This window comes from Budorcas taxicolor, chromosome 3, assembly GCF_023091745.1.
Source record: "Budorcas taxicolor isolate Tak-1 chromosome 3, Takin1.1, whole genome shotgun sequence".
In the NCBI taxonomy this organism is placed as follows: Eukaryota; Metazoa; Chordata; class Mammalia; order Artiodactyla; family Bovidae; genus Budorcas; species Budorcas taxicolor.
This window is the reverse complement of record NC_068912.1, coordinates 9,788,243-9,860,331: the sequence shown is the minus strand read 5'-3', so window position 1 is coordinate 9,860,331 and position 72,089 is coordinate 9,788,243. Positions and strand designations below refer to the sequence as shown.

At 40.9% G+C, this 72,089-nt stretch overlaps 1 protein-coding gene across 1 annotated transcript; it reads right to left on the bottom strand.

The window, feature by feature from the left end:
• Positions 1–27,231: 27,231 nt before the first annotated feature.
• CD84 (CD84 molecule) lies at positions 27,232–67,491 on the bottom strand. Its single transcript, XM_052637909.1, has 9 exons — positions 67,410–67,491; positions 50,535–50,876; positions 33,263–33,514; positions 32,732–32,866; positions 32,502–32,624; positions 31,893–31,925; positions 29,923–30,020; positions 28,956–29,018; positions 27,232–27,297 (listed from the first exon to the last, which is right to left on the bottom strand). Exons 1-9 carry the CDS (start codon positions 67,489–67,491, stop codon positions 27,232–27,234), a joined length of 1,194 nt encoding a protein of 397 aa, XP_052493869.1.
• Positions 67,492–72,089: the final 4,598 nt, after the last annotated feature.

The following is a 72,089-nucleotide window of genomic DNA, read 5'->3' as shown; positions in this document are numbered from 1 at the left end:
CAGCTATTTGTAAGGCCTCCCCAGACAGCCATTTTGCTTTTTTGCTTTTCTTTTTCTTGGGGATGGTCTTGATCCCTGTTGCCTGTACAATGTCATGAACCTCTGTCCATAGTGCAAACACTCTATCAGATCTAGTCCCTTAAATCTATTTTTCATTTCCACTGTATAATCATAAGGGATTTGATTTAGGTCATACATGAATGGTCTAGTGGTTTCCCCTACTTTCTTCAATTTAAGTCTGAATTTGGCAATAAGGAATTAATGATCTGAGCCACAGTCAGTCCCGGTCTTGTTTTTGTTGATTATATAGAGTTTATCCATCTTTGGCTGCAAAGAATATAATCAATCTGATTTTGGTGTTGACCATCTGGTGATGTCTATGTGTAGAGTCTTCTCTTGTATTGTTGGAAGAGGCTGTTTGCTATGACCAGTGCGGTCTCCTGGCAAAACCCTATTAGCCTTTGCCCTGCTTCATTCTGTATTCCAAGGCCAAATTTGCCTGTTACTCCAGGTGTTTCTTGCCTTCCTACTTTTGCATTCCAGTCCCGTATAATGAAAAGGACTTCTTTTTTGGGTGTTAGTTCTAAAAGGTCTTGTAGGTCTTCATAGAACTGTTCAACTGGTCTTCAGCTTCTTCAGCATTATTGGTTGTGGCATAGACTTGGATTACTGTGATATTGAATGGTTTGCCTTGGAAATAAACAGAGATCATTCTGCCATTTTTTAGATTGCATCCAAGAACTGCATTTCAGACCCTTTTGTTGACTATGATGGCTACTCCATTTCTTCTAAGGGATTCTTGCCAACAATAGTAGATATAATGGTAATCTGAGTTAAATTCACCCATTCCAGTCCATTTTAGTTCACTGATTCCTAAAATGTCGATTTTTTGCCATCTCCTGTTTGACCACTTCCAATTTGGCTTGATTCATGGACCTAACATTCCAGGTTCCTATGCAATATTGCTCTTTACAGCATTGGACTTTGCTTCCATCACCAGTCACATCCACAACTGGGTATTGTTTTTGCTTTGGCTCTGTCTCTTTATTCTTGCTGGAGTTATTTCTCCACTGATCTCCAGTAACATATTGGGCACTACCGACCTGGAGTGTTCATCTTTCAGTGCCAAATCTTTTTGCCTTTTCGTACTGTTCATGGGGTTCTCAAGGCAAGAATATTGAAGTGGTTTGCCATTCCCTTCTCCAGTGGACCTCATTTCATCAGAACTCTCCACCATGACCTGTTCTTCTTGAGTGCCCTACACGGCATGGCTCATAGTTTCATTGAGTTAGACAAGGCTCTTGTCCATGTGATTAGATTGGTTACTTTTCTGTGACTGTAGTTTCAGTGTGTCTGCCCTCTGATGCCCTCTCCCAGGGCCTACCGTCTTACTGGGGTTTCTCTGACCTTGGACGTGGGGTATCTCTTCATGGCTGCTGCTCCTGACCTTGAACGTGGGGTATCTCCTCTTGGCCACTCGCCACTCACCATTAGTATGGGATAATTCCTTATTGGTGTGAACCCTCCCCCCAACCCCTACCCCATCAACATTGGAACTGGATACAGAACATTTCGGAATCATTAAGCAATGACTTCCTGCTTACCTTGTCCTTAAACCTCTACCGACCTCTAATCTACATTCCATTTCTATGAATTTTCTTTCTCTAGATAGCTCATATAAGAGGAATCATGCAATGCTTACTCTTTTGTGCTTGGCTAGTTTTACACAGCATGTCTTTAAGATTCATCCATGTTGGAGCATGTATCAGAATTTTGTTCTATTTTTTTATGGCTGAATAATATTCCATCATTTGTATATATGACTGAGTCCAAGCTCACTCTACTTGTCAAACAACAGGTCAATTAATCAAGAGACAAGATGTTGAAACAAGGAATACAACTTTATTTGGAAAGCCAGCTGACTGAGAGAGGGGCAGACTAAAGTCTCAAAATAGCCATTTTATCAGAGTCTGGATGCCAGATTTTTTTATAGATCAAAGAGTGGGAGAAGTGAGGAGGTAAAGTTAAAAAGGCCATTAATCTTACAGATATTTCCTGGAATGGCTAGCCTTGGGGAGGAAGTGTGTTAATTTCTTCCTTCCTGTAGCCATCCACAGGTGGACAGGGTCCTGAACAAAGACATTTTGGTTTAACATTCAGGCAGAGGAGCAGGTTTCTCTGAGACAAATCATTCTGTATGGACAGTATCCTTTTAGTGAACAAAAGCAATGGGAAACAAAGCAAAGCAAAGAAAAAAACAAACAGATCCAACATGGAGTCCATTCTCCCCTGTAACATATATACTACATTTTATTCATTTATTCACCTGCTTATGGACATTTTTCATATCCCCTGCTTTTGAAAGATCCACTGTGCTTCTGTGAAAGACCTATATTAGTACCCGTTTTTGCTAACTGAAAGAAATTCAAGGATGATTTTTACATTTGTGAATAAAGGCAAAAAGCAAAAACAGTATTGAACATTTGTTTTGCAAGAACTTTTACAGAGGCAATATACACCCTGAGCATTGAGAGTGACACCACCAAGCTTCTTCCCCTGGAACTACTTGGCATATCAGCATCAAGCTGCTGTAACTTTGAACTGTGTCTGTGAGCTTCTGTGGTTTATCTTGATTTATTTTGTGTATCTGTTAATAGGGTATTTCCTAAAGCAATTGCTTCTTTGCTTTATGGTCTCTCTGCTTACAAAAGGTTCCATAGGGACACTCTAGTTTTGGATAGCAGGGGGAAATCTGTATTGTGAATAATGCTACAGTGAACATTGGAGCATACATATCTGTTTGAGTTTTCCTTTCATACAATAATTCTATGTTTAGCTTTTTTCCTAAACTGTTTTCCATGGTGTTTTCTACACCATTCTACATTCATACCAGCAATATTCAAGAGTTTCAATTTCTCCACATCCTTGTCAAAGTTTGTTCTTTCTTTCTTCTTCTTTTTTTTGATAATAGCTATCCTAATGGATGTTAAGTAGTATCTCATTGTGGTTTTGATTTGCATTTCTTTAATGATTAGTGATGTTGAACATCTTTCCATGCCCTTATTAGCTATTAGTAATTTTTCTTTGGAGAAATGTCTATTCAAGTATTTTGGCTATTCAAGCCTTAAATTTTTTGTTGTTATTGAGTTATAAGAGTACTTTATGTATTTTAGATCTTAATCACTTACCAGATGTATGGTCTGTAAATATTTTCTTCCATTTTGGAGTTGTGTTACTTAATAGTATCTTTTTTTTACTTATTTATTTTTAATTGAAGGAAAATTGCTTCATAATATTATGTTGGCCTCGGCCACACATCAACATGAGTCAGTCATAGGTATACATGTGTCCCCTCTCTCTTTAACTTCCCTCCCACCTTTCACCCCTTCCCCCCCCCCCCCCCCACCCTGGGTTGTTACAGAGCCCTGGTTTTAGTTCCTTGAGTCATATAGCGAATTTCCATTAGTTATATATTTTACAAATGGTGTATATGCTTCCATGCTGTAGTATCATTTGATACGAAAGTTTTTAGTTCAGGTGAAAGTTGATTTACCTTTTTTTTTTTTTTCTTTCTTTTGTTGTCTATGTTTTTGGTGTTGTATTCAAGAAATTGTTGCCAAATCCAACATTATGAAGGTTTTCCCCTCTGTTTTCTTCTAAGTGTTTTATATTTTTAGCTTTGATATTTATCTCTTTGATACATTTGAGTTGACTATTGTATGTTGTTTAAGGCAAGATTCACCTTCATTCTTTTGCATATGGATATCTAGTTTTCCCAGCACCATTTGCTGAAAAGACTGTTCTTCCCCTATTGCATGTTCTTGGTATCCTTGTTAAAAATCATTTATCCATATATTTGAGGGTTTATATCTGGTCTCTCTGTTTTATTCCACAAGTCTCTATGTCTATCTTATGCCCCTGCCACACTATTTTGATTATTGTAGCTTTGTAGTAAGTTTTGAAATCAGAAAGTGTGAGTCCTTCAGCTTTGTTCTTTTTCAAGATTGTTTCGTCATTCAGGATTAAATTTACTAAATCCATTTTTTTGAATCTATCTTTCTCCTCTTTAATATGTATTAACAAAACACTGCAATAAAATATTTCTTTAACAAAATATATTCAAAGTCTTGAAAGAGAGAAATCTGCAACCTAGAATATTCTACTTAATAAGATTATCATTTAAAATAGGAGAAGAAATAAAGAATTTCTAAGACAAACAAAAACTAAAACAACACTTCTAAAAGAAGTTTTGAAAGGTCATCTCTGAATAGAAAAGAATCAAGAAAAACACCAATACAGTGTACTAATGCGTATATATGGAATTTAGAAAGATGATAACGATAACCCTGTATGCGAGAGAGCAAAAGAGACACAGATGTATAGAACAGTCTTTTAGACTCTGTGGGAGAGGGCGAGGGTGGGATGATTTGGGAGAATGGCATTGAAACATGTATAATATCATATGTGAGACGAATCACCAGTCCAGGTTCAATGCATGATGCTTGGGGCAGGTGCACTGGGATGACCCAGAGGGATGGTGTCAGGAGGGAGGTTGGAGGGGGGTTCAGGATGGGGAACACGTGTACACCTGTGATGGATTCATGTTGACGTATGTCAAAACCAATACAATATTTTAAAGTAATTAGCCTTCAATTAAAATAAATAAATTTATACATTTTTTAAAAAGTGGGAAAAAAAAGAAAAAAATCAAGAAGTAGTAAGAAGGAAGAAATTGAAAAGTAAATCACTTAAATTGGCCAGTATACAGATCAAAAAGAGGAAAAACTATTTGTGAAAGCAATGATAAACAAAAGGGATGGCAAAAGAATAAACATGAAGATGTAAAAGAGAACATCAAAATGATAAAACGTGGGGAAGAAGAGTGACAAAATGCATATTCTTTTTCTTTTTTTTAGAATGTGCTTGAGCTTATATGATTATTAGTCTAAAGCAAGCAGATATAGGAAGGGGTTAACATATTTGAGAAACAGGGCAACCACAAATAAAAAATATACAATAAATTCACAAAAAACCTAAATGAAGAGAGCACAAGCATAAAATAAAAGGAAAATTTTCAAGCCACAAAAAGAAAAGCAGAAAAAAAGAACAAAGAACAAAGATGAAGCAAAGAATCAACTGAGAAACAAGGTTTAAAATGACAATAAATATATATGTATCAATGAAAGTGAAAGTGTTAGTCACTTTGTTGTGTCCAACTCTTGTGACACCATATAGTCCACCAGGCTCCTCTGTCCATGGAATTCTCCAGGCAAGAATACTGGATTGGGTTGCTACCTCAAATGTCAATGGACTAAATGCTCCAATCAAAAAGACGTAGAGTGACAGATTGGGTAAAAAATAAGAGCCTGTAAAATCCTGCCTGCAAGAGACCACTTTAGGGCAAAGGACACATATGGATTTCAAGTGAGGAGCTGGAAAAAGATATTTCATGAGAACAGAAATGACAAGAAAGGAAGAATTGCAGTACTAATATTAGACAAAACAAATGTTAAAGAAAAGGCTATGAAGAAAAATAAAGAAGGATACTACATAATTATAAAATGATCTGTACAAAAAAAGATTTTACACTCATCAATATATATGCATCTAATATAGAAGTGGGCTTCCCTAGTGGCTCAGCTGGTAAAGAATCTGTCAGCAATGTGGGAGATGTAGGTTCGATCCCTGGGTCAGGAAGATACCCTGAAGAAGGGAATGGCTACCCACTCCAATATTCTTGCCCAGAGAATCCCATGGACAGAGGAGCCTGGCAAGCTACAGTCCGTAGGGTCACAAAGAGTTGGACATGACTTAGCAACTAAACAAATACGAATGCTAACAGACATAAAGGGAGAAACTGATGGAATACAATAATACTAGTAGACTTTAACACCCACTCACATCAAAAGATAGATCTTTCAGACAAGAATCAATAAGGCAACAGAGGTCCTAAATGATACAATAGAACATTTAGACTTAATTGATATTTTCAGGACACTACATCCAAAAAAAGCCAGAATGTGCATTTTTTCCAAGTTCTCATTAAACATTCTCTAGGACTGCCCTCATCTTAGAGCACAAAACTAACCTCAATCAAATTAAGAGTAGAGAAATTATTTCAAGCATCTCTGACCACAAGGGCATGAAACTAGAAATCAATCATAGGAAAAGAAATGAGAAAAAATGAATATATGAAGACTAAATAATATTTACTAAAAAAAATGGGTTAATGAGGAAATCAAAAAGGTAATTAAAAATACTTTGGGACAAATGACAATGAAAACACAACCTACAAAATTCTATGAGATGCAGCAAAAGCAATTCTTAGAGGGAAGTTCATAGTGATATAGGTCTTCATAAAACAAAAACAAACAAAAAACAAGAAAAATGTCAAGTAAAAAACCTAACCTACTACCAAAAAGAATTGGAAAAAGAAAACAAGCAAAACTTAAACTTAGCAGAAGGAAGGAAATCATAAATATCAGGGGGAAAATAAATACAATAGAGATTTTAAAATGAGAGGGAAAAAAATCAACAAAACCAAGAACTGGTTCTTTGAAAGGGTAAACAAAACTGACAACCCCCTGGCCAGGTTCACCAAGAAGAAAAGAGAAAGAACCCAAATCTGACTGATAACCACAGAAATAAGAGAATACTATAAACAATTATATACAAAAATATTTGACAACCTAGAAGAAATGGACAACTTTCTAGAAACATCAGCTCACTAGAGTCGCTCAGTAGTGTCCCACTCTTTGCGACCCCATGGACTGCAGCACGCCAGGCCTCGCTGTCCATCACCAACTCCCAGAGATTACTCAAATTCATGTCCATTGAGTCGGTGATGCCATCCAGCCATTTCATCCTCTGTCATCCCCTTCTCCTCCCACCTTCAATCTTTCCTAGCATCAGGGTCTTTTCCAGTGAGTCAGCTCTTGGCATTAGGTGGCCAAAGTATTGGAGCTTCAGCTTCAGCATCAGTCCTTCCAATGAATATTCAGGACTGATTTCCTTTAGGATGGACTAGTTGGATCTCCTTTCTGTCCAAGGGACTCTCAAGAGTCTTCTTCAACACCACAGTTCAAAAGCATCAATTCTTCAGTGCTCAGCCTTCTTTATGGTCCAACTCTCACATCCATACATGACTGCTGAAAAAATCATAGCCTTGACTAGATGGAAATTTGTTGGCAAAGTAATGTCTCTGCTTTTTAATATGCTGTCTAGTTTGGTCACAGCTTTTCTTCCAAGAAGCAAGGGTGTTTTAATTTCATGGCTACAGTCATATCTGCAGTGATTTCGGAGCCCAAGGAAACAAAGTCTGTCACTGTTTCCATTGTTTCCCCATCTATTTGCTGTGAAGTGATGGGACCGGATGCCATGTTCTTAGTTCTTTGAATGTTGACTTTTAAGCCAGCTTTTTCACTCTCCTCTTTCACTTTCATCAAGAGGGTTTTTAGTTCTTCTTCATTTTCCGCCATAAAGATGGTGTCATCTGCATATCTGAGGTTATTTATATTTCTCCTGGCAATCTTGATTCAAGCTTGTGCTTCATCCAGCCCAGCATTTCGTGTGGTGTACTCTGCATATGCGTTAAATAAACAGGGTGACAATATATAGCCTGGACCTACTTATTTCCCAATTTAGAACCAGTCTATTGTTCCATGTCCAGTTCTAACTGTTGCTTCCTGACCTGCATGCAGATTTCTCAGGTGGTCAGGTGAGAAGAGATTCTTTCTCTCTTGAAGAATTTTCCAGTTTGTTGTGATCCACACAGTCAATGGCTTTGGCATAGTCAATAAAGCAGAAGTAGATATTTTTCTGGAACTCTCTTGCTTCTCTATGACCCAATGGATGTTGGCAATTTAATCTCTGGTTACTTTGTCTTCTCTAAATCCAGCTAGAACATCTGGAAGTTCTCAGTTCATGTACTGTTGAAGTCTACCTTGGAGAATTTTGAGCATCACTTTGCTAGCATGTGAGATGAGTGCAATTATGCAGTAGTTTGGACATTCTTTGGCATTGCCTTTCTTTGGGATTGGAATGAAAACTGACCTTTTCCAGTCCTGTGGCCACTGCTGAGTTTTCCAAATTTGCTGGCATATTGAGCGCAGCACTTTCACAGCATCATCTTTTAGGATTTGAAATAATTCAGCTGGAATTCCATCACCTCCACTAGCTTTGTTCATAGTGATGGTTGCTAAGGCCCACTTGACTTCGTACTTCAGAATGTCTGTCTCTAGCTGAGTGATCACACTGTCGTAATTATCTGGGTCATTAAGATCTTCTTGTGTGTAGTTCTTCTGTGTAGTCTTAACACCGCTTCTTAATTTCTCCTGCTTCTGTTAGGTCCCTATCATTTCTGTCCTTTATTGTGCCTATCTTTGCATGAAATGTTCCCTTGGTATCTCTAATTTTCTTGAAGAGATCTCTAGTCTTTCCCATTCTAGTGTTTTCCTCTCTTTCTTTGCATTGATCACTTAGGAAGGCTTTCATAATCTCTCCTTGCTATTCTTTGGAAATCTGCATTCAGATGCATATCTTTCCTTTTCTCCTTTGCCTTTAGTTTCTCTTCTTTACTCAGCTATTTGTAAGGCCTCCTCAGCAACCATTTTACCTTTTTGCATTTCTTTGTCCTGGGGATGGTCATGATCACTGCCTCCTGTACCATGTCATGAACCTCTGTCCATAGTTCCTCAGGCACTCTGTCTATCAGATCTAATCCCTTTAATCTATTTGTCACTTCCACTGTATAATCATAAGGGATTTGATTTAGGTCATACCTGAATGGTCTAGTGGTTTTTCCTACTTTCTTCAATTTAAGTCTGAATTTCACAATAAGGAGTTCATGGTTTGAGCCACAGTCAGCTCCAAGTCTAAAAACATACATTTCTTCAAACTTGAATAAAAAATATATAATCTGAGCACACTTATCACTAGATGTGAAGCAGAATCTTTAATTAAAAAAAAACAACAAACCAACTTTCTTCAAACAAAGGTTCAAGACCAGAGGGCCTCAGAGTCAAATTCTATCTAACACACACAGAAGAACTTATATAGATTCTTCTCAATCTCTTCCAAAAAATGAAGAGAAGGGAACAGTTACAAAAACATTCTATGAAGCCACCAGCATCCTGATACCAAAGCCAGACTTAGTATTGAGATTAAGTTAAATAGTCTTCTATAAAAAATGGAAATTGTTTATTTGTGTATAACAAGTGGTTTCTTTTGTTAATGAATTCTTCAAACTTAAAACAGAAGTAAAACTTTTGCAAAATAATGGAACCATTAACAACAACAACAACAACAACAACAACAACTAAGTAGGAGACCTAACTCTCCCAGACTTCAGACAATACTACAAAGCTACCGTAATCAAAGCAGGTGGTATTGGTACAAAAACAGACATACAGATCAATGGATCTGAATCAAAAGCCCAGAAATAAAGCCGCACACTTATGGTCAAGTAATCTTAGACAAAGGAGGCAAGAATATAAAATGGAAAAAGGCAGATTCTTCAGCAAGTGGTGCTGGAAAAGTCGGGGAGCTGCATGTAAGTCAATGAAGTTAGAACACACCCTCACACCATGCACAAAAACAAACTCAAAATGGATTAAAGACTAAAACATAAGACATGACACCATAAAACTCCTAGACAAGAGCACAGAAAAAACATTGTCTGACATGAATCTCACCAGTGTTTTCTTTTGTCCATCAAGGCAATAGAAATAAAAACAAAAATAAACAGGTAGAACCTACTCAAGCTTACAAGGTTTTGCACAGCAAACCATAAAACATCTGAAAAGACAATCTATGGAATGGCAGAGAATATTTGCAAATGATGCCACAGACAAGGGCTTAATCTCTAACATATACAAACAACTCATACAATTCAACAACAAAACCCCAAACAATCCAGTCGGAAAGATGGACAGAAGACTTTAATGGACATTTCTCCAAAGAAGACACACAGATGGCCAATAGGCACATGAATTAACATTAGGCACAATGAATTAACATTATTCATTATTAGCAAAATGCAATCAAAACTACAATAAGCTACCACCTCACGCAAGCAGAATGACTATCATTAAAAGTCTACAAATAGCAAATGCTGAAGAGGGTGTGGAGAAAAGGGAACCCTCCTACACTGTTGATGGGAATGTAAGTTGGTACAGCCACTATGGAAAACAGTATGGAGGTTCCTCAGAAAGGTAAAAAACATAGTTACCATATGATTCAGCAACCCCACTCCTGGAAATATACCAAGACAAAACTATAATTCAAAAAGATATATGTGAATACAAGCACTATTCACAATAGCCAAAATATAGAAATAACCTACATGTCCATTGACAGATGAATGGATAAAGACATGGTACATATATACAATGGAACAGTACTCAGCCATAAAAATAATGAAATAATGCCATTTGCAGCAACATGGATGCAAGTAGAGATTATCATACTAAATAAATCATAAAAAGAAAGATAAAAACCATGTGATATCACTTACACGTGGAATCTAAAATGTAGCACAAATGAACCCATCTGCAAAAACGGAAACAGACTCATAGACATAGAGAACAGACTTGTGGTTGCAAAGGGGAAAGTGGGGAGGGAGACGGATGGACTGGGAGTTTGGGGTTGATAGCTGCAAATTATTACATTTAGAATGGATGAACAACAGGGTCCTAGTGTATAGCACAAGGAACTATAATCACTATCCTGAGATAAACCATGATGAAAAAGAATATAAAAACACAATGTTCATATGTGTATAACTGAATCACTGCTGTACAGCAGAGATTGGCACAACAATGTAAGTCAACAATATTTCAAAAAAGACTTCTTAAAGATAAACCATTTTTGCATTTTGGAGAGAACATCTACTTGATTGTACTTTTTTCCCTTTAATTTCTTGCTTGGTTCAATTTAATAAAATTTGAATTAAGATTTTGAATATTTATATTTGCAAGTAAGACTGGTTTATATAAGGAGTTGACAAATGACAGGTCTTTTTCCTGAAAAGGTCAAGATAGTGAGTATTTTAGACTTGGGTCCATTTGGTCCCTATTGCAACTACTCCACTTTGCTCTTGTAGCATGAAAGCAGTCACAGTCAATACATAAATGAATGAGTATTGGGAGTGTTCTAGTAAAATTTTATTAACACTGAATTTTGAATTTCATGTAATTTTTGTATATTACCAAATCTTGTTCTTCTTTTGAGTTCTTCCAATTTTTAAAAGCTGTAAAAACTATTCTTAACCTATGAGCTATATAAGAATACCTAATGGGCTGGATTTGTCCATAGGACGCAGTTTGCTGATTTCGGCTCCATATTTTTCTTTTCAGGGAATCATCCTTTTGTAGTTTGGAATCAAAGTTATACTAATAGTGCTCAGTGAATTTTGAAGTTTTCCAGTATTTTCTTTGCTTTAAAACAGTTAAAGTTACATAGAAATTATCATCTCATTGATGGCGGTAGAACTAGTTCACAAGGTCTTCTAGGCTCAGTGCCTTTTGGGGTGTTAGATGACAATATCTTTCCATTTTTTTTCTCTGATTAAAAAAGTTCTAGTTATAAACTTTGAGCTTATGAACTCCTGTGGATGGAAAGGTGTATACCAGAACAATTTATTGGTTCTGCCTGCCACCAGATGGCACTGTCACATTTGTGTTTTGGAAAGATCACTCTGGCTATGGTGTAGATCAGTGGTGAGCAGTCCTTTTGACACCCAGGATGGGTTTTGTGGAAGACAGTTTTTCCATAGACTGGTAGGGTTGGTGGAGGGCAGGGTGGGGGTAGGATGGCTTCAGGATAATTCAAGCTCATTACGTTTATTGTGCACTTTGTTTCTATTATTATTACATTATCTGCACCTCAAATCAGCAGGCATTAGATCCTGGAGGTTGGGGACCCCTGGTGTAGAGAATGGGTCGGATCAGGGCAAGTGTGACTATAGGAGGTAAAGTGCTGTTGTCCAGGTAAGAGATGATAGTGGCTTGACTACTGTAGCTATGAGTGGATGAAAGAAGAAAAGTTGGATGGATTATAAAAACATTCAAGGAGGTAAATTAGGGATTTTCATGACCACTTCCATATTCAATGGTTCACTATGAGGATGTGTAGGATTCAGCATATGTTTATACTCATGGCTATGAGTAATTACAGTAAAGAGATACAAAGTAAAATCAGTGGAAGGGAATGGTACATAGAATGATATCCAGGAGAAACCAAAATGCAAGCTTTCAAAAGTCTTCTCCCGGTGGAGTCACATAGGCTGCCCTTAATTCCTCAAGTGACCTGTGACGTCAGCACATGCGTCATCACAATGTTTGCTGCTAGAGAAGTTTGCCTGAGTCCAGGATTCCAGGGGTTTATCAGTAGTCACTGTCTTCCTAGCATGTACAAAATTTCAGAATCCAAAAAGGAAAGCAGGTGTTCAGCACACAGCAAATTGTTTGTATAAATAGTTTAAGTTCAGTGAATTGCTCTTAGGAAATGGTAGAATCTCCCTAAAACCAAGTTCCTAGACACTAGCTAAGAGTCAACCTTGTAAGTACACCTTTCAAAGGATAGTAGCCTTAAGTCTATATTGTTAAGGTTAACTCTTCTCTGTGTTTTCTAATCCTTAACCATGCTTTCTGCAGAGGAAGTAGTCAGTATTTTTCTACTGTGTATCCACCCAAAGGCTGGAAACTTATTAAGGGAATATGATTTAGGAATAAATAGCTTTGTCACTGAGACACGTGCCAAAGGATTGTCACATTCCAGGTAAGGTAAGGCAGTTAAAGGCTGTACAAACTGTTGCATCTTCCCTAATTAATCAAGATATTATACACTGAGGACTTCCTCTTTAACTTGTGCAGGATCAGACATTGTGGATACAAGTGATGAGCAAAATCAGACGTGATCTGCCTCCTGATGGAGCTCATAGACTAGTGGGGAAAGAGAGAAATTAATCAAATAATCACGAGGAGAGATATTTAAAGACAAAATTTAAAAACTGCTGTTGTAGAAAGAGATCTAAAACAATCAGAGTAAAAACAGGCATCAGACATGGTCTGAGGAGTAGGAAGACTTCCCCAAGGAAGGGACATTTGAGCTGAGCCCTGAGGAATGAGTGGGCGTTAACAAAGTGAAGCTGTCTATTAGAGGCAGTGAGGGTAAGGAGTGGGTGATAAAGCATTTCAGACAGAGGGAGAGGATTAAGGCTAATGTTTAGATTAAATTAAATGAAATCTACCAGAACCTCAGAGGGCACTAGAAAAACACCACGAAAAATTTTAAAATCTTCTCAAGATTATCTGTATCTGTTTATAGAGTCCTTCACAAGGGCTCTGAAATTCTTCTGGGTAGTGGTTCAATTTCAGCCCAACAAGAAAAGGATAAAGAGATTTATCTGTGGGAGCCCAAGCATATTTGCAGAGTTGCTCAGAGCAAAGGATGTGAAGCTTCTTTGATAAGTTAGACTAAAGGAAGTGGTTTCATATCTAGAAGCTTCCATTTGCTATTTCACATATCACCTTTTAGCAAGTCACTTAAGTTTTACAAAACATCCTGAGGCCCTTCACCCATAGTTCTGAGGGAACCACACCTAGTCTCCTCATCGAAAAAAGTGGCACTGTGGGTGATCCAGACAATCCTACTGTCCAGTTCCCTAGAAACAGGCTCTGAAAGTGGTTTCCAGGACTTCTTTCCTACTCTTGATATATGGGTCCCAATCTGAACTCAGTTCAACAAATATTTATTAAGCTCTCCTAGGCAATGACCCCACGTCTGAGGTCAGGGGCGGCGGCCAGGAGGAACTTCCCCACACCCGAGGTCAGGGGCAGCGGTGGAGAAGAGTAACCCCACGTCCAAGGAGCGGTGGCTGTGCGGGTGCAGGAGGGCTGAGAGGAGCTACTCCACGTTCAAGGTCAGGAGGGGCAGCGGTGAGGAGATACCCCTCGTTCAAGGTAAGGAGCAGTGGTTGCGCTTTGCTGGAGCAGCTGTGAAGAGATACCCCACGTCCAAGGTAAGAGAAACCCAAGTAAGATGGTAAGTGTTGTGAGAGGGCATCAGAGGGCAGACACACTGAAACCATAGTCACAGAAAACTAGTCAATCTAATCACACGGACCACAGCCTTGTCTAACTCAGTGAAACTAAGCCATGTCCTGTGGGGCTATCCAAGACAGGCGGGTCATGGTGGAGAGGTCTGACAGAATGTGGTCCAATGGAGAAGGGAATGGCAAACCACTTCAGTATTCTTGCCTTGAGAACCCCATGAACAGTATGAAAAGGCAAAAGGATAGGATACTGAAAGAGGAACTCCCCAGGTCAGTAGGTGCCCAATATGCTACTGGAGATCAGTGGAGAAATAACTCAAGAAAGAATGAAGGGATGGAGCCAAAGCAAAAACAACCCAGTTGTGGACGTGACTGGTGATAGAAGCAAGGTCTGATGCTGTAAAGAGCAATATTGCATAGGAACCTGGAATGTTAGGTCCATGAATCAAGGCTAATTGGAAGTGGTCAAACAGGAGATGGCAAGAGTGAACATCAACAATATAGGAATCAGCTAACTAAGATGGACTGGAAAGGGTGAATTTGACTCAGAGGACCATTATACCTAGTACTGTGGGCAGGAATCCCTTAGAAGAAATGGAGTAGCCATCATGGTCAACAAAAGGGTCTGATATGCAGTTCTTAGATGCAATCTAAAAAAATGACAGAATGATCTCTGTTCATTTCCAAGGCAAACCATTCAATATCACAGTAATCCAAGTCTATGCCCCAACCAGTAATGCTGAAGAAGCTGAAGTTGAATGGTTCTATGAAGACCTACAAGACCTTTTAGAACTAATACCCCCCAAAAGATGTCCTTTTCATTACAGGGGACGGGAATGCAAAAGTAGGAAGGCAAGAAACACCTGGAGTAACAGGCAAATTTGGCCTTGGAGTACGGAATGAAGCAGAGCAAAGACTAATAGAGTTTTCCCACGAGAAGGCACTGGTCATAGCAAACACCCTCTTCCAACAACACAAGAGAAGACTCTACACATGGACATCACCAGATGGTCAACACCAAAATCAGATTGATTATATTCTTTGCAGCCATAGATGGAGAGGCTCTATCAGTGAGCAAAAACAAGACCAGGAGCTGACTGTGGCTCAGATCATGAATTCCTTATTGCCAAATTCAGACTTAATTTGAAGAAAGTGGGAAAACCACTAGACCATTCATGTATGACCTAAATCAAATCCCTTATGATTATACAGTGAAAGTGAGAAATAGATTTAAGGGATTAGATCTGATAGATAGAGTGCCTGATGAACTATGGAATGAGGTTTATGACATTGTACAGAAGACAGGGATCAAGACCATCTCCATGGAAAAGAAATGCAAAAAAGCAAAATGGCTGTCTGGGGAGGCCTTACAAATAGCTGTGAAAAGAAGAGAAGCAAAAAGCAAAGGAGAAAAAGAAAGATATAAGCATCTGAATGCAGTTCCAAAGAATAGCAAGGAGAGATGAGAAGGCCTTCCTCAGCAATCAATGCAAAGAAATAGAGGAAAAGAACAGAATGGGAAAGACTAGAGATCTCTTCAAGAAAATTAGAGCTACCAAGGGAATATTTCATGCAAAGATGGGCAAAATAAAGGACAGAAATGGTATGGACCTAACAGAAGCAGAAGATATTAAGAGGTGGCAAGAATACACAAAAGAACAGTACAAAAAAGATCTTCACGACCCAGATAATCATGATGGTGTGATCACTCACCTAGAGCCAGACGTCTTGGAATGTGAAGTCAAGTGGGCCTTAGAAAGCATCACTATGAACAAAGCTAGTGGAGGTGACAGAATTCCAGTTGAGCTATTTCAAATCCTGGAAGATGATGCTGTGAAAGTGCTGCACTCAATATGCCAGAAAATTTGGAAAACTCAGCAGCGGCCACAGGACTGGAAAAGGTCAGTTTTCATTCCAATTTCAAAGAAAGGCAATGCAAAAGAATGCTCAAACTACTGCACAATTGCACTCATCTCACATGCTAGTAAAGTAATGCTCAAAATTCTCCAAGCAAGGCTTCAGCAATACATGAACCGTGAACTTCCAGATGTTCAAGCTGGTTTTAGAAAGGGCAGAGGAACCAGAGATCAAATTGCCAACATCTGCTGAATCATCGAAAAAGCAAGAGAGTTCCAGAAAAACTTCTATTTCTACTTTATTGACTATGCCAAAGCCTTTGACAGTGTGGATCACAATAAACTGTGGAAAATTCTGAAAGAGATGAGAATACCAGACCACCTGACCTGCCTCTTGAGAAACCTATATGCAGGTCAGGAAGCAACAGTTAGAACTGGACATGGAACAACAGACTGGTTCCAAATAGGAAAAGGAGTACGTCAAGGCTGTATGTTGTCACCCTGCTTATTTAACTTATATGCAGAATACATCATGAGAAACGGAGGGCTGGAAGAAGCACAAGCTGTAATCAAGATTGCCAGGAGAAATATCAATAACCTCAGATGTGCAGATGACACCACCCTTATGGCAGAAAGTGAAGAGGAACTCAAGAGCCTCTTGATGAGAGTGAAAGAGGAGAGTCAAAAAGTTGGTTTAAAGCTCAACATTCAGAAAACGAAGATCATGGCATCTGGTCCTATCACTTCATGGCAAATAGATGGATAAACAGTAGAAACAGTGTCAGACTTTATTTTGGGGGGCTCCAAAATCACTGCAGATGGTGATTACAGCCATGAAATTAAAAGACGCTTACTCCTTGGAAGAAAAGTTATGACCAACCTAGATAGCATATTCAAAAGCAGAGTCATTACTTTGCCAACAAAGGTCCATCTAGTCAAGGCTATGGTTTTTCCTGTGGTCATGTATGGATGTGAGAGTTGGACTGTGAAGAAAGCTGAGCGCCAAAGAGTTAATGCTTTTGAACTGTGGTGTTGGAGAAGACTCTTGAGAGTCCCTTGGACTGCAAGGAGATCCAACCAGTTCATCCTAAAGGAGATCAGTCCTGGGATTTCTTTGGAAAGAATGATGCTAAAGCTGAAACTCCAATACTTTGGCCACCTCATGCGAAGAGTTGACTCATTGGCAAAGACTCTGATGCTGGGAGGGATTGGGGGCAGGAGGAGAAGGGGATGACAGAGGATGAGATGGCTGCATGGCATCACCAATTCGATGGTTTGAGTTTGGGTGAACTCTGGGAGATGGTGATGGACAGGGAGGCCTGGCGTGCTGTAGTTCATTGGGTCGCAAATAGTCAGACAAGACTGAGAGACTGAACTGAACTGAGGCAATGGCTTCTGTGATGAGTGCTTTTAGTGGAAAGATGAATAAGACATACTTTTGTCCTAGAGGGAGATGGGCCCCAAACATGTGACTAAGTGCCCAATTTCTCTGTTTCTAGGATGATCAAGGCAGAGCTCCCTGCTCCATCTCTAGCCATATGGCTCTGCTACACTCCGGTTACTTGTTTCTGGTACCCTGTGTCCTGATTTTCCATCCTGTCGCAGGATCTTGGTCATGTCTCTTGCATCCAACTTCATTTTTGCGATTCTCTTTCTGAATTCACCTCAGCCCAAGGTGCCTTTATGTCTCCTCAGGGTCTGAGTTCTCAGCTGTACAGAGACTTTGTCATATTGTTAATAGAACATTTGCTACTTTAGCTACTTACCTTATCTCTTTTCTTGTGAAAAACAAAGATAATAAAAAGAATAAAAGCATCATCACATACTTTTTCTGTTTACTTGTTGAAATGAAGCCTGTGGTCTCATTTCTTAGGCACTTGCAATGTGTAAATAATTTTATTAATGGAAATTTACAAAAGCAAGAAATAAAAGATGACATGGAGAAAAGATAAGATACCCTGTTACAATCATGGCATGTAGCTTCTGAAATAGGCTTAGGTAGCATTTACTGCTAGTGAGCATGTGTACTGTGTTTAGTCACTCAGTCGTGTCTGACTCTTTGTGACCCCATGGACTGTAGCCCACCAGGCTCCTCTCCATGGGGATTCTCCAAGCAAGAATACTGGAGTGGGTTGCCATGCCCTCCTCCAGGGGATCTTCCCAACCCAGGGATTGAACCCAGGTCTCCCTCATTGAAGGTGGATTCTTTACCGTCTGAGCCACCAGGGAAGCCTCAAAGGGTGTGTTGCCTCCCTACTGGGGAATTGAATGCCAGTCTCCTGCATAACAAATGGGGCTACTCACCACTATACTAATGAGGCTGGCACTGGTGAGCATAATCTTCATGTTTGTATTAATCAGTTAACTAATTTAATTCTTTTTTTTTTAAGGATCCAAGGTTAATTAGGTACTGCAGACACAAAGAAGGGAAGAAAGTCTTCTGAGCCAAAACAACTTATTGGCCAGGTGGGGACATAGTTGAGAAAATGCCACTGCTATATAATTATCATAGAATATGATAAATGTTACCTTTATGCACTTATGTACTAAATGTTATAGGAGTGTAAACAGGAAGCTATATATTTAGCTTTGGGTGGGAGGTTTTAGTGGAGAAGGAAATGGAAACCCACTCCAATATTCTTGCCTGGAAAATCCCATGGACAGAGAAGTCTGGCAGGCTACAGCCCATGGGGTTGCAAAGAGTTGCACATGACTGAAGTGACTTAGCATGCATGCATGGGAAGTTTTAGAAGGCTACACAAAGAGAGGATACTTGGTCTGATCCTTGAAATATGAAAGAGCCAGAGATAGAAGGGAGAGAAAGGCATTTCAAGTGGAGGACACAGCATGGGCAAAAGCACAGGAGTGGGAAAGGATTTGATATGTTCATGGATCCATGATATTTCTGTGTGGCTGGAGCTAGAGAAGAGGCAGGAGAGGGGCCTGGAAACTCTCTATGGGTCAGATTGCTAAGAAGTGAGGTCCCACAGGAAAATGAAGTGATAAGTTCCTTGTTTTACAATAGAAAAATTGCTCTTTATGTGATAGCAGCCCAGGTAATCAATGTTAAAGGAATGAACTGAGAGACTGAGATGGAGAGACAGAATGTGTTTGAAGATTAGACACATTGAGGGGACGTGGTTGAGAGAAGCCGTAGAAAGGAGCTGGAACTGACATAACCTAACAGCTGATTAGATATAGCAGGGAAGTTGAGGTGATAAGAGGAAAGAAAGAAGACAAAGATAAAAAAGCTCTCTGCTTTTGGTAGCTGATGATGGGTAGAGCAGCGAAGAACAGCAATTCAGGACACAGCCCTTGGAATTGGAAGGCTAGGAATTGATTTCTAGCTTTTAATATTTGCTTGTCTGAATTACTTAGCCTTTCTGTGACTCAATTTCTTAATTTGCAAAATGGAGGATGGCTGCATTTTCTTTGGGGTAGATAAGTTTTTATATTTCTTATGGGCTTTAAATGAGTGAATATATATAAAACAGCAGGGTGGGAATAGTACATAGTAAGCACTCAATAACTGTCAGCTATTATGATTTTGGTAGGTCATTAACTGGCACAGGGAAAACAGACTGAAAGCAAATTGGGGAGGCTGAGGAAAGATCTGTGAGTTCAATTTGGGGGCACACTGAATTTAAGGTGATTTCTGACATCCTTGCAGGAATGATCCATAAATAGTTGGAAATATATATATTATAAATTAATCATTGTGATTATGTGTATTTGAAAAAATTCCTTGACAGATAATTTATGCAATTATTTGTCTACAATACGATCTCATAAGAAAAATTTCTCAGTTGCAAAGATATGACCACTTTCAGATCCCAGAGTTGATTCATCCAAACCCAGAACCTTGTGCAAAGCTATTCAAAACTGACTGGGCAATCAGCCAGCAAGAGTGATGACAGTAATTATCATTCAAAGAAAGAGTGGTTCTGTTTATACATTCTTCTAAATAAATTTCTCAAAGTCTACAAGTCTCTAGAGAATGTACTAGTCATTACTCTGCTTCCTCAAATCAGAACTTCAAGACTTTTACTAATGGTCTTTGTCAAAATGTATTTACACTTTAATCTGATTTGAACAACCATCAAGGTCTCCTCACACTTGGACTGCAGATCATTAAAATCTCAAGGTGTGTAGCTGTTTCTTAACCATGAAATAGTGTAGCGCAACTCCCTAATTCTGACCTCTTTCGTTTCTGTTTTTCTTGTTGCATAAATAGTGCAAATTTACACTGTATCTCTCTCATTTTGTAACAAATCATCAGAAATGCTTAACACCTGAATTCCTTGTTTTCTAGGAAAGCAGTTCTGCCCACTATGCAGGCATGGTTTTTATCCAAGCTTCTTTAGTGGGTGTTTCCCAAATGAAATTGAGTGGTTATCCAGAGAACAACAGAATTAATATGTGAACACATTTACATGGAGCTGCAGTTTTAGTATCTCTAAAATAGCATTATATGTTATAGAAGATATCATTATATGAATATTACATATTCATTCAACAAATATTTGTGGACCACCTATTATGTGTCAAACAAAGTACCAGGTGTGGCTATACCTGAGGCAAATTGTCAGGTGTTGGGAATCCAGAGCAGGCATCATGGTAGAGTCCAAGTATGGACTCTACTCATTCTCATGGTAGAGTCCAGAATGGCAGTTGGTGACAAGAAGTCCTAAGTTCAAATCCTTGCTAAGATTTTTATTCCCTTAGCTTTAATGTAAACTAGAAGAATTAATTTCTACTTTACAGCATCCAGTGTAGCAGTTGATATACAAAATAAGCTATCAGCTATATATCATAGGCTCCCTGCACTAAGTAGCTCTTTATTTCCTTCACTATTATTCAGACATAGCCCCTGTTCTCTCACTAGTTGAGACAGGTAAGCTATCAGGTAATTAGGATGTGGTGTGGTAAATGAAACAATAGGAGCAGATCTTTATCTAGGAGGATTAAGAGTTAAAAGTTTGATATACAAAGTTAATTTAGCACAATATCAGATATATTTCTGTTGCATGGACCTTTCTAACTTTGGTTTTAGCATCTTGTAATGGTTTCAGGCCTATAAACAGATAATATAATGATCCAGGGCTTTACTGTGTGTGGGCGTGGAATACCTCATTTAATCTTCACATCAATCCTACACGGTAAGAGCCAGTATTATCCCAATTTTACAGATGGGCAAACTGACACACAGAGAGGTTAAAACAAGAAACCAGGATTCAAACCCAGGTACTCTAGCATCAGAGCCCACATTTGTGACCATTCATTGTACCTCTTCCTATTATGTCCTTAAGCTTCATTTTACAGTCAGAAGTTACATGAGAGAAAATGTTTACAAATCAAGAGAAATTCAGGGAAAAGCCTAATAGAAGGAAAGAAATGTATCTTGAAGAAAATATAGTCCAGTCACTTCTATTTTCCAGGAGGAACATGAGAAGTGCTATCTGTTGACGTAGCCTGGACCAGCCAGGCTTCTTCCTATGCCCACTTTCCAGAAGTCGCCCAGTAAAACTCTTCTCTTGTGGGCTGTGCAGTTAATAATGTTCTATAGCTTTAAATTTTTTTTCATTTAAAATCAGCTTCACTCTCTTTTTCTGAGAGGCATGTAGAAAAATCTGCAGCATTTTTCACTTTCTCTCCCTGGTAAAAAGCCCATGGTGACTTGAGAGGAAATGTATTGCCTTACTACTGCTTTCACTAGAGGCCTCTGCCCCTGAGATTTCAATTTCAAAGTACACTAAAAAAAAACAAAAATAAACAAAAAACTGACACATCTTGGTCTGATACAAGTATCTGATACAGATACCTTACATAAACACATATATATGGAATCTAGAAAAGTGGTACTGATGAGAGAACGGACTTGTGGGCATAGTGGGGGAAGGTAAGGGTGGGACAGACTGAGAAAGTGGCACTGACATATATACACTTTCATATGTAAAATAGGTAATTAGTGGGAAGTTGCTGTATAACACAGGGATCCCAGTTGGAGCTCTCTGATGACCTGGAGGAGTGTGATAAGTAAAGGGGAGGGATGCTTAAAAGGGAAAGGATGTATGTAATTACGACTGACTCATGTTGCTGCATGGGAGAAACCAAAACAACACTGTAAAGCAATTTTCTACCAGTTAAAAAGTAAAGATTCTGTTCCACTGAAAGAATACTTTGATTTCATAGACCTGTTGGTCATCATATAGCTTATATGGAAAGATGTGAAGGGGAAAATAAGATCACATTCGTATTACAGAAGGATAATCTGAGAACTGATTGGGAATGGGGTGAGTAGCTTATGCCTTCATAAATCAGGAGATTCATAGGAAAGAATCAAACACGGTGTTCATGAGTCCCAAAAGTCACTTGAATAACTTCTGTGCACTGGCTGCACCCCAGGTTTGTTCTCCTGGAAGACCTAAGTGCCAGGGTCCAGCCCTGGTGGATCCAGGGAATTCGAAGTGGGGACGGTGTCAGCGAAGAGAGATTAATTAGAGATTTAAAGAGAGATTAGAAGAGAATAATGTAGTGAAAAAATAGAGGAGAAAAGAGACTGATATTCCTTGGTTTACACGGAAAGCTAATAAAGTCTCAAGACAAGAAACTTGCACCGTCTACATTAGGCCACAGGCGCCCACTTGAATAGCAGAGGGTGCCCCGCCTTGGGCTCCCTCTCACGTGGGTCTTAGAAGCCTGGGCAAATAAGTAGACATGGAGAGCCTCTGCGTTCCAAGGGATCAGCCTGAAAAAGAAAGGGAGGGAGAGGGAGGAAAGAGAGAGTCGACACGGGGGAGGCCAAGCTTGTGCAAAAACCCCATAACTTTATTTTCAAAAGGTGCTTATATACCCTAAGTTTTACATAATGGAAGATACAGAGTCATGCAGGGGCAGCAGTCCTGACCCTTATCGATACCAGGCTTTCTTTCTGCATATCTTTCCATATACAAAAGGTCTCAGGTGATTTACATTATCTTCTGGCCAAGAGGCCTGTTAACACTTTATGGCTCTCTTCCTTAATGAATGTTAATCTCATTTTCCCTGAAGTGTTTTTCTTTAATCTGCATCACCCTCAAAGCACTAAATAAAGTTACATCCTTGTAGAACAAAGGTGCAGTGGGTTATAACAAAGAAGGTACTTAACTCAAAGATCTACGTTGCTACTTGTTTTTTCTATATACCAACTATATCAACAAATAAAAGATACGGAAACTTGGCAGCAAGTATTGGCTCAACAACGAAGCCCTGAATCAGTCCTATTCTAATGATTTTGACTCCTCAGAAGCCCCTACATTCCTAGGATGTTTTAAGCTTCCTGTGCCTCTCACGGTGGGGAGGCTATGAGCAATCACATGCGCAGTTGTAAAAGGTCCAGCCAGACCTGTCAGGCAAGTTAGAAAGCTACTAGAGGGGTTTGAGCTGAGACACTCCTTTTATATGCAGGAGACTGTTAGCTGGAGCTCTAAGTTAAGTTTTTCCAGAAAAAGGTGGTGGGGGATAGCCTCCTGTTAATGTCAGAAGAGTTGGTGAAAGGCATAATATAGTAAAGCAGATAGATTTTGGTTCTGTGGGTAGATGCTCGAGAAAATCTGGGGTGGGGGGGGCAGCTGAGGCCTGATCCCGCCTTTGTGTTTTGTCAGGCCCCCTTCCTCATGACCTTTGCCATGGGTGGGATTCCTCATGCTGGCTCCCGGCACGTAAGGAACTCTTATTTCTAGTTCTTTCATTTCTTCCTTCCTCCCTTCATCTTTCTTTCTTCCTTTCTTTCCCCTTCGTTCCTTCTTTCCTTTCTCCCCCAACCCCTACTTTCTACTGGGGAATTAGAATACTAAGAACATGGCTGAGTAAGCACACCAGGGAGAGGCAGGGGCAGCAGTTACAGAATGTATATGTTCATGAGTGATCTCTCAACTCACATAAAGAAGTACTTTTATTTTAGGAAAAATATCTTATTCAGTGTGACTTTGGAACTTCTCCATCCTTTAGGACTACGTCTCTAATTTCTTCTTCCATACGCTTCCCTAGGGTGACTGCCTTACACCTGGTTCATTGCTTTACTTGATGTCTTAGAAGATCTGTCTAACTCTGAAAATCTTTTCCCTCCAAATGCCCCTGTACTGGGAATAGCCTCTGATGTTTTCATACTGATATTTAGTGCTTGCTGTAATTTGATTTCACTATGCTTATTGGTTTCTATCCATCAGTACTTCCAATATATACACTTTTTTCAAGCTAGCTGATCACTTTCAATTCTATTCAACAGCATTTATAGCTCATAAAGCAAGGTACAAGGCACCATGTTGGCAGATGATAGATGCAGAGATGAATAAAGCTAATACATCTCATCATGACCTCTTCATAATCATGAAGTCATGGGCCTTGCCTTTAAGTAATGAACAATACATAAAGAAACAAACAATTATCTATACTGTAAGGCAGAATGAAATGAGTTTTAGTGACAGAAAGACCATAAGGGTGGGGAAAGGAGTGCAAAAAGAGCCATAGTTAATTTGGCTAGGGAAAGCTTCATAGATAAGGTGATATTTGAGCTGGGTATTGAAGGATGTACAAATGAACAAGGGATGGGGCCATACATTCCAGCTGAGCACTATGCCACACATAGGCAAGGGACTGTGATCATGCTTGTGTATCTGGGGAGGTACCCAAAATACATGACACAGATCCTGTTGTTTTCTTTCTCTATGCCTTCCTCACTTGGACGCCTTCTGTCTTCTTCATTCTCTGCCAAATCCCATCCACACCTAGAGGTCCAACTTCAGTTTCATTTCCTCTATGAGGTCTCTCCTGACTGTGTTAGGTCATGCCACCCCCTGTAGTGTGTAGTTCAGGATTTAACTGTAGTGTTTCTGCTGTAGTTAGACCAAGTCAGACATCATGTTCATCTTATACTTTGGAGATCTTGAAGCCCCCAACACAGTGATGATGACAGTCAGGGCTAGATGATTCTATGGGCCCATTAATGGGGACTAACACCTTCATTCTGCCTAAAAGCAGTTTATTTCTGCTATTGAGACTGGGATTGTTCATGGTGGTTTAGGATTTAGCTGGTTATTCTTGTTAATACATGAGGGAAACAATTTTTCAAATGCTTACATGAAAGTTCCACTTAGGGGAAAAGGGAGGGTCACTAACCATAGCTTGAACTCCACCACTCTCTGGGCTAAGCCTTAGTAACTGGGGTGGACACAGTTTCATAATGTATATCACCATCTCCCAAGTTCCCTCTGGAGAATGACTGCTTCCTTCAATGTCTTTTGTTTTGATGTCTGGGTTTCCCTAAAATGCCAGAAATATAGCTGAGTAGTTAGAAGAAGAACTAAAGAGCCTCTTGATGAAAGTGAAAGAGGAGAGTGAAAAAGTTGACTTAAAGCTCAACATTCAGAAAACTAAGATCATGGCATATGGTCCCATTGCTGCTGCTGCTGCTGCTAAGTCGCTTCAGTTGTGTCCAACCCTGTGCAACCCCATAGACGCCAGCCCACCAGGCTCCCCCGTCCCTGGGATTCTCCAGGCAAGAATACTGGAGTGGGTTGCCATTTCCTTCTCCAATGCATGAAAGTGAAAATTGAAAGTGAAGTCACTCAGTCATGTCCGACTCTTAGTGACCCCATGGATTGCAACCTACCAGGCTCCTCCATCCATGGGATTTTCCAGGCAAGAGTACCAGAGTGGGGTGCCATTGCCTTCTCCCATTACTTCATGGCAAATAGATGGGGAAACAGTGGAAACAGTGGCTGACAATTTTTCCGGGCTCCAAAATCACTGCAGATGGTGATTGCAGCCATGAAATTAAAAGATACTTACTCCTTGGAAGGAAAGTTATGACTAACCTAGAGAGCATATTAAAAAACAGAGACATTACTTTACCAACAAAGGTCCGTCTAGTCAAGGCTATGGTTTTTTCAGTAGTCACGTATGGATGTGAGAGTTGGACTATACAGAAAGCTGAGCGCTGAAGAATTGATGCTTTTGAACTGTGGTGTTGGAGAAGCCTCTTGAGAGTCCCTTGGACTGCAAGGAGATCCAACCAGCCCATTCTAAAAGAGATCAGCCCTGGGTGTTCTTTGGAAGGAATGATGCTAAAGCTGAAACTCCAGTACTTTGGCCACCTCATGCGAAGAGTTGACTCATTGGCAAAGACTCTGATGCTGGGAGGGATTGGGGGCAGGAGGAGAAGGGGGTGACAGAGGATGAGATAGTTGGATGGCATCACCGACTCAGTGGAGATGAGTCTGAGTAAACTCTGGAAGTTAGTGATGGACAGGAAGGCCTGGTGCATTGTGGTCCATGGGGTCGCGAAGAGTCAGACACGACTGAGAGACTGAACTGAACTGAGTTCCTTTTGGAGAATGGCTTTATTGGAGATGCCTTCTTTTTCATGATGAGGCAGTTTGGAGTGTATCTTAGCTTGGTTTTGTAGAGAAACAGAACTATAGGAAATAGCTATAAAGGAATTGACTCATGTGGTTACAGAGATTGAGAAATTCTAAGATCTGTAAGCAAGCTGAAGAGCTCTGAGTTGAAAGGCCTGAGAACCAGGAAAGCTGATGGTGGAAGTTCCAGTCCAAATGCAAGGCAGAAGTGTTGGTTCCAACGCTCCATTGGAAGAGTGTGTCTGAACAGCTGAGACCCATAGCTCTGACATCTTTCCATGCCACACAGTGATATAGGGTTGGGCTGGTCCAGCCAGGTATACCCTGAACAACCGTTCCCAGGCAAAGGGACAAACAGAGCCTGAAATGGAGTCCACACTCTATATATCAAGTCATGCACTTGAGTGAGAGGCTCATCTGCCCAAGGTGTAGGGGGACTGAGTGAGGCCATGCACCAGGGCTTCTCCCATATATTGAGTGTGAACAGAGGCTCTTAAGTGGTGTGTCATGGCAGGTCACAGGTGTGTAAATATTGATCCTCCACATATGAGGTTGCTGGGAAGAGTCATCCCCTCCAGTCATATACAGCCTCCAGCCATGAGCAATCTTGATTGTTTATTCCATTTTATCTAAAAATTATTTTCTCCATGTGTTGCAGTGTGAAGAAGGATGAGAAGCACTGTGCCAAGGGATCTGCCTTGCTATTTGTTAGGAAGTGAGCCATCTTAGAAAGGGCATGATGCATTTGTCTATTTCAGTACAAGTTATGCCCAGCAACAGAGTGTCTCCTTCTTTGCTTACATGTTGGAATCTGGTGATCTGTAATCTTTGGGTAAGATCTGGGCAGAGCAAGTCTAGGTCTGGATCATCTGCCGGTATGTGTGGTTGCAGCTCAGTTTCTCTGGGGAGAATTCCATCTGGGAGCCTAGATCACAATTTCATAGCATGAAGTCCCAAGTGGTTTGCTGTTCTGAGTGCTGGTTTTCTCCATCTGTACAAAGGGGAAAAGAGGGAAATGCTGACTTAAAGGCACTGCTCAGGGATTCCAGTCCCACAGGGAGCCTTTAGAAAGACATCTTAGATTTCCCTGGTTCTGGGGTACTCTGTGGGTAGCAGGATCTTGCCCTTTGCTGAGTCCCTCACCTCTGTTCCAGTCACTCCATTTGGAAGTGCTCTTAACTCAGAAAAAACAGCAGGTGGGAATGTGGGTATCTCCATTGATTTTGATTATAAGCTTGAAGTGACATTCAGGCTCATGTGACCTGCCTTCCTTGTTCCTAGTTAAGTCTTCATTTCTCCTTTACCCCAATAACTTCACCTTGGCTTATATGTAGTGGTGAGTCACTTTCACTAATTCTAAGTATTTACTTAGAATACTGCAGACAACTTCAACTGGCTCAGGGAGTCCTAGGTTTTAAATTACGTACTAACCAAACTAGTAATTGCCAACCAACTTGGGTAGAGAGTTTACTATGAGATGTCTCAATCCAGGAGTCCCTGATTAATCCCTCAAATCTACTACTTTCCAGTGTATTTTCTTCTGTTTCCTCCTACTCTCCTTCTAATCCTGGTGCAGACATGCTGGCGCCCTGCTTTTCACTTGCTTCTCTTTCCCCTCCCGCCCCCACCCCCCTCTCCCCGCCCTTTCCTCACTCATTTTCTTCCTTTCCTTCTTTCTTCTTCCATCTTTGGTCCTTGAGGAAGTCAAAGTCCTTCTGTCTTATTCTCCAGGGCACTTGGTTTATCTTGACATTCAAACTGACCTGTGCATTGAGTTCCCTTATGACCTTCCGACTTGTCTAGCTTACAGATGACTCATAGAATCAACTTTTAATTCTTATTCATGAATTCATTTGCATTCCATTTTGACATCCCAATATTTCATCCCACTCATCGCTTGTTATCGTTATCATCCCTTTCTCCCCAGGAATCTGGGTTCAAATTTATCTTTCATGGTTAGCTTCCTGCCTATTAGCTCAGCTATTAGACAGAAACAGTTCCAAAATGTTTGATTCACCCAGAGACCCCAAAGCTGTCCTAATTGTGGTGGAAACAAAGACTTTCAGATAATAACAACACTGAAGCAGGTTCCCCAAGCTGAAAGTCCTGTCAAAGGCCAGAACCTGCCTTCCCTCTTTGCATATTTGAGAGAAGGATGCTGGGGCACAGGGAACATGGGTATCACTAGAGCACTACAAATGCTTGCACAGGTGGCACAGTGTGAAGGTCTGCTGAGGGAACCAGTGGGAACTGGGATCCAACCTGTGTTCTACCTGCCTATCTGTGCATCTGGTGTGGCCCTGTGTCTGCCTGGGGCATGGCAGACCTGCCTTCCGATTTATACACTGTGAGCTAGCAATGGCCCTGGATGTTATTAGAGGCTGCAGTTTCCACACTGCAGTTCAGAGACCTAGGTGCTCCTTCATAGAAAAGCTGGGAACAGCAATCAAGGAAGCCAGCTTGTAAATGGCCTTGGACCTGGGAAGCAGAGCTGTGTGCATGTGTGGAAGGAGATCAAGGCTCTCAGCAATTAATCTTGAGAAGCACAGGGTCCCAAGGGAATCAGTTTACTCCTGTTTGGTTAGATAAGATGCCAAAGAAAAGTTGGAACAGACAGGACAACAGTGATAAAAATCAGAAAGACTTTACCTTATCAGAGTACTGCATCATGGAGTAAATTGTGTTCACTGGCTCCTCCTTGGTGGGGAGCACCTGTAAAACACCCATCTTGCCCTCAGTGAGGGAGCCCAGGCAAATCTCTTACTTCTGCCTCTGTCCATCAGCCCTCCCTGCTCTCACTTTCACTCAGTGGTTTCCTCTCCCAGCTTCACCTTTGGTTCCATCCAGGTGGAGAGGATCTGGGTCAAGTTGGGGTGGGTATAGGTAGCAATTGGACAAGAACCTCAGAAGCCAAGAAGAACAGTCTGGTGGTTCAGACTGAGTCTTGCTTAATCAGAATTTTAGCTTTTCATAGGCTCTATGAACCCAGCTGAACTATTGGTCCAAGTACAGGGCTGGATTGACCAGGCAGACCTCAATTTCCCTTTCTCTCCTTAGAGACATCAGAAGAGCAGGCTGGTACAAGCACAGAGGAAGGTGATGCCATGAGGAAGCCTGGTTCTGGGTGGAGGTGAGGGAGGGGCAGGCAGGTAAAAGGAAGGTGGGAGGGCAGGCTGTGGGACAGAGTGAATCAGCCTGTGGAAAATAAGCTGCTGCTGCAGCCAGACCAAGAAGTCAAGTTCAAGTGGACCTGTCTTAGTTTTGTGTCCTTGAAACTCCCTTAGCAACTTGTTTACCGGTCAGTGGCCACATAAAAGCTCTCACCTCATATCAGAGGCTCCCCTGGTATGGGTCCCCTGTGGAATGTGCTTTACTCTTAGTCATGACATCTAACCTGGAACCAGGCCCAATTAGAAGCATGAGGTCTCAAGTCTGGGAGGCTACCAGGGGGTGACACGTGGCCACTTTCTTGTCCTCATAGAGAGACTCAAAGGATCATTTCCCTGACATGGTATTTCTTGGTTGGATCCCGCACCCCCAGCCCCTGGCCTGTGGCTGCTACCCATGACCCCCTTTCTGGGGTGGTGGTGGAGACCAGTGAGTAGCACCACCTTACCTTGGACTGGGGGATCTCATCATAGATCCTGGACTCTGCTGCCTGGGTTTTTCTTGAAACTGTGATGTATGTGTATATTGTTTTCTTTGAGGAAGCATCTGAGTCATAAACAAGCATAGAACCACAGTACATGAAAATGTGGATGAATTTTTAAAGATGATTTACTCTAATGTTCTCTTTTTTTCAAATGAAGAAATGAAACCCCAAGAGGTTAAATGACTCCTGTCCTCTTGAGATGGATGTTTGAATCCTTGTTTGTCTCTTTCTTAGGGATGCCATGTGGTACAGGAGACACCTGGCTCAGGTCTCACCCAGAGCACAGTGGGAATTCTTTTCAGTCCACATTAGGATAAAGAGATTCTCCCCAATCTCTGTGTGGGCACTGAAGGTAGCTTTTCCACTCAGGGTCTTCCTTAGTGTCTCCAGCATTTAGCACTGACTGCCTTATATGGCTAGTCTTTTCATGTGACAGTCTTAGTTTTTCAATTAGATTGATTCTCTCTAGTTACACACTTTGGTTTCTTCTGGTACATATCTTTCTTTTACCACCTCAGTGTTAGACATGTAAGAGGTACCCCACACACATTTGTTACTTGACTGATCGATGCAGAGTCAAACATTTGTTAAACTCTCTACCTGCCAAGCTCTGTGTGAGGAATTTAAGAATTCCTACTTTTAAGAATTCAAGGTTCACCTAGTGACTCAGATGATAAAGAATCTGCCTGCAGTGTGGGAACTGTGCTGGGCTTAGTCATGTCTGACTCTTCGTGACCCCATGAACTGTAGCCTGCCAGGCTCCTGTGTCCTTGGAATTCTCCAGGCAAAAATACTGGAGTGGGTTGCCATGCCCTTGTCCAAAGGATCTTCCAAACCCAGGAATCAAACCCAAGTCTACCACATTGCAAGCAGATTCTTTACCATCTGAGCCACCAGGGAAGCCCAAGAATACTGGAGTGGGTAGCTTATCCCTTCTCCAAGGGATTTTCCCAATCCAGGAATACAACCGGAATCTCCTGCATTTCAGGTGGATTCTTTACCAGCTGAGCTACAAGGGGAGACCAGGGTTCAGTTTCTGGTTTGGGAAGATCCCCTGGAGAAGGGAATGGCTATCCATTCCAGTATTCTAGCCTGAAGAATTCCATGGACAGAAGAATCTGGTGGCTGCAGGCCACAGGATCGAAAAACGTCAGACACAACTGAATGTTTTAAGAATTCATGGACTAATAGATGCATTTCTCCCACTGTACTGCTTTTCTTTGCTCCTAATGGAGAATATTTGAGGGTCAAATTGAAAACAGATAGCCAGAATTCGGGGCCTTCATATTCCAAAGCACCAACGTATCTGCAGACAAGGTCTGGGCTGAGTGCTATTATTACAGGGATCCAGTGTTTCAGAGTTTAGTCCTGTCCCAGTCCCTGCCTCAGACTTGGTGAGTGAACCAGATTCAGTGCTCTCTCTTATTTCATTTGCAGATGAAAACTTAGGCCTTCTTCCCTCCAACAAGGCTGTGAGGGATTGAGGACAAATACCTCTTTGAGGAGCCCTGAAGATCACCTATGGCCTGAGGAGGTGATGTGACTTCTCCCCATCAAGAGACTATTTGAGCTACAGTTCACATTACAGACTCTCTTCCCCCAGGATGCCTCCTTCTGTGCCAAGCCCAGGTATGTCAATTGTAAAGATAGTATCTAACACTAAGTACTCACAATGTACCAGACACTGGGCCAAGTACTTTATATATGAAATTCATTAAATCTGTTTCATAAGAATATGCTGCACATCCTGGTTTTATGTGTATTTTACAATGGAGAAAACCAAGACAGTGATAAAGTAATTGGTAGCAGATAAATGGTCAAGCTGGGACCTTCACCCCAGACTGTCTGCAAAGTACAAGCTTAGGCTTCACCACTCTGCTGTGAACTCATCTCTTCCAATTATCATCCAGGGAAACTAGTGGTTGAGAACTTACCAGGGTTCTTACTGAAGTTGTTCAAGAAGGAACCTGAGGAATCAGACCCAAAAGAGAGTCAGGAACATGGAATCAGAGGTAGAGCCTCTCTACATCCAGGGTTTCTATTATGATGGGTGGGAAAAGAAGATTTTGAGTGGACACAGAGTTAAGAGGAATAGGAGGGTGGACTCCCCTAGGGCCCAAGATCAGGTTTTCTGAGTTTAGAATGGTTACAATTACAGAATGATCCAGAGGGACCCAAAGGGATCTAGTGACAACTAATACTTGTCCCTCAATGACGTTTCAAAGGTCACAGTTTTGGTGGACTTGGAAGTGACCTTGGAGACTTAGTCCAAATCTTATTTCATGTGTGAGAGCACTGAGTCAGAGAGGTAAATACATGTGCCCCATGGAGCACAGTTTGTTAATGGCAGGGCTAAACTTGAACCCAGGGGCTCTCTTTGACTTGAGGTGTCCAATTCTAGTTTCCTCTACAGGAGACCTGGAGAAGGAAATGGCAACTCAATCCGGTATTCTTGCCTGGAGAATTTCATGGACAGAGGAGCCTGGCAGGCTTCATGGGATCTCAAAGAGTCAAACACGACTAAGCAACTAACAGTTACTTACTCACGTAAACTTGGACCCAAGTTCTGGACCCATGGCATCCTGCTGATCCCAGAAACATGTTTGGAAGACCATTCAGAATACAGTAATCGGGGCCGTCTTTCTGGGAGATGGTAAGATGGAGCACTGAGGAGTATAGAAAGACTAATTCCCTGGAACAAAGGACATTTCCACCCCACCTTGGATAACTGACTTCAGTCCCAGGAAAAACGAAGGTACATTTCTACATTTACCTCGTGAGAAAATCCTACCTTCTTTCTTGCACAAAAGGAACAAAACCACTGAAAGTAGAATGATTATAAGCAGAGAAAGCACAGCCAGCCCACTCATCAGTCCAGTGCGGTGAATATGGGGGCTCATTGTGATGTCTGAAAACAGAAGATGCAATGAGACTTGACTCTCAGGAAATGGGCCAGAGAAGTTAGGCAAGCTTGTCCACATTCAAGAGCACTATCCATACTAGGTGCCCTCCAGGGGAGTGCCAAAGCTACAAGGAAAACTGTACTGGCCGCTATTAAAGGTCAAGATCAGAAACTGAATCAGACAGCTGAGTGGGGACTGCCTCAGAATACCCTGAAATGCCTGGCATCTCCCAGAAGGCTTTGGACTCTTTTCTGGGGCTTACTGGGCAGAGAAGGACCTTGGGTCCAGCCATGGCATAAAGAAAGCACCTCCTCTGGAGAACTTGGACCAGATTCAGGCCTTGCAGCAGGTCAGAGTGAATTTTGAGACTTCAGGAGAGATGGACAGAGATGCTTGGTTACCTGTACAGAGCTGCTGGGCAGAGATGGAGTCAGAATTGTTGCTGACAGGATTCCATGCTGTACACGTGTAAGTCTCCTCTTCGTTGTCAGGGATCTGGAAGATTTGAAGGACATTGCCCTCTTCCCCTCGTGGACTCCAACTGTATGTCACATTCTTTTCTTCTTTATCCACAGAGCACATCAGTGTGACATTACAGGTGCTGTTCACAGATGTCACGAAACTCTGAGTAATTTTTGGCTTCCCAAGACGACCTGTGAGGAGAAAACACATGAGCCACTGGTAAGCTGGAGATGACCTATATCAGCCTGAGGGAGTCAACTATTAAATTTTCTGACATTTCCATGAGGGTTGTTAAAAACTTACAGTGAAGTACATTTTATTAATAACAAAGCTAATCAATCCTTAAAACTTATCACTTTCTAATATTTTTGGACAATTTACTTTTTTATTTGTTTTTTTTTTTGGCAGTGCCATGAGGGATCTTAGTGTCCCAGCCAGGGATCAAACCCATGCCCCCTGCGGTAAAAGTGTGGAGTCTTAACTGTTAGACCAATAGGGAAGTCCCAATTTACTCTTATCTATGCTCTAGGAGTTGTTTATACCTATCATATTTATCCCTTGTAATGATGTAAAACGTCTTCCCAACTCTGCATGACTTAAAATCAGCCGTAGATGGAGTATTTACATCAAAGGAACTGGCGAATGCTACAAACTAGGGCTTGATTTATTGCTTTCCTGATTGTCACTCCAGACTTAAGAAAGCAACGGAGGAGAAGGTTCTAAAGCAGATTAAACAAACAAACAAAATTGAAGACTTTACATTGTGAATAGCACAGAAAAAGTCAGAAATATTCTTCCAGAATTTGAGAACCATTATCCAGTTCAGCAAAGAAGTTGCTCACATCATTGATGAACAAATGAAGTTCCAATACATGTGTCTTTGCTGAATCACTTTTTTCTTATTAGTAAGCTTAAATTAAAATATCAACCAATATTTATGTTGATTGTGTTCATCCATTGTCACGTTGGTTCATTCATCAGTTGCAACCACATGTTGGCTAGGGATATAAATGCTCACGCTAAAACCAGTGAAAGCATATTCTGTGAGAACAACTGGCTACATGGAATTTACAATAAAGACTATCGTGTATTATCATTTATACAGTTGTGTGCCACATCTCCCTTATGTCAATACAGTTTATAGTGTGTGTATACAGACACACACATCATTAACAACTAGTTGAAAATTTATCAGCACACTGCTGTATGAAACAATCTTTAAACATTTTTGTTTGGCTCTGTTTTCTGGTGAATGTGTATTTTCTTTTTTTTCATTTATTTGTTTTAAAGTGCTTATGATGAAAAAGTTCAAACCTCTTTAAAAGTTCATTTCAAAAAATGTTTTTACTAAAGCAATCAAAACGTAAATGATAAAAGTTTTAGGTATAAAGGATTATGAAAAAACCAATTATATGTAAGTTGATGCAATAACTAGATCTGGAGCTGGAAGAAGTACAGGAAAGATTCTTTGCCAGGAGATAAGAAAAGGACCATATTCAGAGTTTATAAGTTTAGTTCATTCTTGGCAAATCTGCTGTGATGTGGTTTGCCCCTGCACTATTGCCATGTGAGGGAGGGAATAGAGGAAGGAACTGGCACATAATTTTCTAATTAACGTAGAGTCTGTAAAAGCAATAAATTTGGCAGTGTAAAGACAGAAACCATTTGTTTGTACCTGTGAGGATGTACAAAATGGGAAGTAAGAGCTGTGAAGTCTTTGATTCCAACCTAATCAGAAATTCTGGTTCTAAGAGTCTCTTGTGCATGATTGCACTCTTTGTGACTCTGTGGACTGTAGCCCAGCAGGTTTCTCTGTCCATGGGACTCTCCAGGCAAGAATACTGGAGTACGTTGCCATGCCTTCTTCCAGGAAGAGTCTCTTAGAGGGGAACATTCCAGATCAGAATTAGTGATGAGACAAAAAAGCTTCTAAATAAGTTTGGAGTAAAGACCTTGATTAGCTGTAACAGTGATAGATACAGATATGCATAGAGAAAAAGGAACCAAATTGTGTGTTTCCTTAGAAACTTGATTAACAACAGTGTTTCAAGTCTCTGCTTGTTGTTCACTTGTGTTTAGAAAGACTTTTTTTTTTTTTATTTTTTTAGTGAATGTTAAGGTGGTGGATAGTGGTGAAAATAAGATTCCATCTCATTTTTCTCAGCAGGCAAAGAGATGTTACTGTTAGGTAGTTAGAATAGGAAAAAGAAGTCCAAAATGGTGGTGGCTAAAAGACAAAGAAAGGAAAAAGCCCACAGAAATGGAACAAAAGAAAATCTGAGGACCAGACTGAGAACCTCAGGTGAAACAAACAGCCTTCTGGGCTAGCCCAGTTTTCATACGGCAGGCTCAGGGGGAGGAGACAAAACATATAAAAAGAGGAGCCAAGATTGAGACTCTCTCCTTTTGGGTCAGCCTGCCCTCACGCCTCGAGGGTGTACTATCTTTTGTTTGCCAAATAAAACTGAGCTGTAACCGAGCTATAACACTGGTCCACCATTTCAAATCTTTGCTGCAGTAAGACAGAATCTAGGAAATTACACACTCCCCTGATGACATATCTGGTGCCATAACTCGGATGTAACCTGGCTGAAACAACCTCAGCTCAGCCCCATGAGGCAGAGACCAAGCACAGAAGAAGCCCAACTTGGCAGAAGCTCATGTGGTGGAAGCTGAATGCCAAGGAAACCCAGCCCAGTGGAAGCGACAAGAAGCCTAGCATGCTGAAAACATGGACAACAAAAACAAACTCAGCAGAAAGTTCACCCGACTCAGTCTCAGATTCCAGAAGACCTCCTGTTAAGGTAAGAGGTCCTTGCCCCAGTGGCTGGAAGGACATATGGCTAACAAATCTTAATTCCTTTACAATCTCTAGTTTCTTATTTCCTTGAACACCCTGTGAACAGGTGAGCAGCAGTGGGTGCAGTTGAAGGTCTCTGGCGTGGGCCACTTCCCAGTGTGTCCTGAAGGCTCCACTATCTGCTATGCCTTAGTAGCTGTTGCCCAAGTGGGTAAGGGTTATTCTGTCCTTAATCTTGTTTGTGCCAAGGATCAGGCCAATGAAAACTATGGGTACAGGTCAGGCATTTAGCAGTTTTTCTGACAGGCTATGAAGGCGGTTCCTTGGCATGTGTTTCCCACTGCTTTTTCTCCCATTCTTCAGCTCCTCTCTCCATCTGTGCCACTGTTTACAAAATATTGGGCAGGTCATCATCTTTCCATCTCCAAAAGTTGTGCTTGGAACTGTTTACCTAAGATTGGGACTCAAACCCACATGGCAGGACCTAATGAAGCTCAGGTTCTTGATGTCTCATTGCAAAAAAATTCAGTGAGAGACACAGCAATAGGTAAGAGCTAGATTTGTTTGGATTCAGAGAGAAGCACAGGCCTCAGAATGTGTGCCATCACAGAGGGTAAATGTGTCGGCCATGAACTGTGTGGTTAGTTTTTGTGAGCTGGGTGATGTCATATGCTAATGGGTGGGAGGGTTATTCCAACAATTGGGAAACAGTCCACTCCTTGGTCTTTTGATAGTGTTTTGGAACTGTCATGGAGCCTCACAGTGTGTCATTTAGCTTGCAGATTGAGGATCAAGGTCTAGTTGAATTTGACTTGTCTGCCATCTTGGACCCATTTGATTTTAATCAGTTTATGTTAGGCCTATGCCCTTGGGCTGTGTCATTCTTTCAAAAGTTGTGCCTTGGACCCTTCCCTCCTGTTTCATGCTCTTTTCCTGAGCCCCTTACAGGCCTACAATGTTGCCTCTACAATCTTCTGGAGGGACAACCAGAAAATAGCTGGCCCTTGGGAGGAAGGTCCATATAATATCCAATCCCTCTAGAGATTCAGACCTTCATCTTCCATGTTTCCTACAACATGTGTATCAACAGCACCTCTCAGTGAACCTGCTAGGGCAGGTGACAGGCCCACAGTGCCTGCTAGAGGTCCATCATGTTGGTGGCATCCCTTCAAGAGCAATTGAGCTTCCAGGGACAATGTTTTCCACTTTGGGAGTGAACCCTGCAGCCTATTTGGGCCCATACCTTTACCACCCTTCTCCTAAAGTTACAAACATAACCCTGGATCAAATCTCCACTCCACTTTTATGGAACATCTGGTCTGTTGCCTCTTATCAATTTGTTCTTAAGTCATTTACTAACTCCTGCAACCAGGACCCTGCCCCTTGTAGGCAACATCACTCCACCCAGCTTATTATTAAAATACTCTTAATGCCCCTAACAGGACCAGATAACCCTCTCCTTTGCCATTACTTCTGTTGTTACCTAAAGTGGGCCTATGACAATGAAGTGTTGATCTCCAGGAGACTGTCAAGCCTCAAACTCCCTGGGGATCTGCACCTTGACCCTTGGCTCTCAGGTTGCAACAGTACTGGGTAGGATAATCTTCAGAAAGACTCACCCCTAAGGAAGTCCACCCATAAAAATAGAAGAAGGTCTATTAGTTTTTTCTCCTTTTTTCTTTTCCTCCTTGTCATCACTGTCTTTTAGATGGGAAATAACCAATCAACTTCCTGACAGGTGCCCTTCAGATGCATCCTTGATAACTGAAAGTTGTTTGATCCTCTAAGGAAAAGTTGCTTAAAATTCTTTTGTGCCACTGCGTGGCCACAGTGTCCTCTGGGGGATAAGGAACACTGGCCTGAGGATGGGAGTTTAAATTACAATACCATCCTGCAGTTAGACATATTCTGCAAAAGATAAGGGAAATGGACAGAGATCCCCTATGTCCAAATTTTCTTCCACCTGAGATATGAAGGAGCTCTGTCTTAAATATGGGATTGTCATACGCCCTAAAAGTGAGCCTACTAGGCAAATGGTGTGAGGCACACACAACCAAGAGAAGGAAGCCTCCCATGAAGGCTCACTTCCCATGGCTCCCGAGGTGCCTGGTGCTCTCTCCTTGTATCCAAATGTGCCCCCGGGAGCACCCCATCCACAAAAACCAACTCAAGTATGTCCCTTAGTTGAAACTGGACGAGAATTTGGACCAACCTGGGTCCATAAGTTCTTCTCCCACTTAGAACTAAGACAGATAAAACAAGACCTGAAAAGCTATACAGATGACCCAGGCAAATATATAGATACATTCCAACACACTACCTTGGCCTTTGACTTGACATGGAAGGACATAATGGTCATATTGAGTCAAACTTTATCTGACCTTGAGTATGCTAGGGTCATAAAGGAAGCCTGAGGGTATACTACAGGGCTCAACAAGTCAAGCAATAAATATCCAGTGGGGGAAACTGCAGTCCCCTCCTCAGATCCTAACTGAAATTATAATGACCCTGAGCACATCTGGGAAAGGGATCATTTTCTGATCTGTGTAAAGGTAGGACTAAAAGCAGCCCAGCAAAAAATAATCAACTATGCCTGGGTCTTAGCAATAACTCAGCAGTCCAGCGAGACCCTCATTGCCTTTCTGGAAAGACTAAAAGAGGCCCTCCAAAAGTTTACCAATCTGGATTTAGACTCTTACAAGGAACAGGTGATTTTAAAGGAAAAATTCCTGTCCCAGTGTGCATCAGATATTAGGATAAGGTTACAACAGCTATAGCAGCAGGACCCTTCTGCTTCTTTAGATGGGATGGTCCAGACAGCCACCAGTACCTTTTATAACAGAGAACAGGAGAGGAACACCAAGACCGAGGGAAGGAAAAAAAGGAAAGAGACAAGGCATACCCAGATGCTGGTCGTCCTTCAGGGAATCACTATGGCAAACCCTGAGTCCTTGAAGGATAAGGCACAAGGCAAATGCCTAATCTGTAGACAGGTGGGACATTGGGCCAAAGAGGGTCCAAACCATGACAAGTCTCCTAAATGGCTTGCTACAAATGCCATCTATTGGGACACTGGGTGGCTCTCTGCCCTTGCGACCCAAGAGCCTCAAGGTCAAGTGCCAAGCCTTCCCTCACGATGGTTCAACAGGACTGAAGAGGCCTGCTCCAGCCAGCCTGCCTGTCACAGATAATCATCACATGGCTGGATGTGGCAGACAGATCTGAGAATTTCTTGGTTGACACAGGGGCTAACTACTCTGTCCTGTCCTATTCTGGAGGCTTCTCCTCCCAAACCTGTACTAGAAAGTCCCATGGACAGAGGAGCCTGGTAGGCTACAGTCTGTGGGGTCACAAAGAGTTGGACATGACTGAGAGACTTTCAGCAGTGGCCACAGGACTGGAAAAGGTAAGTTTTCATTCCAATTCCAAAGAAAGGCAATGCAAAAGAATGCTCAAACTACTGCACAATTGCACTCATCTCACATGCTAGTAAAGTAATGCTCAAAATTCTCCAAGCAAGGCTTCAGCAATACGTGAACCGTGAACTCCCTGATGTTCAAGCTGGTTTTAGAAAAGGCAGAGGAACCAGAGATCAAATTGCCAACATCTGCTGGATCATGGAAAAAGCAAGAGAGTTCCAGAAAAACATCTATTTCTGCTTCATTGACTATGCCAAAGCCTTTGACAGTGTGGATGACAATAAACTGTGGAAAATTCTGAAAGAGATGGGAATACCAGACCACCTGACCTGCCTCTTGAGAAATCTGTATGCAGGCCAGAAGCAACAGTTAGAACTGGACATGGAACAACAGACTGGTTCCAAATAGGAAAAGGAGTAAGTCAAGGCTGTATATTGTCACCCTGCTTATTTAACTTCTATGCAGAGTACATCATGAGAAACGCTGGACTGGAAGAAACACAAGCTGGAACCAAGATTGCCGGGAGAAATATCAATAACCTCAGATATGCAGATGACACCACCCTTATGGCAGAAAGTGAAGAGGAACTAAAAAGCCTCTTGATAAAAGTAAAAGAGGAGAGCAAAAAAGTTGGCTTAAAGCTCAACATTCAGAAAACGAAGATCATGGCATCCGGTCCCATCACTTCATGGGAAATAGATGGGGAAACAGTAGAAACCGTGTCAGACTTAATTTTTTTTGGCTCCAAAATCACTGCAGATGGTGACTGCAGCCATGAAATTAAAAGACGGTTACTCCTTGGAAGAAAAGTTGTGACCAACCTAGATAGTATATTCAAAAGCAGAGACATTATTCTGCCGACTAAGGTCTGTCTAGTCAAACCTATGGTTTTTCCTGTGGTCATGTATGGATGTGAGTTGGACTGTGAAGAAGGCTGAGCACCGAAGAATTGATGCTTTTGAACTGTGGTTTTGGAGAAGACTCTTGAGAGTCCCTTGGACTGCAAGGAGATCCAACAAGTCCATTCTGAGGGAGATCAGCCCTGGGATTTCTTTGGAAGGAATGATGCTAATGCGGAAGCTCCAGTACTTTGGCCACCTTATGCGAAGAGTTGACTCATTGGAAAAGATTGTGATGCTGAGAGGGATTGGGGGCAGGAGGAGAAGGGGACGACCCAGGATGAGATGGCTGGATGGCATCACAGACTTGATGGACGTGAGTCTGAGTGAACTCCGGGAGATGGTGATGGACAGGGAGGCCTGGCGTGCTGCGTTTCAAGGGGTCGCAAAGAGTCAGACACGACTGAGTGAATGAACTGAACTAAGAACTGAACTAAGTGACTTTACTTACTTTACTTAAACTCACTAAACTGGGGACCACCCTTGTGATGGGAAGCTTTTCTACAGCTTCTGGTTACTACTGAGGAACCCGGTATACCCTCTCCAATAGGGAGGGACCAAAAAGTATGGGAGGACAAAATTAACCCCTAGGTTTGGGACCAGGGGACTCTTGTACAAGCCCACCAAGTTGAACTGGTTGTCATTGTCCTCTGAGATCCCACTTGGCTTCCAAACTGGAAACAATACCCCCTTAGAAGAGAAGCTTGGGAAGGACTACAGTCTCTAATAAAATTACTTGCCAGTGGGCTATTGGTCCTCACCCATTCACCTTGTAACACCCCAATCCTCCGTGTAAAGAAAAAGGATGGGACCTGGTGAATGGTTCAAGATCTCCGGATCATAAATGAAGCTGTGGTCCCCCTCCATCCCACAGTGCCCAATCCCTATGCAATCTTGGGAGAAATTCCGCCCAGTGCCAGGTGTTTACAGTCCTGGATCTCAAAGATGCATTCTTTTGCATACTACTGGCTAAAGAATCCCAATACCTTTTGCCTTCGAATGGGAGGCTCCAGGAGAAAAACACCAACAGATGACTTCGACAGTATTACCTCAGGGATTCAGAGATAGCCCCCACCTGTTTGAGTAGGCTCTTAGCCGGGATCTCCTAGATCTGATTCTGGGACCTTTGGGAAAATATTACAATATGTAGATGGCCTACTATCTGCTCTCCAGATGAGAAAAATGCCCAACAACATACGATTCAGATTCTTAACTTTTGGTAGAGAGGGGATATAAAGTCTCCTGTGCTAAGGCACAGATAGTCAAGAGAAAGGTCACTACCTGCGAGTTCAGAATACACATGGGTCTAGGAGGCTGTCCTCTGATCAAGTACAAGGAATCCTCCAGTTGCCCTCCCCCACAACTCACAAACAACCGTGAGCTTTCCTGGGGCTAACCGGGTATTGTAGAATCTGGATACCCAATTATGGTCTAATTGCCCAGGCCTTATATGAAAGCTTGAAGGGAGGGGGTGATTTAATCCCATTGATGTGGGGAAGTCCTCAAAAGAAGGCAGAGGATACACTAAAACAAGCCTTAACTCAAGGACAGCCTTGAGATTGCCAGACCCAGAAAAAGCATTCCACCTATACGTGCATGAAAATGAAGGAATAGCCTTGGGAGTGTTAACTCAAAGGTTGGGACCTGAGCTCCAGCCTGTAGCTTACTTATCCAAGAGGCTCAACGCAACTTCCCAAGGCTGGCCTCCCTGCATTCAAAATCTTGCTGCTGTTGCAGTCCTGATAGAAGATTCTTTAAAACTCTCTTTTGGGGGCAAACTACTTTTACCAGCCACCTAGTGAAACAACTCCTGAATGGGAGAGGCCATTTATGGATGTCTGATCAAAGGATCCTCAGATATTAAGTAGTGCTGATGGAAAATCCAGGCCTGACTATATCCCCTTATGAGGTTCTTAATCGAACTACCCTCCTGCCTACCCCCAAGGGCTCTCTCCCCCTTCACTCTTGCCTAGAAACTTAGGATTCCTGGACAAAACCCTGAGAGGGCTTGTCAGACGATCTTCTAACCAATTCTGAGGAAATCTGGTACACTGATGGAAACAGCTTTGTCTTGGATGAAAAAAGAAGAGCTGGATATGCAGTAGTTTCCAATTTTGAGACCATAGAGGCTAAACCTTTTCCAACAGGTACTTCAGCCCAATTGGCTAAGCCTATAGCCCTGACTCGAGCTTTAGAGATTGGAAAAGGAAAAAGAGTAGCCATTTACACTGACTCCAAGTATGCCTTTCTGGTGCTATATGCACATGCTGCTATTTGAAAACAAAGAGGCCATTTGACCACCTGAGGCCATTTGACTTCCAATCAAATATGGTGATCAAATCCTTAGGCTCTTGGAGGCAGTCCATCGGCCAGAGGAGGTTTCAGTCTCCCATTTAAAGGACACCAAAAAGGGAGCACAGAAGTGGCATGAGGGAACCAAGCAGATGATCAGGCAGCTAAGAGAGCAGTATTAAAAAACAGTGACGTAATAGTGGTTGCCACCTTAGTTTCACAGGCTAATTTGCCAGAAATTCCTTCAGATACTGAAGGTGAGACTCTTAAGGCTAAGATTGAGAGCTTTCAGGAAGATCATATGGGTTAGTTCCAAAAGGAGGGACTCCTTTTTCTGCCTGGGAACCTCCAATGGAAGTTGGTTAACTCCGTACACACCACCACTTACTTAGGGGAGAAGGCCCTCCAAAGATTACTAGAAAGGCCCTTCAGAGGAACAGGCCTCCCAACAGCTGTAAGGTGAGTGGCCTCCTCTTGTCCCATTTGCCAATTAAACAATCCCCAAGAAGTTCGAAGACCCCAGCTGGCCCAGCCTGTCCAATGGTGTGGGACCTACCCAGGAAAGGACTAGCAGATGGACTTCACCCAGATGCCAGTTTCTCAAGGGTATAAATATCCTACTAATCATGATAGATAGATTCACAGGATGGATTGAAGGTTTTCCCACCCAGACTGAGAAGGCCACGGAGATGGTAAAAAACTGCTCCATGAAATCGTTCTGAGATTTGGCCTGCCCAGGTCATCACAAAGTAACAATGGGACATCATTTACTTCTAAAGTCACCCAAGGGGTCTCTAAAGTGTTGGGCATTACTTATTATCTCCATTGCGCCTGGAGGCCTCAGTCTTCAGGAAAAGTAGAAAGAGCCAACCAATTCTTAAAATCAGCGATAAAAAATATAACCCAGGAGATCTCCCTGGGATGGAAGGAGGCTTTACCAATAGCTCTCCTCCACATCTCTATTGCCCCTAAGGAACAGGTTGGTTTTAGTCCTTAAGATGCTATATGGGAGACCTTTTGTTTATGTCAATGACCTCTTCCTAGATCCAGAGGCTCAGACCCTCCAGAGTTACACCATGGCCATTGGGCAATTCCAACAGGATATATGCTTGTGGGGTGTCAAACAGGACCCAAAAGATTCTAAAGAGCCACCACTATATGCTTCAGCAACTCAGGTCCTAATTGAAGTCTGGAAAGATGGGTCCCCAAAGGCTCAACTCCAGCCCACATGGAAGGGCCCCTACCCTGTAATACTTTCTACCCCCACAGCAGTCAAGTTTCCAGGACACAACTCCTGGATTCACTTCTCATAAGTCAAGCCATGGAAGAAAACAGAAGAGGACACTCAATACACCTGTAAGCCCCTGGGAGATCTCAGATACCTATCAGGACTACAAATGAGTGTCATTCTAATGAATACGCCCAAAATTAAGTTTCTGGGGATAAGATTTCTCAGGACAGTTCTTAAGAGCCAACACAGCCTGGCAGGGGTTATACTCCAAAATAGACAGGAGACAGCTCTCCTGATCTCTGAACAAGGAGGGACTTGAGCCATCTTGAATGAAATGTGTTGTTTCTGGGTAAATACCTCCAGCCAAGTTAAAGAAAGTCTCACAGTCCTCAAGAAAAACATTCGGATCCTATGGAATTTCAAAGAACGAGCTGGAGAGTTCTCAGGGTGGCTACAATCTCACCTTGGGGAACCTTCTCCTGGCCAGGAGGGATTTGGAGTTGGCCAATATCCCTACTGATCCCTGTTATCGCCATTTGATGCTGCTCATGGTTGCTCCATGTATAATCAATTGTCTAACCCATTTTATCTCTGCCCAGGTTAACAAGCTACAACATGCAGTGCCAGTTCAACAAGGATGTATAAAACTACACCTGACTATGGGAAATATCACTCACCCTTAGATGGACACCACTATAAGGACTCTGAGGATTGTGATAAGCAAGAGGGGGAGGCCCTGTGCCCCTTGCTGTCCCAGCTCAGCAGGAAGTAGCCAGAGAGAACTTGACGCCCTATTTCCAAAGAATTGGGCCTCCCACCTCTTGAGGGTGGAATGTTAGGTAGTTAGAATAGGAAAAAGGAGTCCAAAATGGTGGTGGCTAAAAGACAAAGAAAGGGAAAAGCCCACAGAAATGGAACAAAAGAAAATCTGAGGACTGGAGTAAAAACCTCAGGTGAAACAAACAGCCTTTCTGGCTAGCCCAATTTACACAGAGCAGGCTCAGGGGGAGGAGACAAAACATTTAAAAAGAGGAGCCAAGATTGAGCCCCTCTCCTTTTGGGTCAGCCCACCTTCATACCTTGAGGGTGTACTATCCTTTGACTGAAATAAAACTGAGCTGTAACCGAGCTGTAACATTGGTCTACCATTTCAAATCTTTGCTGCAGTGAGACAGAACTGAGGAAATGACACACTCCCCTGACATATCTTAAACAAATCTGATGAGCAGTGAAGATCAGAGTTGTGGCCGACAGGCCTTCATCTTTCCAAGTCAAAGAATGGGGAGGCCATTGGAGACCAGCTTCAGAATCCAGGCTCCATTGTTCTCTAACTATGAAATTGTGGAGAAGGTATCCAGTGGTACTGAGCTTCAGCTCCCTCAATTATAACGTGGGGAAAACAAATTTCTCTAGCTAGGGTGACTGAAAGGATTAAATGAGTTATTACACAGATAGACCACTCTGCTGCTGCTGCTACTGCTGCTGAGTTGCTTCAGTCGTGTCCGACTCTGCAACCCCATAGATGGCAGCCCACCAGCCTCCCCCGTCCCTGGGATTCTCCAGGCAAGAACCCTGGAGTGGGTTGCCATTTCCTTCTCCAATGCATGAATGAAAAGTGAAAGTGAAGTTGCTCAGTTGTGTCCGACTTTTAGCAACCCCATGGACTGCATGGGATCCTACCAGGCTTCTCTATCCATGGGATTTTCCAGGCAAGAGTACTGGAGTGGGGTGCCATAGCTTCTCCGATAGACCACTCTACTGTCCATCAATTTGTCTATCATCACTCTGTTTATGCTCATATGTACTTTAATTTTCTATTGAAGAGGCAAAATAAACTGATAACTGTGACTGCCACTGAGAAGGGAGAATTGCATTTCACTGTATTATCTTTTGTGCATATGTTGCCTAAATATGTATAATCTTTATGTATTTTTAAAAATTAGTAGAATGTTAGTCAAGTACTGTCCAGTAAATGTCAGTTTTTTTTCTCTTTGTCTTCTCAGCTCACTATTCCAAAAGTGCAGATTTTGTTGTATGGGAATTTTCTAAGATTTTACAGCAGTCTGCCTTAACTACAGATGGTAAAACATCTAAAGACTGAGTGGGTAAAACTAAACATAAAGGGATGAAAACAAATATCATAAAAATTGAATGCCCTCTTTATTTTCACAAGCAAAAGTCTTGAATGAGTCAGATATTTTCTGAAGTGTCCAACTTGTGTACGGTTCTTTCAATTATGCTATATTAATTGAGCACTTACAATCACCAGACATTGTATTAGGACCCAGGACTATTATGCTTAACTCATTCTTTCATTCAACAGATACTTCTGCAGCACCCACTGTATGCCCGGCAAGGTGGGAGCTGGGGATATAGTGATACACATCATATACAAGTTTCTGTCTTTATGCAGCTTGAATTTTAGTGGACTAACTATATACCTTAATTGTATTAGCCACACTTCTGTGTTTTTCTACTGTGGGGCAGATGGAGATGGTAAAATCCTTGAGACATGGTTCAAATATTCTCTATGCTAGAAATTTGTGCTGAAAAAATGTTACTCACTTATGTTGTTTAAGGTTTTCTAATGGTGACAATAAACAGGTGATGTAATAATATGTTTTTTAACTCAATATATCCAACATGGAACCAGTATAAAAATGATTAATGAGATATTTTATGGGTTTTTTTGATGATAAGACTTTGAAATTGAGAGGGTAACAGGCAGGAAGGTTAGTGGTCCCCAAGCAGAGGAAATAGACTTACAAGTGTCAGATGCTTTTTTTTCCACTCTTTTAAGCGGCAGGAAGAAACAAACTACAAGTGTCAGATGTTTTTTTCCATTCTCTATACAAAATTAAAAGGAGGTTTCTTTAAAAATTTTGCATTGCCATGAGGACACCTGGTTGCCTGAACTTTTCTCAAAACTTGAGCTAGTCAATGCGTTTTTCTTATGGAGATGATCTCTTAACCTATGTTAATGAAACTATGTATTTGCTTGGAAATCTGCCTTTTCTCAAGATTCATGTCAATTGTTTTATGACCCAGGATAACTCACCTGGTGCCAATGTTATCTTAAAATGCATGTTGTGGGTGAAGTGCCTGGTGCAACTTTCTCAGTTTTGAGGCATTTCCTTTCTCAAATTAGCAGCTTGCTAATAGGTATAAAACTCCTTGCTAAAAACCAACAAGTGGGCGCTCTTTTTGTCTTCTTCTGATATCTATGTCAGAAGCTTTTGCTATATCTTTTATACTTTAATAAAACTGTATTACACAAAAAGCTCTGAGCGATCAAACCTCGTCACTGGCCCTGAATCAAAATTTTCTCCTCCAGAGGCCAGGAATCCCAGTGTCGTTCATGGCTCATAGCAGCAACCTTTCAAAATCTAGTGTGTATTTTACATTTACAGCACATCTCGATTTGTACTCATCATGTTTCAAACACTTAAGAGCTACATGTAGCTACTGACTACCATATTGGACAGGGCAGTTCTAGATGCTGCTGCTAAGTCGCCTCAGTCGTGTCCGACTCTGTGCGACCCCATAGACGGCAGCCCACCAGGCTCCTCTGTCTCTGGGATTCTCCAGGCAAGAACCCTGGAGTGGGTTGCCATTTCCTTCTCCAATGCATGAAACTGAAAAGTGAAAGTGAAGTCGCTCAGTAGTGTCTGACTCTTAGCGACCCCGTGGACTGCAGCCCACCAGGCTCCTTGGTCCATGGGATTTTCCAGGCAAGAGTACTGGAGTGGGATGCCATTGCCTTCTCCAGCAGTTCTAGATGAGCACTTCTCAAACTGTAGCACACATAGGAATAGTCCAGACAGAATGCTAAAATACAGATTCCTGGGCTTCACCACCAAAGGTAAGGATTGGGGCCTGAGAATTTGCATTTCCAATAAGATGCTGCCACATACAGACCATATCTTGAATAGCACTGCATAACACACCACACACCTGCCAGTGAATTCAATTTTAGTGATAATAACCACACTAATATTTTACCTCTTAAAGCATTTTGCATTAGCTACTGGTGAAATTAAGATTAAAAACCAAAATGAAATATTACTACACACTCATCAGAATGGCCAAAATAAAACATACTGACAACATTAAATGCTAGAGACACCAAATCATTTATACATTTTTGATAGGAATGCAAAATAACTTGGCAATACTTTTAACACTAAAAGTGACTCAAAAGTTTTGGAGAGAGTTATCAAGCCATGAAAAGGTATGAAGAGAACTTAAATGTATTTTATTATGTGGAAGAACCCAACCTGAAATGGTTACATACTATGTGATTCCAGCTAGATATTCTGAAAAAGACAAAACCATGGAGACAATTTCCTTTTTGAAAAAACTCTGATGCAGGGAAAGATTGAAGTAAAAGGGGAAGAGGGTGGCAGAGAATGAGCTGGTTAGATAGCATCACCAACTCAGTGGACATGAATCTAAGCAAACTCTGGGAGACACTGAAGTACAGAGGAGCCTGGCATGCTGCAGTCCATGGGGGTTGCAAAAAGTCAGATACGACTTAGGGACTAAATGACAACAATGGAGACAGTAAAAAGATCAGCGGTTGCCAGGGGTGGTGTGGAGGAGTGAATAAGCAGAACACGGAGTGTTTTCAAGGCAGTGAAACTATTCTGAATGATACTGTGATGGTGGATAAATATCATTATATTTTACCATTACCCATAGAATGTACAACACTAAGAGCAAACCCTAATGTAAACTATGGACTTTGATAATGATGTATCAATATACATTATTAATTGTAATGAATGTGTCACTCTGGTGGGAGATATAGACAATGTCGGAGTCTAGGTATGTTGTCAGTGGCAGGATGCATATGGGAACTCTTGTACTTTTACTCAATTTTTTCATGAACCTTGAACTGCTCTAAAAAATAGAATCTATTTAAAAGGGGAAAACAAAGTTCTGAAGAATGTTGATGATTGCATAACAATGAGAATGTATTTAATGCCACTGAGTGTTATACTTAAAAATGATCAACATGTTAAATGTTATATATATTTAATCACAATAAAAAAATTAAAAAAAGAAAAATGGATTTACCATACAATTTCATTCTTGGGCATTTATCTTAAAGAAACAGAAAGTTATTTAATGTAGAAACTTGTACACAAATATTCATAGCAACTTATTTGTAATTGCCCCCAAACTAGAATGGAGAAGGCAATGGCACCCCACTCCAATACTCTTGCCTGGAAAATCCCATGGACCAAGGAGCCTGGTGGGCTGCAGTCCATGGGGTTGCTAAGAGTCGGACATGACTGAGCGACTTTACTTTCACTTTTCAGTTTCATGCATTGGAGAAGGAAATGGCAACCCACTCCAGGGGTTCTTGCCTGGAGAATCCCAGGGACAGAGAAGCCTGGTGGGCTGCCGTCTATGGGGTCGCACAGAGTTGGACACGACTGAAGCGACTTAATAGAAGCAGCAGCAGCCGCCAAACTAGAATAGCTTCTTAGGTGATGCCAATGCAGGAGACATAAGAGATGCAGATTTGATCCCTGGTTTGGGAAGCTTCCTGGAGAAGAAAATAGCAACCCACTCCTGTATTCTTGCCTGGAAAATCCCACAGACAGAGAAGCCTGGTGGGCTACAGTCCATGGGGTTGCAAACAGTTACACATGACTGAAGTGATTTAGCACCAAACTAGAAACAACTAAAATATCCTTCAGTAGGTGAATGGTTAAACAAAGTAGCACATCTATACCATGAAATACTATCCAGCAATAAAAATATATAACCTATTGATAGTTGCAATAATTAGGATGACTCAAAGAAATTATCATGAATGAAAAAGCCAGTCTCAAAAGCATGCATACTGCGTGATTCTATCCATGTAACATTTGTGAAGTAGCATAATTCTAGATATGAAGAGTGGATTAATGTCTTCCAGGAGTTTGGGAGGAGAAATAGGGTAGTAATGACTGACTGCAAAGGATGAAGGAATTTTGTGACATTGGTCCACTTTAGTTTATTGATTATGGTAATGGTTACATGAAGCTATTAATGTGAATAAGTTGTATAGAACTTCACACATACACATAAATGAGTGCCTATATAACTGCTAAAATCTAAATAAGCTCTATAGGTTGGACCAATGCCAGTTTCCTGGCTTTGATATTGTACTCTAGTTATGTAAGCTGTTACCATCGGGAAGAGATGGGTGAAATGCACACAGGCACTCCCTATACATTTCTTTACGCCTTTCTATGCCTCTATAATTATTTCAAAATAAAAAGGGTTTTTTAAAAGTACTTTGCATACTCTATCTTACTTGATCCTCACAGTAACTATGGGAAGTAAATAGTATGATTATTCGCATTTTATAGAAAAGAAAAACAAGGTCCACAGGAAGAGTACATTGCTAAATGCAAGCAAAGCCATACCCTCTCCATAAGCATTAATATATTTATGTAAGTACTTATAAGTATGAAAAGATTTAGGGAACCCAACTGTCAGAAATAAAGGTGTTTTTTCATAGCAAATTGCAAAGTAAAAGTGAAAAAACAAGCCTTCTCTCTTTCTACAACTTACGATAAACTTGAAGGTTGTAGGACCTGGTGGTGGTCGTTTTAGAGGTCTCTACATTTATATCAGCTTTGTAGATCCCTGAGTCTTCAATCTTCAGATTTCTGAGCTCCAGGTTATAGTTCTGACCTGAGACATTTATTCGTTCATGGTAATTTTGGTGGGTTATGGTAACTTTGGGTTCTTCTCCGAAGTTTCCTGGTGTTACAAAAGCAACAGATGTTTTGGAATGCCAAGAAATGAAGGTAACTTTCTGTGATGGTTGGATATTTAAGGGAAAAGTAGCTGACTCCCCCAGAATCCCATTCACTATGAAGATGTCTGTGTCGCTTCCAGCTGCTTCCAGACCTGAGAACATAAATAGAAAACCATAAACATTTGACAAAACCATAACCATTTAACGGTTGCTTCTATTAGAATTCTCTGTCTCTCCAGGATTGAATCTCCCTGAGGAGCAGCTGATAGAGGTTCTTGATGATATCTTTTTTTCTCTTTTTTTGGATTTTACTTTAAACATATTTAACGTGCTATGAGGGCTAAATTTTCTAAAAGATTCTCATTCAAAAATTATGTTTCTCAGTGAATTTTTAAGTAATCCATTTCATTAAAGCATATTTATCTAGACACCTAGCCTCTAACAAGAGTTAGATGGAATTTGAGAGATTAAGGCCATAAATCTCCATATTTAAACCTCTGAGGTCTGAGATAGTAAATATTTTCTTTCCCAAGGTCATACGGCCAAGTGGTAGAAGAGCTGAGGACGAGAGCCTGTGATGGCTGCCATGGTCTTTGCAAAAAAAAAAAAGTTACATTTATGCCTCTATTCCTAGAAGATAGAGGCATAGAGTGCTTTAGAGGTCCTGGAGTAAATATTCCCCAAGTTAGTGATTTTGAGGGTTCTTTTTGCTCACTGTTATAACCCCAGTCTATAGGTGAGCACCTGACACATAGAGGGTGCTTAGCAAATATTTGTGGGATGATTTAGCAAATTAAATTCAGTTATGTGTTGCCTAGGCTCTTTTGGAGCAACTTCTGAAGTAAGCAAAGTTCATTTATTCATTCATACTTTTATGAATGAATGGACATATTTATTCAAGGACAACTTTGTTCTAGATCTTATAGTGAGTATTTATTAATTTGATTATAATACAAATGCTTGTTGAGCCTCTACTCTTTAAAGCATGGTGTAAAGAGACTGGGGTAAAATGGTGAGTAAAAATAGACATGGTTTCTGTTCCCTGGAACTTAAATGAAGAGAACAAGTTTGATAAGGTAACTACAAATAGGATAAATGTTATGGCACTTTGAGAAAGAATAGGAAAGGGACTTTATTCATTCTGGGAATCCAGGAAGAATTTTGGGATTGTAGTATTCAGTATAAAGCTGAAGGATGAAAATCTAACATAGAAAAAAAAAATGAAAAGTTTATTTTGTTCTCTTCTCCTCAATTACCTTATGAAGATAAACTGATTTAATACATAGTTTGTAAAATGAATGGCAATATAATTATCAGGTGTTATTTTCTCCCTTTTCTTCTGTTCTTTCATTACTCTGTTATTCTCACTGAGCTATATGGTGTGAGAGGGTGTTGTGAGCCAGCGTGTATGATATTCAAAACATTTAATTACCGATAGGCACAAGCACTGACCAATCAAGAAGAGCTTCAGCCATAAACACTAGCAGGGCCATTCTGATGAGTACTGACTGCATATAAGCCCCAAAGAGCAGAGCAAAACTTTTCACGTAAATGGGTTCAGCCTGACTCTAAAGTTTATTCAGGGTTTGGCATAAAGAGGATAAGAATAAAGGTCACTGAGAATATAAGTCATTGTGATGTGTCAGAAAAGCAAAGGGATTTCTTAAACTGATGGTGCTGTCTCACTATGACCACCCTTGCACTCTAGCCCAGGACTTTCTGGACAAGCCAGGGACTGCTTACATAAATCTCTTTCCTTTCAGAACATCCAAGATTTTCCCTTAGAAGGAATATCCCAGGCAAGGACTGGTGACTTAGTTGGGATGGGCTTATCTACAAACATTTATTAAGTTCTAGGGCTTCCCAGGTGGCTCAGTGGTAAAGAATCTGCCTGGATTGGGAAGATGTCCTGGAGAAAGAAATGGCAATCCACTCCAGTATTCTTGCCTGGGAAATCTCATGGACAGAGGAGCCTGGTGGGCTACAGTCCACTGGATCGCAAAAGAGTGGGACATGACTAAACAAGCGCCACTCAGGGATGAATAGGACATGGTGGCACCTCTGAGGAACTCAGAGCTCAGAGAATAAGATGCATCTGCATACATGCGAACAGGAATGCAATATGATGAGTACTAAACAGTAAAAGCAATAGGAACCAAACTACTGAGGGAACAGAAAGAGAGACTAAGTTTGTCTTTGGTGGCAGAAGTCAGAGTTTATAAAAATCCATTCCTTGAAGATTAATTCTCCCCAGACAAGCTCTGCCACTGTGTTGATGAGATCTGGTAGAGAGACACTTGGAGTGTCCCAGCCTGAATCTTTGAATGTCCCCAACTAGACATGTGACCTGTGCAGGGTATAGAGTCTTGAGCTCAGAAGGACCTGAACTTGATTTAATGCTGTTGTGTTGTCATGAACTTCTTAATATTACTTATAAAAAGACCCTATATTTTCATATTCTACTGGGTTCTGCAAAGTGTACAGCTGGCCCTGGTGCCAGATCTCACAAGGTTTCTTTCTTTCTTTCTTCTTCTTCTTCTTTTTTTTAATATCAACTCCTTGTGCCTAATTTCCATTTCACTCTTTGGATTCAAGTTCAGTGTGAGAAGACGGAAAAGGTGGGGGTTCCTTAGACTCATAATTCTGGTGGGTTTTCTCGTCAAACCCCAGGAAATGGTGGGCAGTTTACTAAGGCTGAGATCTTAGTAGGAGGGCAGTTGTGCAGTCACAGAATGGTTGGCGGGTGGTGTTGCTTTTTGAAGTATATCTTGTCACCTCTCACAAGTCATTCAGGAAGTGGTGCTTGGGTATCAAAGAGTGAGGCAGTGAGGATGTCAGATAGCTAAGCTAGAGGAAGTCCTTTTACTATTTTGTGCTGTGGCGCTGTTGGTGAGACTCCTGGGCTTTCTGAGGAAAAGTTTAGGGCTTGCACAAGCATAATATGTACCTTTGAACACCCAGTGGAGCTATGAGGCAGCCACAAAACGATAGCATGCAAAGAAAAGATAGAGAGGATGAAGTCATAGGTGCTATGAGTAGCCATAGCTGCTACTTCTACATATGAGCTGGTCAACCTTAATAAAGTCATGAGGCTTTTCTGAGTCTCAGTTTATTCATCTACAGAATGGCAATAGTAACTATAAAATTTGCCTATCTAATTAGTGATCAGAAAAATCATATATGAATGGAAACTCTTTGTTGACTATCAAGGCAAAATAAATGCTAGTTATTTCTGAGATTATTAATGATAACGACTCTCATTCTCATCCTCATCTTAACAATTAGGATATGCCCTTTAGGACTTCCCTAGTCCACCTCTATGATGACCTTGGTAACACCAAGACCATACTGAAGAATGTATGAAGAACCATTATTAAGGGCTAATTCAGGTAAAGCAGGGAGAGACTGTTTTCAGTATCACTGCACTTGGTGGTCTCTATTCTTCTCTTAAAGGCTTTGGTGTTTTAAGAATCTCCATATCAATCTCCATAACCATCTCCAATGCTAATACTTATTTCTCTAGGTGCTGAGGGGATTCAAACAGTATATTAATGTTGGAGGCAATCTTAAGAAAACTTAATTTCAGAGAGAATTTGTGGCACAAAAATGTCTTAAGGACTTACTACGAAAAGCACTATGCAAGTCTATGACCAAGACAAGTTCTCTGTCCTTTTAAAAATTTCATATATGGTTAGGGAAATAAGACACACACACACATACACACTCATAACTCACCTTTGCAATATGAGCTGGTAAATGATAAATTCAGATGAATGGTACAGATAGTGATTGCAATAGGAATTTGAGGAAGGATAGATCATTTTGATCTGCAGTGGTTAGAAAAAGCTTCTTGGAGGAAACAGAATTTGAAGAGGACCTTGAAGAGTGAAAAGAATTTTACTAGATAGAAAGGGAAAGAATTAGTGTCTCAGGTCTTCAGGTTCTGAAGAAAGGTTTAGAAAGAGAAGATGTGTGATGTAGGTTGAATAAGTAGAGATTTGCTTAACAAAGTAGAGAGCAATCAGGTTAGAAATATAAATTTAGGTTTAGATTTAGGACAGACCTGAGTTTGAAATCTGCACCACAGGCAGGGGGGAGCTATTAAAGTTTTTGAGAACAAAGGCTAATAATGCTTTAGGATTAGAGTCATATGGTAATAATGTAGGAAATGGAGGAATAAGAGGAAAGAAGAGCTGGGCTTGAAAGACCATTTCAGAGGCTACTGTTAGCTATCTGGACATGAATCAAGGGGTGGTAATGGGAATGGAAAGGAAGGGATGAATTTGAGAGATAGCACGAAGAAAGGCAAGGAATGAAGAGGCATGTCATAAAATTCAAAAATATATTGGGTGTCTACTTTATGAGAGTGGAAAATTAATAGCTACTGGAATTTGATTAAGTTTATGCTTGAAAGAAGTCAAAAGGAGAAGACAAGTTTAATGTCAGAAACACTGAATGTGAGGTGACGGTGCACCACTAAATAAGAAGTTAGAGGAATGGAAGATAAGAGAAGTTAATGTGTTCAAAGTATTGTTTGGGGGCTGTGGGAGAATCTGCTGGTTGTTTTCCAATATTTGTTTTCTGTTTCATTCTTAGTAATAGAATCCCTAATTTTTAGCAAGGTGTATGGTCACCCAGAATAAACTGCAGTCTCAGTTTGGTCATGTGACTAAGTTCAGGTCCATGGGACGAAAGTGCAAATATCGTATTGACATTTATGTCGTTAAGAAGATGGTGATTGCTTTCTTCATCTCTTCCTTGCTTATTATAGGCTGGAATGCCATGACAGTGGATCTTGGATATTTTGGATCAAGAAGAGGAAGCCAAGTACTGAGAATCATGGAGCAGGAAGATTCAAAAAGTGTGGATCCCTGATGACCTTGTGAACTATTCTACCAACTGAACTGCCAACTCCAGTCATTTTACACTAACAAGAAATAAACTTCTTTCTTCTTTAAGGAATTCTTATTTTTGAGTCTCTGTCACTTGCCATCAAACTGAAATCCAAGTGGTTTAGGAATCTATGGAGACGAGGTGATTGAAGGAGAGGGTCACTCAGGAAGAGTAGGCTGAAGTCCAAGGCTGAACCTTGTGATAAGTGCTTACAGTTACAGAATAGGCACTATCAAAGAAACTGAATAGATCAAGGGATACAGTGGCAAGAGAGGCACCAATAGCGGACAAAATCATGAAACTCAGGGGGAGAAAGAATCTCAAGAAGGCAACTGTCACTGATGTCTAGTGATCCAGAGTCTTCAAGTGAGTTAAAGGCTGAAAATGACTCCTAGATCTGTCCATTAGGAGGGTACTGATGGCCTTTGAGAATGTAGTTCAAGTTAGGATGATTCAAATGGAGGCCAGAGTGTAGAGGATTGAGGATAGAAAAGATGGTAAAGAATTGGAGAAGCTTCATAGTGAAAGAAAGGTTATAAAACAGAACAAATAGCTAGCTAGAGAGCCAAACAAAGCTAATTTATTTGATTTTGTTTTGAAACAGAAGATATTGATGGGGGAAGTGTGGTATGGAAGAAAAGAAGATAGAGATTTCCCTGATCTAGGATAGATGTCCCTATGCATGGAGTTCTTTGTTTCTCTCTCATAGTACTTGCCATACTGGTTGGTAGTCATGAGCCCACCTGTCTGTTTCTGGACACCAAGTCACTTGAATCCAGGAATCTTGTCTTAAAATCCCAAGCACCAAGCACAGTGAAGTATACACAAGCCACTAAGGCTTGTGTGGAACAAAAAATGGAAGGGAAATGGTGTGCAGAGAAAGGTATATGTTTTCAGTCAGAAGAGGCTCATGCCTTCATCTGAAGTGGAAAGAAAAAAGGAAAGGATGAGTGAAAGGATATTGATATTTTGAGGTCTTGTTGGGAGTAAGGATAGAAGAAAGTTTGCTTGGCAAGATGGAAAAAGCACATAGTTTGAGTCCAATGGGCCTGTGTTCAATTCCTGACAGTTACTGAGGCCCTTATCTTACTTAGCTACAAGATAGGATATAGTAATGCCTACCTCATGAAATTGTTGGGAGGGCACATAGATGTTGCTTAATATGTTGTGGACTTTTTGGAACAGAGAAGATAAAATGGTAGCTAGTCACCTTGGACTGTAAGGAGATCCAACCAGTCCATTCTAAAGGAGATCGGTCCTGGGTGTTCTTTGGAAGGAGTGATGCTAAAGCTGAAACTCCAGTACTTTGGCCACCTCATGTAAAGAGTTGACTCACTGGAAGACTCTGATGCTGGGAGGGATTGAGGGCAGGAGGAGAAGGGGACGACAGAGTATAAGATGTCTGGATGGCATCACCGACTCGATGGATGTGAGTTTGGGTGAACTCTGGGATTTGGTGACGGACAGGGAGGCCTGGCGTGCTGGAATTCATGGGGTTGCAAAGAGTTGGACACGACTGAGCTACAAAACTGAACTGAACTGAGCTGAGTCATGCTTGATGGCCTTCATATCTTCAGTAATGTGGGAAGCAAGAGGAGGCAGGAGAGGGACTACTTAAGATGTGTAAAGTTAGGGGTACAGGTTTTGAATCTAGGGATATTTGAACCTAGATATGTTATTTGGGGGAAACAATTGAAATTCTCTGACTCTTAGGTTCCTTACCTTTAAAATATAGGTAATTATTAAATACAATTATGAAGAAAGAACACTAAGCACAAATTCCTGGCACATAAAAATGATAGTTGCTATTATTATTTTGATGAATGTAAAATTTTTGAGGAAATGCTGCTCTAGGGAATACCCCCAGGGAGTTAACAGGTTGACTGAGGGGATGAAGGGACTGGTGAGCAGGCTTGGGGCCCAACGAAAAAGAGATGACCCATATTTATAATATCTCCTAATGAGTGTGAAGAAAGCAAAGAACTGAAGAGCCTCTTGATGAAAGTGAAAGAGGAGAGTGAAACATTTGGCTTAAAACTCAACATTCAGAAAACTAAGATCATTGCATCTGGTCCCATCACTTCATGCCAAAAAGATAGGAAACAATGGCAACAGTGAGATACTTTATTTTCTTGGGCTCCAGAATCACTGCTGATGGTGACTGCAGCCATAAAATTAAAAGATGCTTGCTCCTTGGAAGAAAAGCTATGACGAACCTAGACAGCATATTAAAAAACAGAGACATTACTTTGCCAACTAAGGTCCACATAAGTCAAAGCCATGTACGTGATGTGAGAGCTGGACTATAAAGAAAGCTGAGCACCAAACAATTGATGCTTTTAAACTGTGGTGCTGGAGAAGACTCTTGAGAGTCCCTTGGACTGCAAGGGAATCCAACCCATCAGTCCTAAGGGAAATCAGTCCTGATTATTCATTGGAAGGACTGATGCTGAAGCTGAAACTCCAATACTTTGGCCACCTGATGCAAACTGACTCATTGGAAGAGACCCTGATGCTGGGAAAGATTGAAGGCAAGAGGAGAAGTGGACAACAGAAGATAAGATGGTTGGATGGCATCACTGACTTGATGGACATGAGTCTGAACAAGCTTCAGGAGTTGGTGATGGACAGGGAAGCCTGGTGTGCTGCAGTCCATCGGGGTGCAAAGAGTCAGACATGACTGAATGACTGAACTGAATGAGTGTGATTTCCTGATTCCCATAGCCAGACCACAGCAGGATAGGGTGGGAGAAAGGCAATACTTCTAGAAGAGAAGCAAAGGCAAGAAAAGGCTTGAACTCCATGATGTGGGCTTGTATGGAAAAATGGGTTCCCCGTGACCCCTAGGTAGCTATGGTGAAGAGGTAACTGGAGGGTCAGGATGACACCAGCTTGAATAGAGAACACCATGGGCAGTCTATTCACTGGAGCTGGATTTCTCCTCCTGGAAGGGAAGCTGGACATCTTTCTCAGCCTTATATATCTTTTGTGTTTTAGATGATAACTCCTGTTTCCCTGGATGAACTCATGTGAATGGGTGAACTTTACAAATGTACATTTCATGATAAAGTAGCTGCCCAAAACCACTGATTGAAAGAAGGAAATAGAGAATATGAGAATAATAAATGTGTTTGGGAAAAATGAAGACTCAGAAACTTTATCTGGGTTAGCAATATTGATGGGGTAGGAGGAGGTTAACTGACCAGAGGGAAATTCTTCAGACCTGAGTAAGGGAAATTTACTGAGAAGTAAATTTACTGAGAAGTTGGGTAAAACCCAAATAGATTACAAAATAACAATTGATGGCAACAGAGAGGGCATTTAGACCTAAACTTCATAGTTCTCCTTCAGTTCAGTTCAGTTCAGTTCAGTCACTCAGTCATGTCTGACTTTTGCGACCCCATGAATTGCAGCATGCCAGGCCTCCCTGTCCATCACCAACTCCCGGAGTTCACCCAAACTCATGTCCATCGAGTCAGTGATGCCATCCAGCCATCTCATCCTCTGTCATCCCCTTCTTCTCCTGCCCCTAATCCCTCCCAGCATCAGGGTCCTTTCCAATGAGTCAACTCTTCTCATGAGGTGGCCAGGTATTGGAGTTTCAGCTTCAGCATCAGTCCTTCCAATGAACATCCAGGACTGATCTCCTTCAGAATGGACTGGTTGAATCTCCTTGCAGTCCAAGGGACCCTCAACAGTCTTCTCCACCACCACAGTTCAAAAGCATCAATTCTTCGGTGCTCAGCTTTCTTCACAGTCCAACTCTCACATCCATACATGACCGTTGGGAAAACCATAGCCTTGACTAGATGGACATTTGTTGGCAAAGTAATATCTCTGCTTTTCAATATGCTATCTATATTGGTCATAACTTTCCTTCCAAGGATTAAGAGACTCTATTAAAAAACAAAGACAGTGTGCCTTTGGGGTTTCAAGGGACGCCCTAGTCTCCTAGATCCTATCTCCTCCCATCTGATCTCATATCCTTCTCTCCCCTGCCCACTCCAACCACACTGACTTTCTTATTCTTCAAACTGGCTAAGAACACCTTAGAACATTTTCTATTAAATATTTGCTGTCCTCCCCCCCCCTTTTTTTTTACAACACTCTTTCCAGCACTCCTTCACTGTGAAACTCTGTTCCAATGTCATATCTTCAGAGAAAGCTTCACCATGTTCAAGTAGCCGTCTATTTCCCATCACTCTCTATTGCCTTGCCTTATTTATTTTTTTCATAGCAGTTATGACTACTAAAGCATTGCCTGTGCATATGTACTTATTGTCTTCCCCACCTTTCACCCCCATGAGAATATAATTGCCATGTAGTCTTTTTCTGTTTTGGTCACTAGTATTTCCTTTACAATTAGTGGGTGGTTATTAAATATTTGTTAAAAGAATAAATACTTTTTTGGCAACTGACCCACTTTCCCTTTTTCTAGCAATAAAAAGCAAGATAGAAAACTTAGAGTAAGAGAAGCAGTGAGGGCAAGAAATAACTCTACATGTCTCTGGCCCTTGGTAAGGAAGGTTCAGAATATAAACTGATTAATAAGAAAGAGCAGTTGGCTAACAGTAAATTCTTTCCACTCCAGTATTCTCATATTGTTAACAAAGATTTGCATATGTCCACAGGCTAGGGATTCATAGCATGGTGAGTAAAAAATCAAGAAACAAGTTTGAGCCAAGGTTCTATTGCCAATTAGCTAAATGACCATGACTAAGCCAATTACCTGCTAAACCACAGGATTCTATTGGTAAATGAAATAAAATTTCTGTACTACTTTTGAGGAAGTATGAAAATTAGATGACATGACACTGCTCTCAGGTATATAAAGCAATAGAGAAGAAACTAGAGACCCCAAAAGGGAGAGTTGCCATGAGGGGCACCCTCTTTCTGCCCCTCTGTCAGGCACCATGACTTAGTGATGAAAATCCAGACTGCCTGAGCTTGAATCCTGCTCCTGCCAGGTTCTACCATGAGACCTTCGGAAAGTTAACCTCTCTGTGCCTCGGTTTTATCAGCTTCTAAATAGACTAACAGGAGCATTTCATCAAAGTGTTATATTAAATGAGTTAATATTTGTAAACCTATTAGAAAAGTACTTGGCATATACTAGGCACCATAAGTGCTTGTTATGTAAAATAAGAAAACATTTTTACAGAGATTAAAATAATACCCCCAGACAACTCTTATGGAAAAAAAAGGAGAACTGGAGTATTACAGAGATGTTACAAAAAGCCAGCATGAAGGTTTTCATGGGCATGGAAATAAGGAAGGGCGTATTGTTGCTTAATAGCTACCCAAACCCCCTTGCTTCTTTAGGACCCTTCAAATCAGCATTTCTTTATATTTCTTCAGCCATAGATAACTTTCCCCTTGTCTCCCCCCATCCACTGCCTCCCTGAGTACTGCAGGTCTGGAAGAGCTACCAGAGGCAGCAGCACCCAGAAGAGAGATGGTTGTAACTGGTTACTCTGAGTGAAGGGAAAGAAGGACAAAGAGGAAGCAAAGGGTTAGCGGAGAGAAGCTTTGTGTCATTCTCCATGAGAATGGAAATTCCTTGCTTATGAGGGTTTTAAAACAAGGAACCTACCACCTCCATACAGTTCAGTTCAGTTCAGTTGCTCAGTCATGTCCGACTCTTTGAGATCCCATGAACCGCAGCACGCCAGGCCTCCCTGTCCATCACCAACTCCCGGAGTTCACCCAAACCCATGTCCATCGAGTCAGTGATGCTATCTAACCACCTCATCCTCTGTCGTCCGCTTCTTCTCCTGCCCTCAATCCTTCCCAGCATCAGGGTCTTTTCCAATGAGTCAGCTCTTTGCATCAGGTAGCCAAATTATTGGAGTTTCAACTTCAACATCAGTTCTTCCAATAGTATACTATTTTCTGCTGGCTTTTTTTCCCCTTTACTTTATATAATCTTTATTGAGATTTAGGGTGAGATGAATCCTCTTCTGCCAAATAAATACACACACACACACACACACACACACACACACACACACACACACAGATTCTTAAAGATGAGATCCTGTCACTCATCATTTTATCATTACTCAGCACTCTATGGACATGAATCTGAGCAAACTCTGGGAGACAGTGAAGGACAGGGAAGCCTGGTGTGCTGCAGTCCTTGGGATCAGAGTCAGACACAACTTAGTGACTGGACAATAACCACAGCACTCTAAGCATATAATAAAAAATTGAGTATAGTGAAGGAAACGGTGTAGTGGGTATGTACCTCCACTAACATCAGTCACCCGATTGACTGCTCAGACCTCTTTCTTTTCTAGCTTCCACATAGCTGAGTCTAGTTACCCCCAAATTTACAGATTTATCCTTCTCTTAAGTTCAAGAGAACAAAAGTCTGGTTTGGGAATTATTCGAGGAGACCAAGTGACCTAGCATTGACTTTTGGGCTCCTGTTGTGGAAGCATTCTGGCTGCTTTGGGGCCACACACTGATCTCCAGGGCTGCTTTGGCATATTGGATTGATGAGGGGGGTCACTACCCCCTCTATTGGAGTCTCACGTTGTTATAAGGATGCAGCCTCAAGCATCTTGGAGACTGGATTTTAAAGCTAATGTCTTGATACCTACTCTTCCCCATACATAATATATTCTTCCATTTCTGTAATTTGGCTTTTGTTTTTAAGTCCTTTTGGAAGGTCTATGGCAGTTGTCTGCTCAAACCTGTTTCTAGAACAGAGGCTTTGTCTTTATTTTGAAAGTGAATGTCACCCAGTTGTGTCTGACTTTTTGCAACCCCATGAACTATACAGTCCATGGCATTCTCCAGGCCAGAATACTGGAGTGGGTAGCCTTTCCCTTCTCCAGGAGATCTTCTCAACCCAGGGATCAAACCCAGGTCTCCCACATTGCATATGGATTCTTTACCAGCTGAGCCACTAGGGAAGCCCAAGAATACTGGAGTGGGTAACCTATCCCTTCTCCAGTGGATCTTCCTGACCCAGGAATCGAACTGGGGTCTCCTGCATTGCAGGTGGATTCTTTACCAACTGAGCTATGAGGGAAGCTGAAGGCCCCTCTCCAATAGGACTTTGGACTAATGGCAAATTGACACTTGCCAGACTCTTCTCCAGGCGTGAAATCTTGTCTCCAACTCCTAGGATGATGGTTGGGGCCTACTTATCCATAAACAGATATCTAGAGGAACCCACTCACCTTTCCTGGATTTATTTACTTTTTCATTCTTTTTTTCTCCCCTAGTTTTTGTGTCAGCTGCTGGATTGCCTCATGACTGTGCTCTACATTCAGCAGAACATTGAGATCTTATTGATACTGGATCTTTGTTTGTTTTAAAAAAGCAAATTCAAATCATTCTATAACCATGCTCATGTGAATGGTACTTGAACCATGTCTTGATATGGTCATTTCTTTGGATATTCTACCTTGCTGGCCTGCCCAAAATTCTGTTGTTGGCAAAGGCCTGCCCACCAGACTCTAGCCTCCTCTGTGGGTGGGTACAGAGATGGGCTCAGTCTCTGCTGAATAATCACCATTCATGATAAATCCCAAAGTGTGATAACCATCAGCCTCAGAGATAATATACTATCCTATTTCAGCATCAAAGTGGTGAAGGCAGCCACTGACTCAGTGGATAAGTCTATAGACAGGGGTTCAAATCCTACTTCCTCCACTTTTTGGCTAAATGACCTCTATTTCCTTCTGTAATATTAACAGTACCCATCTCAAAGGGTGTTATGAGGATTAGAGAAAATAACATATGCAGACTACTTAAAGTAATGACAGATATGTAGTGACTGCTCCATAAGGGGTTAATTATTACTATTATTGATGAGAGAGGAGAAGGCAGCAAGGGGAGAGGTTGAAGAAAGAAGCAAGAAAGGTACAGAGAAAAGGAAAAATTAAAGGAGTGTGAGGGAGAATATGTAGAAGGAAGTGAGTATGGAGCAAAAGCGGTGGGCTCTTGTTTTTTATAACAAACAGTTGGCAGGTAGCAGAATACTTGGAAGGACAGTCAGAGTCACAGTATTCACAGGTCATGATGAGGAAGCTGAGATCACAAACATAAGACTGTGAGTCTTGGCTCTTCAAGAAAACTTTTCCAACATGGAATGGTCATGAGCTTGCACACTCAGACTCCTCTTATTTCAGCGCTTTCCAGGGAAAAAGGGGATTTCTAATTCCCTTTTCCCATTGCATCTCAGCTGCTTAAATTGTTCAGAATTCATTCCAGGGAAGTAAGTACAGTCAGTGTTGACATCTAAGCTCAATGCTAAATATCAGGGACCATCTTTGTTAGGAATAGCAGCAAGAGGGATATGGGGTACATTTTTGCACTCAGGAAATGTTGGTAGAATAATTTTAAGAGGCAAACATATCCATTCAACAAAGCCAAATGGTACATGAAAGTACTTCTGGTTTTACTGATGTAAAAACAGACTCCCACCTCTCATTAATGGGCCCTTGACAAAGGGCATATTTCATCCCTGGTTTTCTCTTCAGGAACTTCAAAAGCCCACACCTAAGTTCAAATTCGTACCATCTTTTCACCGGCTCATGTTCCTTGGATCATCCTAAACAGAGGAATCTTGGCCAGGATCTCTGTATAAGAAAGCCCTGGCCCTTTCCTAATACCATATGAAAAGCAGGTGTGAAAAACAACAGCATTAGCTAGTATTTGGTAAGCACCTACTATATTCAGATACTGTGCTAACTGTCATACCTGGGTTATCATTTTGATTCTCAAAACAATCTTATTGTACTAAGAGCTCTCCCATTTTGAAGTCTATATAACAATGTTGGGTTGGCTGAACCCAACACAGCCCAGGATGGATTGCCCCCAAATATGCCACAATGACATATGATTTTTTTCTTTTTCTCTTTTTTTTGGCTGCATCAATTGTGGGAATCTCAGTTCCTGGACCAGGGATTGAACCTAGGCCATGGCAATGAAAGCCCAGAATCATAACCACTTGGCCACCAGGAGACTCTCCATATTGATTATTTTGAATAAAAGTTGATTGAGAAGAAGCCAGTGCAAGAAGAAAACTCTGATTCTTCTCTGTCCCCCTGAAAGCAGAAAATAAACCTCACAGCATCTGGAGGCATAAGGATATCCTTATCAACAAAGACAGCGAATTTGGGGGCAGGAAGCTTATACAAACAAACCGTGTTATTTTAATCTACCGCTTCAAGCCCCAAGTCTGTTTACATTCTTCACTAACTTTTGGTGCTCACACCAAAAGCCTGAGTTTCTTTGTCCTGTTGATTCTTCACAAATTTGTTTCTTTGTCTAAAAAGTAAAAGCTGTTTGTTTTGGCCACTTCTTAGTTTCCATTTCTATGAGACCTCTGCATGCACAAATTAAAATTTGTTTCTCAGTCTCATAAACTTAGAGAATGAACTTATGGTTGCCAGGAGGGAAGGATGGAGGGACAGGATAGTTAGGGAGTTTGGGATGGACATGTACACACTGCTGTATTTAAAATGGATAACCAAAGAAGACCTACTGTATAGCCCAGGGATGTTACGTGGCAGCCTGGATGGGAAGGGAATTTGGAGGAGAATGGATACATGTATACATATGGCTGGGTCCCTTTGCTGTTCACCTGAAACTATCACAACATTGTTAATTGGCTCTGTGTGTGTGTGTGTGTGTGTGTGTGTGTGTGTGTGCTTGAGTGCATGCGTGCACACATGCTCAGTCATGTCTGACTCTTTGCGATCCCATGGACTGCAACTTGCCAGGCTCCTCTGTCCACAGAATTTTCCAGGCAAGAAAGGGTTGTCATTGCCTATTCCAGGGGATCTTCCCATTCAGGGATCGAAACCATGTCTCTGGCGATGCCTGCATTGTCAGGCCGACTCTTTTACCACTGAGCCTCCAGGTAAGCCCCTAATCAGCTATACTCCAATATAAAATAAAAAGTTGAAAAAATTGAAAAAAAAATTGTTTCTTTTCTCCTGCAATCTATCCCATGTCAGTTTTTTAAAAAAAATTATTTATTTTTAATTGAAGGATAATTGCTTTACAGAATTTTGTTGTTGTCAGTTTTATTAGTAGTCCAGCCACAGAACTCAAGAGGCGGAAGAGGGAAATATTCCCCTTTCTGACAACAGGTGGATTTTATATAACTTCCCCAAAGTTCTAAAGCTAATGGATGAATGATTCATTGCTAGCTGATTCAATAACTTTGATTTCCATTTCAGTAGATGAGGCAAGTGTATCTTAGAGCTGCCTTTCATGTAGTGTACAGTAGCCCTTTGAAGAGCATCAGGGACTTGAAAACTGAATGAGTGAAAGGTCAGAAAAGTGTGGAACAGAAAGAACTACAGCCTTGGGATTAACAGAACAGATGTCCATTTTCAGCTCTACCAATTTCAGGCTGTGAAATTTTAGGTGAATTGTTTAATTCAAGTCTTAGATTCTACTTTTTTTTTTTTCATAATGAAATTAAGAACATCTATCTTGCTTATTTCAATGATCTTAGTATGTATCACATAAGAGTGTGTACATAAACATTGTGAATGTTTTGCTAGTTCAGTTCAGTTCAGTTCGCTTCAGTCACTCAGTCGTGTCTGACTCTTCGCAACCCCATGAATTGTAGCACGCCAGGCTTCCCTGTCCATCACCAACTCCCGGAGTTCACTCAAACTCACTTCCACTGAGTTTTGCTAGTTAAGTGGTATCAAATGCCTCCATGTCTAGCCCTTGTTTAAAAGACTGGGGATATCCCTAGATTTCCACTTAGGTTCTATCCAATATTTTACCCCATCTACTTGCATTTTCTACTTGTCTGTCAGGGTGACTACCACAGGCTCAAAAATTTGACCTGCCCAGTGGATACAATCTCAAGGAAGCTCACATTGAAGGAGTCACAGCTTTAAGTGGTCAAGGGAATCAGAGATACCCCAGTGCACCAATTCTACCTTTTCCAGAAACCCTAAGCCACTAGAGTCTCTGTGTTCTAACTCATGCCAGGAATTTGCTAGTGCATTTCCAAAGCTGACAAGAGACACTGTAAGTATTTTTAGAAACGATAGTTTTTACATAAACAAGGCAATTGTTCGGAATCAGTGAGATAATATATGCAATGACAGAACACTCCCAAAGCTATGTTAATGTTACATAGTTTACTTTGTACTAACAACAAGCAATATTCATTTGACCATTATACTTTACTGTTAAGCCTTAAGTAACAAAAACAGGATTTTTAGTTCAACTTCTTCATTTCTTTTTTGAGAACTAATTTATTTATAAGACAGGGATAATACTCTCTTCTCCATTAATTTTAGAGTTTTTGGAGGACATAAGCAGAGTAATAGCTCTGAATGTGCTTTGAAAATAAAGGGAACTTAAAGAGGTGAAGTTTTTACAGTGATAATTATAGTCATGTGTCACTCTAATCTGCAGGAGCAATGAAATAATTAAGTCATATCTCTGTTAAATTTTATATAACACATTCTAACGCCCCAAAAAATTGCTTCTAAGTTTTTCAAAGTTTTGGACTATCTATTCCTTTGTTGGTTTTCTGGGCAGGTCTACCATAAGCTGACGGTTCTGAGCAGGAGAGTTTTTCTCAGATGTTTAGAGGCTGAGTACAGATAAAATTCAGATATATAAACTCTAAAGCTGAAAAACAGATAGGTTTGGATCTTAAGTCTCTTCCCAGTCAGGAGGAACCCTTTTGAGACCCAGGGTGTTTCTATTAAAGCAGGCCAAATCTCAATAGCTTCCTTAAGAACAATTTCCAAAACTTAATAGAAAATTAGGAGGTATCAGCAAGGGTCAGAACTCACAGGTTTGTAGGCAAAAGAGCAAGATCCATAGGTGGTGATGAGCCATCTTTTTCACTATAAACTTCTGCACACAGCATGGCATTCTTTCAGTGGAGAATCAGTTTCACTTCTGTTTGCCTTTTTATAGCCATATTGAAGAAAAGGAAGTTGGTTTACTGACAAAGGACATACTATTTTTTTTGTTGTTGTATAAAGTGCCTAGCAACAAATATTTATTGAATGCCTACTCTGTACCAGACACTATACTGGCACAGGCAATATAAAGAGCAACAAAGCAATTTGATTTCTCTCATTTCATGGAGCTCATATTCTTGTTACAGAAATCAACATTAGCAGGCAGTGTAGTGTGATGTGTATTTCAAAAGAGAAAATAAGGGGAACTAGGAGGGCAGTGGGGACATCTAATCTAGGCTAGGACAGTGTTGGGGAGGCTTCCTGAAGGAACTGATGACCAAGCTGAGCCAGATCTGAAGAGTAAGTTAGCATTATTAGGAGAAAGGTGATAGAGATCAGGCAATGGGAAGAATGTGTTAACACTATAAGAGCTTAATAAGTGATAGCAACTAATATTGCATAATTATTAATATTAGCATATGGAATAATAATCATGTATAATTCTATTATACAATTGTATATAACTATAATTATTTGTACTATATGATAATTATAATCATATACATAATAATATAATGTATATTATCAGATATACAGGTATTATCTGATAATAATATATAGTTATATATATATGTTTAATAGATAAGTTTAATTATATATACAACTATAGATAATATATAGAATTATCAGATATCAGATATTATCTGATAATGTATATTATCAGATAATATCTGATAATGTATATTATCAGATATAATATGGTTATAATTTTAAAATTGTTATAAACTGTAGTATATTGTATTACTATATACATATATATAGCGTATATAATATATAATATGATTTGTATAATTATGATTGAACTAGACATGACTCAGGACCATTCTCTTATGAAGCCTGTCCAGTCCCTGTTAGAAGTATAACAAGGGCCTTATCTGGGTAGGGGGTGATGGAGAGTGGTAATGGGAGTAAAATTTAGGACCAGATATGAAGCAATTTGAACTTGGACCCAGCTATTTTGGGGAGAGCTGGGTGGTGGTGGTGGTCCAGTTGCTCAGTTGCGTCCAACTCTTTGTGGCCCCATGGATGGAGCCCATAAGGCTCTTCTGCCCATGGAGTTTTCCAGGCAAGAATATTGGAGTGGGTTGTCATTTCCTACTCCAGGGGATCTTTCCGACTCAGAAATTGAACCCAAGTCTCTTTTGTGTTTCCTGCATTGGTAGATATATTCTTTACCATTAGCACCACCTGGGAAGCACAGTGAAGTGCTGAGAAAACTGAGAAAATAGGCCCTGAGACCTGGAGAAGTAAGATTGTATGTAGCCTTTCCCACTAAAAGGACTCCTCAACCAGCTAGCTCATTTCTAGGGATCCTGAGCATTTGGAGTCATTTACTGAGCAATCCTTCTCATCATTCCCCATATGTATTTATTCAGTGTTGAACAGTTGAGTGCTTTTTTGAGATATAGTGAATTGGGAAGCTGGGACCAAAGACTGATTAAAATAAAATTTTCCAAATTATGTCCTTTCACAAAATTAAACCATATTACTTTCACAGTTTTAACAAGCATATCTCCCTGAAATATGTAATTAGTACATTTGCACAACCACACATCTATCTTGTGTTAGTTGTACAGAGAAGGGAGAAAGACTATGAAGTTGCCAAGAGCTGCTGAAAACCTAACTTTGTATATTCTTTATTCCTTCTTTATTCCCTGAAGGAATGATCCTTCTTCTCTTGCATTTAAGACTCTTGCTTGGTCTCATGTGTATGTCTCTAGAACTTCTGTATTGGTATCTTGCATGTGCGTGCTAAGAAGCTTCAGTCATGCTTGACTCTTTGTGATGCTATGGACTGTAGCCTGACAGGCATCTTTTTCCATGGGATTCTCCAGGCAAGAATACTGGAATGAGTTGTCATGCCCTCCTCCAAGGGATCTTCTCAACCCAGGGATCCAACTCGCGTCTCCTGCAGCTCCTGCATTGTAGGTGGATTCTTTGCTGCTGCCAGGTAAGACCGTGTTGGTGTTTTATTCAAGGACTTATCTCTTCTTATGCTTGGACCAGTGTCTTTTCTCTGTATTTCAGCCTTAAGCTGTCAAACAAACAGTGTATTATTATTATTATTTATTTATTAAGAATGTACTAGCTTTTGTTGTGGAGAAGGCAATGGCAACCCACTCCAGTACTCTTACCTGAAAAATCCCATGGACGGAGAAGCCTGGTAGGCTGCAGTCCATGAGGTTGCTAAGAGTCGGACATGACTGAGCAACTTCACTTTCACGCGTTGGAGAAGGAAATGGCAACCCACTCCAGGGTTCTTGCCTGGAGAATCCCAGGGATGGGGGAGCCTGGTGGGCTGCTGTCTATGGGGTTGTACAGAGTAGGACACGACTGAAGTGACTCAGCAGCAGCAGCAGCTTTTGTTGAGGATCTTTTCATGTGTTTATTAGCTATCTGTATGCCTTCTTCACAGAAAAGTCTGTTTAGGCCTTTTCTCCACTTTTGATTGGGTTGTTTGTTTTTCTGGTATTGACTTGTATGAGCTGGTGCTTTTATATTTTGAAAATTAACCCTTTGTCAGTTGTTTCATTTGCCATTATTTTCTCCCATTCTGAAGGTTGTCTTTTCACATTGTTTATAGTTTTCTTTGCTGTGCAAAAGCTTTTAAGTTTAATTAGGTCCCACGTGCTTATTTTTGTTTTTATTTCCATCACTCTAGGAGGTGTGTCATAGAGGATCCTGCTGTGATTTATGTCACTGAGTGTTCTCTCTCTGTTTTCCTCTAAGAGTTTTGTAGTTTCTGGCCTTACATTTAGGTCTTTAATCCATTTGGAGTTTATCGTTGTGGTGTTAGGAAATGTTCTAATTTCACTCTTTTACACGAAGCTGTCCAATTTTTCCAGCACCACTTATTGAAGTGACTGTCTTTGTCCTGTTGTATATTCTTGCCCCCTTTGTCAAAAATAAGGTACCCATAGGTGTATGGGTTTATCTCTGGACTGTCTATCTTGTTCCATTAGTCTATATTTCTGTTTTTGTGCCAGTACCATACTTTCTTGACAATTGCAGCTTTGTAGTATAGTCTGAAGTCAGGAAGGTTGATTCCTCCAGCTCCATTCTTCTTTCTCAAGACTGTTTTGACAAAGAAGGACATTACATAGTGATCAAAGGATCAATCCAAGAAGAAGATATAACAATTATAAATATATATGCACCCAACATAGGAGCACTGTAATATGTAAGACAAATGCTAACAAGTATGAAAGGGGAAATTAACAATAACACAATAATAGTGGGAGACTTTAATACCCCACTCACAGCTATGGACAGATCAACTAAACAGAAAATTAACAAGGAAACACAAACTTTAAATGATACAATAGACCAGTTAGACCTACTTGATATCTATAGTGCACTTCACCCCAAAACAATGAATTTCACCTTTTTCTGAAGTGCACACAGAACCTTCTCCAGGATAGATCACATCCTGGGCCATAAATCTAGCCTTGGTAAATTCAAAAAATTGAAATCATTCCAAGCATCTTTTCTGACCACAATGCAGTAAGATTAGATCTCAATTACAGGAGAAAAACTATTAAAAATTCCAACATATGGAGGCTGAACAACACGCTGCTGAATAACCAAAAAATCACAGAAGAAATCAAAAAAGAAATCAAAATATGCATAGAAACGAAAGAAAATGAAAACAAAGTGACCCAAAACCTATGCGACACTGTAAAAGCAGTGCTAAGGGGAAGGTTCATAGCAATACAGGCATACCTCAAGAAAAAAGAAAAAAAGTCAAATAAATAACCTAACTCTACACCTATTGCAACTAGAAAAGGAAGAAATGAAGAACCCGAGAGCTAGTAGAAGGAAAGAAATCTTAAAAATTAGGGCAGAAATAAATGCAAAAGGAACAAAAGAGACCATAGCAAAAACCAACAAAGCCTAAAGCTGGTTCTTTGAGAAGATAAATAAAATTGACAAACCGTTAGCCAGACTCATCAAGAAACAAAGGGAGAAAAATCAAATCAATAAAATTAGAAATGAAAATGGAGAGATCACAACAGACAACACAAAAATACAAAGGATCATAAGAGATTACTATCAGCAATTATCTGCTAATAAAATGGACAACGTGGAAGAAATGGACAAATTCTTAGAAAAGTACAGCTTTCCAAAACTGAACCAAGAAGAAATAGAAAATCTTAACAGATGCATCACAAGCACGGAAATCGAAAATGTAATCAGAAATTTTCCTACAAACAAAAGCCCAGGACCAGAAGGCTTCACAGCTGAATTCTACCAAAAATTTCGAGAAGAGCTAACACCTATACTACTCAAACTCTTCCAGAAAATTGCAGAGGAAGGTAAACTTCCAAACTCATTCTATGAGGCCACCATCACCCTAATACCAAAACCTGACAAAGACGCCATAAAAAAAGAAAACTACAGGCAAATATTACTGATGAACATATGTGCAAAAATCCTTAACAAAATTCTAGCAATCAGAATCCAACAACACATTATAAAGATAATACATCATGACCAAGTGGGCTT

Coding starts and splice junctions, on each gene's coding strand:
- CD84 (XM_052637909.1), bottom strand. CDS start 67,491: ATGCCATGCTGTGTGCAGAAGTTTATAGTGAAAAAGATGGCTCATCAC. Junction 31,926..32,501: donor TTGGGTCCAAGTTTACGTGA/GTAAGTAACTGT, acceptor CTGATTCCTCAG/GTTCCTTCTTGAACAACTTC. Junction 30,021..31,892: donor CAACTTCAGTAAGAACCCTG/GTAAGTTCTCAA, acceptor TTTATGACTCAG/ATGCTTCCTCAAAGAAAACA.